Below are 72,089 nucleotides of genomic sequence, written 5' to 3'. Positions count from 1 at the left end.
GTCTTAAGAATTCTAACAAAGATATTTTTCTGCAAAAGAGATTCAAAACAGTTTTGTGAGGATTATAAAGAGAACTCTAAGAACTCAAAAGCAACTCTAAAAAGGGACTCTGGGGAATCTCCGTGGACAGAAAACGGGATTCTGCAGATTCCAAGCAGAACATTGAATGAGGCCTCTAAGGTCATTCTGAGAACTTTGAAAAAGGGACTCGAATAGAATTTGCAGACTCCAAAGCAACTGCAAAGAGAACTCTGTAGACTTTTAATGGGACTTTAAAGGAGCCACAAAGAACTCAGAAAATTAATCTAAAGGGGTTTTTGCAGAATATAAAGGATGATATGCAGACTAAAAAGCAGAACTGGAATGGGTCTTACAGATTCAAAATGAACTACTGCAGGAAGTCTGAGGACTCTGATGGATACTCTAAAGGGAATGCAGTGGAATCTAAGAACTCAATACAGGATCCACATATTCAAAAGGATACTCATAAGGGGACTTTGTTTAAGTCTACAAACATGACTCAAAAGGGACTCAAAAGTGGACTCGACAATATAGTGAGGTCTAAAGGAGACTCTGAAAGCTCACAATAAAAGTCTAAGCATGACTCTGTGAAGTCTAAATTGGTCTGTATTCTATGAATATTAATGTAGACTGTAAATAAAAGCTTATGGAGATTTCAAGGACTTCAATAGGTACAATACAGACTCTTAATTGAGTTCTATGAACTCAATAAAGGGCTCTGAAGAGAATTGTGCACATGGTAAAATGTACTGAAGATGGGTTCTGTGAACTCTGAAGAGACTGTAAGGTGGACTGTGAGGACATGGCAGGGGAATTCCAAAAAGGACCATGATGACTCTAGAGAGGATTTTAGAAATTCCAAGTGGGACACTAAACCTACTCTGAATGGAGCCTCCAAGTGGAGTCCAAAAAGAACTCTTAGGACTCTAATGTGGACTTTAAAGAGACTTATAAAAAAATCTACAGGGATCTCTGGAGAATCTCAATGGGACTCTAAAGAGAATTCTGAAGGGTCTAGATGGAAATCTGCGGGAAATTCATAATGTGGACCCTGATGTTTCTACAGGAGAATCTAAATGGAACTCTTAGGGTTCTAAACAGGACTGTCAGAACTCTAAAGAGGGTAATAAAGTAGACTCTGAGAATTCCAAAATGGACATCAAGACAACTGAAAATGGACATTAATGTGGAGTCTGAATGCTCAAAATATCTAAAGGGGAATCTGTAAAGTTTAAATGGGACTGCATAGTGTAAAGGGACTATAAACAAGATTCTTTGAAGTCTAATGGGATTGCATACCACAGAAGGACTCTAAAGGGGATTCTGTGGTCTATAAAGGGAAAGTAGGGGAGTCTGAGGAAGTCAATATGTAGTTTGAGGACTCTAAAATAGCTCTAAAGGCTACTCAGATGACTCTAAACTTAACTCTTAGGATTCAAAGCTAATCTTTGAAAGAAAGGCTGAAATTTCTGTGAGGACTCTGATGACTCAAAAGAGGGCTCAGAAGGGGTCTGCAGACCCTAAAAGGATTCAAAAGAGAACTCTGAGGGGTCTAAAAGGAATAAACTGCAAAGTGAACTCAGGACTCCAAATGGCACTCTGAGCATCCAAAATAAGACTTTTAAGTGGAGTGTGATCATTCTAAAGGCAATTCTGAAGACTCAAAAGGGGACTTCTGCTGATTCTAAGGAGTCTATATGGTACTGTGAAGACTCAGACTTGAATGCTACAGATTGCTTAGTGGACTCAAAAGGGAGCTGTAAAATGGGTTTCTGCAGATTACAAAGAGACTCCAGTAGGGACTCTCCAGGCTTTATAAAGGACTTTGCACTCTCTGCAGTGGATTCTGTTTGGGCTTTGCAGCCTCCAGAGAACCTCCATGGGTGAATCTAAGGATTCATCATGACTATAAAGAAGACTCCTGAAGACAGTCTAAAAAGGGGCTATGGAGACTGTAAGAGAGAATGAGAGAACCCCAAGGAGGATTATAAAGTAGACTTTGACTCTAAAGGAGACTCTAATGGTGACTATGGTGATTCAAACCTGAGCTTTGCTGACTTTGAAGGGGATTTTGTCCAGTCTAAATAGGACTGTGATAACTATAAAAGGGGGGTTCAAAAGTAAACAGAGGACTCTCAAGGGAATTCTAATGGGGACTCAGGGGGCACTAAAGGGGACTGTGGAAGAGACTCATAGGAACTTACTGGAGTTTCTAAACAAAAACTCTGCAGATTTTAGAGAGACTTTTGAGGGGGACTCTTCAGATTCTAAAGAAGCTTAAGAACTCTAAATAGGAACCTTAACTGGACTCTGAGAAGTCTAAAATGGTCTCTGGAGACTCTAATGGCACTGTGGAAAGGCATATGAAAACTGCAGTGTATACTCTAAATTGAATTCTGAGGAGTTAAAAACAGACTTTAAAGGAGACACTAAGGAGCCTGAGGTCTGTGAAGGGGATTCAGAGGACTTTGAAGTAGACGACTGAAAAAGGTACCTGAAAGACATCAAAGATAACTCAAGGAATACTAAATGTGACTCTTAGTACATTGAAGAGAACTCTAAATGTGACTGTTAAGGAGATTCTGGGGGCTCAAAGAGGAATATGGGAACTCCAAAGCGAATATGAGAACTCAAAAGGAGACTCTAAGGAGAACATGCAAGCTGAGGACTCTTAATAAACTCTCGGTGGGCTCTGAGGTTTCTACAGGGGACTCTAACTGTAACTCTATAGGTTCTAAGAATATTCTAGAAATGACTTTATGAGAACTCTAAAGGTGCTGAAATGGAAATACTGTGACTTTTTCAGGACTGTAAACATTCTAAGAACTCTAAAGGGGAAGCTGCAAACTCAGAAGGGACTATAAAGAGGACTCTGTGGGTTCCACAGTGGACTCTAACTGGAGGACCATGACTGTAAAGGGGAGTCTGTGGTGTCTGAATGTCACGCTGCAGACTGTAAAGGGATTCCAAAGGGATCTCTGAGGTGTCTTAAAGAGTTCTTAGAGGGAAGTTGACAACATTGAAGGGTACTGAGGGGACTCTGAAAGATACTAAGAGATACTAAGAGAGCTCTAACAACAGGATTCAAAAGAGCACTAAGACTATAAAGGGACTCCAAAAGAACTTTAAAGGGAAGTCAAACTCAAAAGAAGAGTTTAAAGTTGACTCAGATGATTCTGAACAGGATTATAATGAAGTCTGCAGTGCCACTGATTCCTGCATGTATATGTGATGGTAACAAAAAGAAACAAAATAATGATTACTGCCTAGATGTTAAATGGCATAACTTCCATACTATGTCAACATCTGTGATGTCAATCTGCTAGTGACAAATGGGATTGCTAGTAAAAAAACAGATTGGATTGGTATTAAAATGCACAATGGCAAGCACTACTGGCTTTGGCTCTAAAAATCTAAGAAGCACTACTAGATGAAGTTTGAAAGGCAATAAAAACATACATTCAATGGCCAGTTGTGAATAATGGACAATAATGACTTGTTATACTGTGCAGCATAAGAAACCTGAGTTTCATGTGTATGATGCCTGTACTTTGAGGAACCTCTGATGTCAAGATATTGAATACTTCCACATTTGTATGGTATGGTATGTCACACCCAAAGTATAACAACATATTCATACAATAGTCAGAAATGTATCAATTACTCACTTTGGAGCAGAAGATTGTAAGTTTGAGTACTGATATGGTCACCCACAAGCAACAGAAATCTAGGTTGGGGGTTGTATAATGGTTAAGGTGTTTCCCTGACAGGCACAATATACAGGGTTTGTTTCTCAAGGGAAATTGACTAGGCTTAAAATGGCCCACAAGGGCAACTAACCTAGTACTTCCCTATAAACTATGGAAAAGGATTCTAAAGACTACATACAAGGTGTGCTAATGTGAACTCAGTATGCAAGAGTCACTCTGAGGACTCAAAAAAAAGATTCTAAAGTGAATTCCGAGAACTGTAAAGGGGAGTCAAGGCTCAAAAGAAGAGTCTAAAGTAGAGAGAGATGATTCTGAACAGGACTATAACGAAGACTCAGATCTTAATAGGGGAGCTTAAGGACATTAAATGTAACTTTACATCTTGCTGTCCCTACTTCTTCAGTCCCACCCTGCCCTTTCCTTCTTGACTAACCAATCCATGTCCACCTGTCCTCATATACTACTCCTTGAAGCTCCACCATTCACTTGCAATCTTTATCTGTTCTACAACCCCAAAGCTTCCTGGGAATACAGTCAACCCAGAGGAGCAGCTGAATCTTATGATGAGTATGTGACACTGCTCCATCCATGCTGTCTCATTCTGGGTCTCTAACTTTTCCTGTATCCTGCAGGTTCTGCTAGAGAGCATCTCAGTGTCTTGCAGTTTTTGAATGATGCATTAACAATCAGTAGTGGGCCATATCCAATCTGGGTCATTAGTGCACTTTTCAAAATACAGGATTTAGCTCCTGGGGTGATAAATCCAGAGAGTTCCCAGGACCAGAACAGCACTTTATTAATCTTAGTTTGAATTAAATGACATTTCATATTAAGACATAACTCCATCTATATTGCTTGGTTCTTAAATATAATTAACAGTGTTTATTTATTTATTTGACATTTGTTGACTGGATTAGTCCAACTGGACAACAGCCCTTTTTTAGCAGAAGCCCGAAGAGAAACGCTCCAGTTATACAATTAAAAAAAGATACATACATATACAAAACTGTGACATAATAATACATAGAATAAAAGTAATTACTTTCAAATTATATGCAAGAATTTAACAAGAGAGTTTACACAGAGGAATTCATTTGCTCCCAGTAACAGGAAACCTTTATTTATTTATTTTTTTATTTTACATTTGTTGACCGGGCTAGTCCAGCTGGATATATGTCCATTTTCAGTGGAAGCCCGGGGAGAAAAGCTCCACAAATTACAACAACATAAAAGGTCAAGACAAAGACAATAACAGTATAATTTGGTACATAAGTTTTAACAATTATAGTACAAGCCTAAGATGATATATTTTATATTTCAGTAGGAAAAAGGAAAATTTTATCTAAGAATAGATGAATAAGACTAATACATTTGTATTAGAAATGGTGTAGTACAAATCTTTATAACATATTACAAAATTAGATGCACCTAGTAATTTATGATGAGATACTAAGATCTCACAAAAACCTAAGAAAGAAAAACACTAGAGATCAATAGATAGAGTATAGAAGAACAGCAAACAAGGATGGGTTTCTAGTGTTATTTAACACATAGGTTGTGATACTATATGAAGGTGTTTGATCATTCCACAGTATATACTTATTTACATGAGAAAAAATCCTAAGGAAGGTTAAGCTCACTAAAAATTAGTGAGACAACACAAGATCATGATAGGCTAGGAATTGTGGGAGTCTAGTTAATAGTTAGGTACTTAGTCTGGGTTAACACAGGGGCATAGCCAGTGTGATTTGAGGTAGGGTTTAAGCTTGCTTTTAAATAAGCTGACAGAGGATATTGAGGTTAGCTGGCTTGGGAGGATGTTCCAGGCTTTACCTACTGTATTGGAGAACAAGGTGTCACCAGCTAAGTTGTTGGATTTTGATATTTGTACAAGTAGGTTGTTAGCTGAGCGTAAGGTCTTGAGGTTATTATAGGCGATGACTAGGGATGTAAGTATGGGTGTATTTTGAGGTAAATACAGGATCTTATGGGCTACTATTAATTGATTGAAAAGTATTAAATTTGGCAGCTCTAACCATCCTAACTGATTCAGATTGATACAGTGATGAGTTCTATAGGAGGACCCAGCTGCAAATCTGGCAATATTGTTGTAGGAGTATGTAAGTTTACTCAGATTACTTCTACATATTTTGGTATAGATAGGGGAGGCATAGAGCAAGGTAGAGATGAGGTGGGTACGAGCAATAGTAACCCTGGCTGGAGGTGTAAGAAAGGGTTTTATTCTATAGAGGGAACCTAGTTTCTTGTTTACTATTTTTATGGTGTTATTAATGTGAGGTTCAAAGGACAAGTTGTTATCTATTAGTACCCCGAGTAGTTTGGTGGTTGGTTCTGGAGATATTATAGTTCCATCATTTGAAGTAATAGTAAAGTTAAGTGGGGAGGTTCTGCGGGTGGGGGTAAATAGTAGCATTTTTGTTTTTTTGGGGTTAAGGATAAGACGTCTTTGTAGGAGCCAGCTTTAAACTGTACTAAAGGTCTTTTGGGTTAGTGACTGAAGTTCTGATTGAGAAGCAGCAGCGCATATGAGTGTGGAGTTGTCAGCGTATTGGATACAGTCAGCTTGAGGAATTACAGAATGAAGGTCATTTGTAAAGATGGAGAAGAGTAATGGGCCTAATATAGATCCTTGTGGGACCCCTAGAGTGACTGGGACGTGGGAAGATAAAGTATTTTCCCATAGTACAGCCTGTTGCCTGTTATGTAGGTATGAATGGAACCACTGTATAGTATGGTTGTCCAATGACAGGTTTTTGAGTGTGTCTATAAGGAGGTGGTGATTCACCATGTCAAATGCTTTGGACAGATCAATAAAAACAGCTGAGGATAGAGTATCAATATTACGATTGCTGTTAATATGGTTAGTGAAGGATAAGAGAGCAGAGGTGGTGCTATGAAATGGTCTAAAGCCATGTTGACAGGGTGCTAATAAATTGTGATCGAGTAGGTAGGTTAACAGTTGTATGTGTATACATTTCTCCATTATTTTTGCCAAAGGAGATAGAATAGCTATGGGCCTATAATTGGACAACTCTTTGGAGTTACCTCCCTTATGCAGGGGATTATGTGAGAGACTTTCCAGATTAGGGGAATAGATCCTTCAGAAATAGTTCTGTTAATGAGGATGGATATGGGGTAGGCTATGACTTTAGCAGCTTTTTGCAGGTATTCTGCAGGTAATTTATCAGCAGAGAGAGTAGTGGGTTTAAGTTTCTGTATGAGGTTACAGATAAGTGAAGTGGGCACTGGCTGAAAATGAAATTGATGAGAATTATTGGTAAAGGTTGTGGCAGAGCCTGGGATGCTAGGGGATAGCTGGTTGGCTAGGGATTGTATGGTTTCAGTGAAAAAGTATTAAATGAGTCAGCTATTTGGATGGGATTGTTGTGATCAGAGCCAGAGGGAGAGGGAGTACTTGAGCTTCCAGGGTGTAGGAGGTTATTGATACCTCGCCAGAATTTTTGGGGATTATTTTGGTTGGTTTGTTGTAGTTGGTAGTAGTAGTTTCTTTTATCGGCTAATATGGCTTTTTTTGTTTCATTTCTAAACTTTCTGAATTGCAGGTGGTCTGAGGAGCTTTTTGTTGAGCGCCATTTGGCACATTGTTTATTTCTTTGGAGGATTTTTTGTTTGGTTGTTTTGGTGAGCCATGGTGCCAGTTTGGTTCTAATTCTAACTTTGCGTAATGGGGCATGGCTGTCTAAAATGGTTAGAAATTTAGAGTTAAAGTATTTCACGGCATTATCTATTGGGAGGTATTTCAGGGGTGACCAGTCACAGGTGACTAGTTCAGCTTGAAAGTGAGCAGGGTTAAAATTTTTGGTAGTGCGAATAGTTCTACAGATGGCAGAGTTTAGGATGACAGTTTTTGTTCTGATTAAATAGGTAAGCAAGTGATCACTTATGTCCTCAGGGAGGGTGCCTGTTTTATAGTTTAGTTGGGGGGTATTAGTGAGTATCCAGTCAAGGGTACTAGTTTTGTTGTTAGTTTTATTGGTGCGGGTTGGGGATGTTATAGTTTGGGTAAAACCATATAAGTTGATATGAGTAGAAGGCTGCTCAGATATACAGGAGTTCCAGTTAATGTTAAAATCTCCAAGTATAATGGTTTATTGGGGGTAATTACTTGACAGCCAGCTGAGGATAGCCTCTAATGTGTTGATGTTATTGCCTGGGGGAAGATAGACACATGATAGATATATGGCTTTGCTTTTGTTAAGCTGAACCTTAGTTAGAAGAATTTCTGCATTGTTGCAAAGTGGAGGTTTGGAGTCTAACAAGGTAACTTGTAATCCATTCTTATAAAGTATGGCTACGCCTCCTCCTTTTTTAGTGTTACGGTCACGTCTTATGATATTATAGCCAGGGGGTAGAACTGCACTGTCTTGTATTGATGGATTAAGCCATGTTTCAGACAGACAGAGGATGTCAAAGGAATAAACATCAATAAGGGCATGCAGGTGAGCTATTTTGTTATTGATGCTACGAATATTAAGATGAGCTATCAGGAGAGAGTTGGGGGCTTGGTAAGTGTCTGTGTGATTGAATTTGTTGGTGTATCAGGCTGTGTAGCTGTGATAGTGGTAGGACCTGGGTTAGGGTGTATATCACCATCTAACAGGGAGTGGACCTGAACTTTTAGGATGAGTTGTAGAAGTTTAAAAATTAGGTTCTTATTTTTTCTAGCTAGTGGGTTACATTGAGAGATGTGATGGAGTCTATGAAATATGGCTGCTGAGTACTTAGCTGAGCTGGGGAGGTTGCTAACACTATGAGTGGAGCTGGGGGTAAGGACAGAGGTGTGTGTGATGTGGGTATGCAGTCCTAGGAATCTATGGTGTTGGTAGAGAGTAAGTAGATAGGGAATGATAAGTATAATTAAGAGTAGTAATAAAGGTAAGGGTTTACAGGATCCTTGAGCCATTTGTTTAGGTTAAGGTGGTTAAATGTAGGGATATTTGTGGATAGAGTGGTAGGGTAATGGATAAAGGTAAATGAGTGATGGTTCTTTAAGGGGGAGGAGATAGGGGTAAAGTGAGAATATAATAGAGGTAATAGCACTTTAAGGGGAGGAGTTAGAGGTTGGACCTAATGCATAGGGGTGTGGCAGTTAGAGTATAAGTTTAGGACCACTGGGGGCGGGTGAGATTTGGGGGCAGGGTAGGGGAGCGGAGTGAGCCCGCAGGGTGAACGGAGCGGGATGAGCCACAGAGGAGTTCACCCTAGGAAAACAATCAGAGGAGCAGTAAGCAAAGGTAAGTAAAGCAGAAGAGGGTAAGGTGACACAATGCCTTGATAATAGAATATGCAGAGAGGGTTGGCAGTGAAGAATATTAGAAGAAAGAAAGAAAGAACAGAGTGGGAGTATTAGCTCTTCCAGAATATTAGAATCCAAGAGCCTATAAGTTACTTAAAATTGGAGTCAGAATGGTGGTCTAAAGGAAACTATTGCCCTCTAGTGGACAAAAGCTGTATAGCAGAGGCAATATATACTGAGAAAAGAGTGCTGGGCAGTAAGTATGCTATAGAGGATTGAAGAGGAAGAACAGTAAAAATACTTGTAGTCTAAGAAGGGGGAAGGGGTGACAGGTATGGGAGCAGATAGTAAAGGCTGCCGGCTGTCCTGGCTGGTGAAAGTAAACTTACAACCTAGGATATCTCACATTAATTGTCTTAAGACTTTGGTTTAAAGTACGTACTTTACTTATAATTAAATTCCCTTGTGGACTGTAGCAGAGGGGAGGAAAGGTTCAGTTCCTTAGTTAGGGGAAACCGCAGTGTGTTGAGGAGAATAGTTGTTTTCAGCACGCAGGGCAAGTTCTCCTTAATACTGGGAAACCAGGTTGAGCAGCTGGCAATATAAAGGGAAAAGAGAGACAGTAGTAAGACACACAGAGAGATAAAAAATAGACAGTTACACAGGCTTATTAAGTAGTAACTTGAGCATAGAACAGAGACTAACTTGCATAGTAAAACCTGTTGCATAGTGAAACCTGTTTCAATCTAATGGACACCAAATACTACAGCCTTGGTGTTACCCTAATTAAGTGTTACCTGGTTACCTCAAAGCTGGTTTAAGAGATTGTTTATGTCCTTTTTTATACTGATTTTAATTGACTGAAGTGTGGATTAGGACCTGCTTTTGGAACCCTTTTCCACGACTATTTTATTTCAATTTTAACATATTTTTGTTTTTAGGCTAGTAGAATTGAAGATTTTTATTTATTTACTTTACATTTCTTTACTGGGAAAGTCCAATTGGGCAAGAAACCCGTTTTCAGTGGAGGTCTGGGGAGAAAAGCTCCACTGCAATACATCTAACAACACTTACAGTAATGCTTATTAATTAACAATAGAGAAATAAGCAATGTTCAAGGAATAAAGAAAATTTGCATACAGTAATAAGGAAAATTACATAGTGGAACAAAAATAGAGCACACCATGTCAGCATGACAGGTCAATACTATATACAGTATTATATGATCCGCAAAGTATTTTTACAATAAAATGTAACATTGTTACTATCCTAATAAAAGACATGTTTCACCAAGTAGTCCATTTTGGGCATACTTCACAATAGAGTAAACAAGTAATACCTTGGCTAAATATAAGAGAGAGAGGGAAAATACAATGCAGAGAAAGAAGGCAGTGAGTGGATTAGGAGTGGAGTGGTATAGTGTGGATTAGAAGGTGTAGAGACAGGAAGTACTGAAAGGTCATCCTGGTGTAGTGCAGGAGCACAGCCAGTTGTTTGTTAGGTGTTCCCTAAGAAGTAACTTAAAATTGGAAGTGTTAATGATGTTTCTAATGTGTTGGGGAATGGAATTCCATTTTTTTGCATATCTGGTAAGAGAAGGGAGAATCCCCAAACGATTTTTTGCCTTAGTGACTTTTAGAAGGAGTTATTCAGAAGATCTCAGTGTTCTAGCATTATTGTATTCCTGAATTAAGTTTTTAAGTGCAGGGCAGTTACTGGGTTTATGAACTATGGAGTGGTCAAGAGTTAGTTTAGGAATAATAGATTAGGTAATTTGATCCATTTTAATTTGCGAAAGAAAGAGCAGTGGTGAGCTTTGTAGGGATGCCTGGTGTACAAATTTTGCTATTTTATTGTAACATGACTCTAATTTGTTCATATCAGATTTTCAGATCTTAGTGAAAATGGATGATGTGTATAGAAGGGTGGAGAGGAGGTGGGTCCTGGCTATAGAGTGTTGGGTGTTGTTAGTAATGTATGGCTTAGTGTTCCAAGCTTTATATGGACCTTTTTGATAGATAGTGCTATGTGTTTATCATATTTTAGACTGGTATCTACTGTTACCATGAGGAATTTGCTGTGTTCTACTGATTCAATTTTGGTTTTGTTTGAGGACTAAATAGTGAAAGGAGGAAGGAGGTTCTGTGTTTTTGTATTGGAGAATAGCATTAGCTTTGTTTTGTTAGGGCTATCAGTTGGTAGTCTAAGAGATGGTTTTCTTTATCTGTGAAGGATTTTTGGATTCTTTCTAGAAGTTCTGGTAGGGATGGAGCTGAGCAAATAAGAGTAGAGTCATCCACATATTGTGCAATGGTGGCTAGATGGATGGCTGTCCAAAGTTTGTTTGCAAAGATGGTGAAAAGTAGTGGACCAAGGACTGAGCCTTGTACAGCTCCAACTGAGACTGGTAGTGGCGTAGAGAGTTTGTTTTTTCACTTGACTGCTTGCTGTTGGTCAATAAGTAACTATGGAACCAAGATAATGCCAGATGGAAGAGGTTTAGGGATGCTAGTTCCTTGAGCAAAGGAATGATATAAGAGACTCTCCAGAGCTTAGGGATATAATTTTCCGATATGGACATGTTGAAAATGACAGAGATAGGATAAGATATGGATTCAGCTGCCAGTTTGAGAAATTCATTTGGGAGTAGGTCAACAGTGAAGGATGTGGGTTCTAGTTTTAATAGAAGTGTTTTGATGGTGCTGGTTTATATTGATCTGATAGAAAAGGAACTGGGGTTAGGTTTTCCATCAGATGGCATTAATGGGGGTGCACTGTTGTTATTTTTTTATGAGAGACAGTATTGAATTAATAAAGTGTGACTTGAATTGTGATGTTATACTTTATTTGGAATTTATGGTGGTAGGAGATGGTGTAGTGGTGTGACCAGGAGTGAGGAGTTAATTTAAGGCTGCCCAGAATTCTTTGGGGTTATTTTGGTGATTTTTCTGGGTTGAAGTATAATAAGCTTTTTTATTATTTCTGATTTTTTTGGCATGATTTCAAAGTTGTAGAAATGATTTATAGGAGGTTTGGTTTTTGGTCTCTTGATATTGAGACCAGACTCTTGTTTCTGTTTGAGGAGTTGCATGGTATCCTTAGTTAGCCATGGGAGCTTATTTGCTTTAACCTGGATCTCCCTAAGGGGTACTTGAGTACTTAGTATATGTAGGAAAGTATTATTGAAATATGTGACTGCAAAATCCATATGGAGGTGTTTTAGGGGGGTCCAGTCATCCAGTCACATTGTTTAAGAAATGAATTGAAGGTTTTAGTGGAGATTTCTTTCTATGAATATGTTTAAATATGATGTTTTTATGAGGGCATGTCTGCTTCCTAAGTAGGTAGGTGGGATGATGTTCACTGTGACTGTCTGGGAGGCATCCAGTTAGGTAATCAAGGGAGGGCCTATTTGTTAGTGCCCAGTCATGGATTGCATTTTGCTACTTTTGTTGATTCTGGTTGGGACAAGTATTAATTGAAAGAAACCATAAAGGTTAATAAAGTTGGTAGGGTTTTCAGAGGAGCAGGAGGTCCAGTCTAAGTTAAAGTCTTCTATTATAATAGTTTTTTTATTAAAAGTAGAGGCAGACCAACTGAGAAGGTTCTCAATGGTTGAGGATTTGTTACCTGGGGGGATGAAGGTGGCAATAATTAAAATGCGCTTTTCTGAGTTTAGGTAGAGATGTGAAATTAATATTTCAGAGTTTATGAGGTCTGGGGGTTAATTTCCAAGGAGTTCTAATTTGTGTGTCCTTGTATGTTACGGCTATGCCACCACCTCGTTTATGAGTTCTATCAAGTCTGTGTAAATTGTATCCCAGGGTTAGGATTTCAGTATTTTTTATGTGGGGCTTGCACCATATTTCAGTTATAACTACATTGTCTGGAGTGTACAGGGTGACAGTTGAGTGAAATTCATGAACCTTGTTTAGGATGCTACTTAGGTTCATGTTTAATAATAGAAGGTCAGAGCCATTGTGTGTTAGGTTACTGATGCTGTGAAGTATTGTACTATGTGGTGTAAGGGCAATATGTAGTTGAGGGCTTGGATTGTGACTCTCACCATATAATTTAAGGTAATTGGCTTTCGTCAGAAATAGGTGTGCTATTTTGGGTAGTAGCCTGGCATACGTGTAGTATATGTGATGTTTTGTATGTAAGTCTGTGTATCTGAGTTTAAAGAGTTCTATGTGGGAGCTATTGTAGAGGTGAGGTGATATGACTGTTTAAAAAGTTAGAGTAAAGTGGAATACTGAATGGGTTAGTGGGAGAGTAGATGCTAGCAGTGTTTGTGATAAGAGGTAGTGTGATAAGTTAAGATGAGTATGCAAAGTAGAGATGTGCTAAAGTACCATATTTGCTGAGTGTGGGTTATGATAGACTGTGCTTAAAGAGTTTGGATAGGTTTATTGGTTAGGGGTGTGTTTACTGATTAGGTATAAATCAAGCAATAATAGGAGTGGGTGGGAAGTGGGGTAGGGTAGGGGAGCAGTGTGAGCCCAAGTAGAGTGGGTTGAACCATGAGGTAGACAAGTGAGCAGAAACAATAACAAAAAAACTGTCAATTACACTGCCATTCCACAGGTCACTGCAAGTAAAATAGTCTTTTGAATGCTAATAGACTGAAAGTATACTTTTATAAACTCTGCCCAAGTGTCTGTAATGTTTAAGAGTGGACCGGAATGAGAAAATAGTAAAACAAATGTTTAGCGGTGTGGGAGGAGGGGATTTCTAAAACTGCAGTGTCCCTGTTAGTGCGCACACCACTACCCTTAGGAGGCTGAAGGTTTCTATTGTTTACAGCTTCATTTACTGTGGAGAAATTTGGAAGGACATACACTGTGGTCTCTTCAGCACAACTGTAGCTAAGCCACAATCTTAAGCATTAGAGGCTGAGACCTCCCAGGTAACCAACACAGGTGGGAGAAGCACTCGCAGCACTGTGTAAAAGAGAACTGTAAATTAAGGAAAGAAATAGTAAACAGTTTAAAAGGAAGGGAATTAATGGATAGGGTAAAAAAGAATAGGCAGTTACCTTAGAGGGAACCACCTAAAATAAGCTACTATTGCAGACATAAACACTACTGTAAAATATTTTAAGCTAAGTAAACAGAAATATGGCTTAAAAGTGACTAAGTATGACTATGTAGACTGTGAGAACAATGTTGAAATAGTGACCGACAAAAATCAGTAGTAGAATTTGAATATAAAATCAATTTAAATGCTATGAGCAATGTAATAGACTCAATAAAGTAACTTAAATGGTAATGGCAGATAATAAAAAGCAGCTTGTAGTTTCAAACTGAGTGCTAGCATGGTATGACATTCGCTACAATGCAGTTTGTACAGTATGATAACAGCACATATAAATATACATTGATACTTGAGCAGAAAGATAACAACACAGTTAAGACCTAAATATAGGCAAATTGTATATTGAGCTGCAAGAAACTAACTGATAAACTTTTGGTTTGTTTTCATTAAAAACAAACTTTAGATATTATATGTCTTTTATAGCATATGATAAAAAAACAAAAAGAGGCTGTTTCGCATATTGAGAAAGCAGTACACTGATACAAATTGATTTACAGTCTCATAGATGCAGAATGAAAAGTCATTTGCTCCACTCAACAACAGGCAAACTGTAATAAACAGAAATTGATGTACAATATAAAACACACACCAATAGCAAGATTTGTAGTAAATGACTTATGTGGCGAGCACATGAGTAACGGAAAGCCAGGACACTGCTACAAGCCCTGCTGAGATGCATTTAAAAATGGCGCCCTTAGCCTCCAGAGAATAAGTAAACTTAGGTTAGGAGGCTGAGAAGGGGAGGGGCTACATTAAGCTGATGTAAGATACGGTTCAAAAAGTATACTGTAGTAAAACAAATCTGTAGCAAAAATAGAACAAAAACACACTGACAAGTGAACCATGAGGCAGACAAGTGAGCAGAAACAATAACAAAAACAAAACTATCAGTAACACCGCCATGCCGCAGATCATTGCAAGTAAAACAGTCCACTGAATATTAACAGACTGAAAGTATAATTTTTTAAACTCTGCTTAAGTGTTTGTAATACTTGAGATCAGACCAGAATGAGAAAATAGTAAAACAAATGTTTCGGGTGTGGGAGGAGGGGATTTCTAAAACTAAAGCATCCCTGTTAGTGTGCAGACCACTATCCTAAGGAGGATGAAGGTTTCTATTGTTTAGATCTTCATTTACTGTGGAGAAAATTGGAAGGACATACACCGTGATCTCTTCGGATTAATTGTAGCCAAGCCGGGATCCTGAGCATTAGAGGGTGAGACCTCCCAGGAAACCAACACAAGTAGGAAAGCACTTGCAGTACTGTGTAAAAGGGAAACTGTGGTCACTTTGGATAAATTGTCGCTAAGCTGCAATCTTGAGTGTTAGAGAGTGAGACCTCCCAGGTAACCAGCACAGGTGGGGGAAGTACTCTCAGTACTGTGTGAAAGGGAAGTGGTGGGCACACTAGTAACGGGACGCCAGGACACTGCTACAAGCTCTGCTGAGCTATATGATTAGGTTGTGCACAGTTTGTTTTTTTCCAAGAAGATGACACATCAGATGCTTTTGGTATCACTAAAGGGGTTTTATTTAGAATAAATTAGAGTAAAATATCAGAAAAGGGTCTTTTTCTAAAATGTATACTTGGACGTAAATTTCACTTACTCACTTGTTATAACCTTTCATTATTGAAAGCAAAAGTGTGTTTTACTGCATAAGTGAACAATAGAATAAAACTTTTCCTTTCCAATCACTGGCTATGCTCTTGTAACAACCCTGACTAACCGTTTTTTTCTTTCAGTCATCTGCTTCTTTCATCCCCTCACTTCTTTTTCTCATTTCCAGCTCACCTGAGTTCCCTTTTCATAAGTGTCCCTGTGACTCTTTCTTAAAATAGAAATATATCTATTTTTTTTCTCTCTTCTTACAATGCCGCAATACACTACCCTAGTTGTTTATTTAACTTGACTTTTTGTCTCCTACTAAGCCTCATACTGAACTCTATTGCTTATGCTTATATAACTTGTAGCAGGTTTAATGTATGTTCTATAGTATTGTATAATGTATGTTCTATAGTATTGTATAATTTTGTGTTCCTGCACTGTGTGACATTTTTAACTTGTTTTAGTAGATTGTAGTGGAGCTTTTCTCCTCGGGCCTCCACTGAAAATGGACATGTATCCAGTTGGACTAGCCCGGTTAACAAATGTAAAATAAATAAAATAAAAATAAATAAGCACTTCCAGCCATATCCATTTTCTAAATTGCTTGTCCTGATGAGGATTACAGTGACAGCAAGCTGAATGGGCAGACTAGAGATCCTTACCCACAGACACTGTTTCCTGCTATTCTGTTGGTTCTCCATAAATTCACAGGCTAGCTGAATGATATAATCTTTGCAATGTGTCCTCAAGTCTATTTCGTCACTCCCCCCAGTAGGCCATGCTGGTACATCTCCAAAGGTAGACCCCAAAATGCATTGTCAGTAGGTATCCTGACCATCTCAACTAAATCCAGTCAATCCAGAAGAGCAGCTGCTCTACTCCTGCCCTCCCCAACTGCCAAACTCCAGTCTTTGTCTAAGATAGTAGGTCCAGCTAGCCTGCAGAAGAACTTAACTTCCACAGCTATCTGCAGTATCATCCTTTCCATCACTAGCCAATAACTGTGACTGTAAGTGAAGATGGAGATATAAGATGGCCAGTAAAATGATGGCTCCCTCCTAATTCACAGCTCTTGTTTTACCACAATAGTTCAGTACAATGCCTGCTATGCTGATACCACTGCATGTTTCCACTGGTCACTCTTTTGATCCACTTCTGTCCTAACTTGTGACCATCCAGAGATATTTCAGCTTCTCCAACTGGAAAAGATGTGCTCCCTCCCATCTGCAGAGAGCGGAAAAGAACTGATCTCAAGATTAGAAATGTTAATTTTCATCACAGCTTCTTAACACAAAGCACCTTACTGACTGTAGTGCACAGGAACATCACAGTAACATGAGACCGAGAAGACAACACTGCAGACAAAAAAGATGCAAGTCTCACATCCCCAAACCTGAGACTCTTTAGACCTTGATATACTGTATATAAATATGATGAACAAACAAGGAGATAACTGGTGAAGACCTAGGCTAACCCTGAATGTATCTGGCTTAATGCCAGGATTGTTGACCCAACTTTTGCTCCACAAATACAGGGCAGAATGGCACACAGCAGCAGCCCTAGGAGTAATTACTGGCACCTCCAAGAATATGTTCTGGGGTGCAAAGCCATATGTCTTCATTAACACCACAAAACGCATTTGGGCTACAGTTGTGAACTCCCATAACCTTTCCAATAACCATATAAGGACATTGTTGATTCAATCTTTCACAGTAAAGACAGAATACATATTGCTCACTTATCAGATGGAGTTTCAGTACTTTGGCATATGCTTTTCTCATGGAAGCTCAGGATTACGATCCCTTTTATAACTGGAACTCACCATTCTATCCACTTTTCTAAAAACTGGGACTTCAACCCCAGTTTGCCAGTGGACATGTATTGTCTCCATCCTGCATGCAATATAGAAACAAAGCATTAACCATGGCACACCAACAATCTCCTGCACATTTATTATTTCTGGATAAATTTAATTCAGTCCAGCAGCACATCCCAAAACTGCCAAAGTGACATTATTTCAAAGAAATGAACCCAATTCCATCCCTTCAATTCCTTCTAACAGCCACCTCATAGGAAGGTACACACATTTATTTCAGAGGCTCCTTAAAGTGTTCCTCTTAGATTTCCTGAAAGATTCCTCATTCAATGTCAGTGTTTTGGCAGTCCTGATGAAATTAGTTGGGACAGGGCTACACATCATCCTCCTGAGATGCTGGATGGTTTACCAGTATTTATTTGAAACCATGCAAAGTCACTCTCCATGGTTGTGCTATAACCAATCCCACATCCATATTTTCATTAAATAGCTTATGTCTTCCTTTTATCTCTGTACCTCAGTCTCAGATTTGGAGACTTTCCTGCAAGCACTGGATGGACACCTTTCTTTAACTTAATAGCATCCTCACTACTGACACCCATAAGCAGGTGACCATAATGAAAAGCACTGGATATCTTTTGGTCAGAGGCCCCTTTTGCTGCATAGGTTACAGAAGTTTGAAGAGGGACCAAAGTCCATGTCTTTAATCTATGCTGGTATCTAGAACTCTTAAGGAGTGGATGTTGCACTTACTCCACAAAAAAGCATCTGCTAGATGTTCCCAAGACACCCTCACCACTTATTTTTCATGGGTATTCCTTATCTAATTATTTATATTTTATTATTTTCATCCTCTATATCTACTTAACAGTGAGTGCCCATTGCTGCACTGCCACGCAAGCAATCATGGGATTGATTTTCTTTAGTTACCCCCACATTTGCAGTGCCATATGCTTCAGTGAAGCAGACAATGCGAGCCATATTGCACATACTTCCATACACACATCACACTACCTACAATGCATGGAGTAGCTTGGCAGGCCTTTGCATACAACTCACCCAGTCCTTATGTGGTGCATTCTGCCTATAAGTGGCTGACCCATTGCTTACCTCATGAATTTTCCCAGGATTTTCTGGAAAACAAAAATGAGGTAAGTCCTGCCTCCCAGGAATGGTGAGCTGGCATCATCCATTCACTCCCACCAACCTTGCTAACTCCTTCTATGCCCTGGCCGCTAATCAATCCCAGATTATCTGGGAAACAGATATGGATTTATCCCTCTGCATCATGGAGGTGACAAGTTACCAAGTCCATCCACCTACCACCACCCCCCCAACCACCTGAACATCAGGCAAATGTGCACATTAAACATGCCATAGTAATTGGAAATAATCACTGTTGCTGTTAAAGATATTAGCCATCTACTTCTCTGTAATATTGATACTGGCATGTACAATGGAGCCAGTCATCTTCTGATTTGGTCTGTGAAAACAATGCTGATGTAAAGTTTCTTCTTTGTTAAATCTTACGTTTCAACCTAAGGAAAAAAATAAATAAATAAATATCATGTTGGTCCACTAACAAAAAAAAAAACAGATGCTGGAACACTGATGTGATGCAATACCTATTAATGAAGCAACATAGTTTTGCAATTACACGCGCTTTCAAGCTGGCATGAGTCCTTCATCAGAAGTTAAGTTACTGATGATAAATACAGGCTTAAATATCCACTTGTACCTAGAAAGGGAAGTACATTATTTCCAATTGGCTAAAAAAATGAAAACTTGAAAAATGCCAGGGTGGAAAACATGCAACTCATGCTACACAACATTGATGGACAGTGTGTGTGTGTGTGTGTGTGTGTGTGTGTGTGTGTGTGCGTGAGCTCGTGCATGTGAGAGAGAGAGAGAGAGAGAGACAAGGTGTACAGCAGGCTAAAGACATGCTATAAAATCAAAGTTTGGCATGCTACATCATCGTTAGTTTTCACTGAGCAGAGAAGAAAACACTTGCGGACACTGCTCTGACATTTAATGAGGCAATAAATCTCAAATAAGAGCTGTATAGGGAGATTAGTTAAATCCAGAGAAGGAAACCAAAAGTTATAATTTGTAAGATGTTAGTCTGTCTCGATGGCTTGTTTAGACAGACTAACAGCTTACAAATTATAATACTTTGTTTTCCTTCCTAGATTTAACTAATCTCCCTTTGCATCTCTTGTTTTGAGATTTAATGTCTCATTAAATGTCAGAGCAGTGTCCGCGAGAGTTTTCTTCTCTGCTCAGTGAAAACTAACGATAATATGCCAAACTTTGATTTTATAGCCTGCTGTACACTTTGTCTCTCTCTCTCTCTCACACATGCACGAGCTCACGCACACACACACGCACACACGCACACACGCACACACACACACACACACACACACACACACACACACACACACACACACACACACACACACACACACACACACACACACACACACTGTCCATCAATGTTGTATAGCATGAGTTGCATGTTTTCCACCCTGGCATTTTTCAAGTTTTCATTTTTTTAGCCAATTGGAAATAATGTACTTCCCTTTCTAAGTACAAGTGGATATTTATTTAAGCCTGTATTTATCATCAGTAACTTAACTTCTGATGAAGGACTCATGCCAGCTCTCTACTTTCACTGGCTTATGTGAGTAATCACAAAACCATCACTTTTGAAATCCCACCCCTTCAATTATTTAAATTTATTGGCCATCCTACAGTATTTCATAGTACCAAAATACAAAAGTAACCACCCCTTTCAGTCCATCTTGCTGTTTTAAAAATAGTAACTCTCCACTAAACCTTAACTTTTTAAACAGGTAAAACTCAAGTTACCTACTTTCATATCTAACTTCTCTAGTGCACACTGCAGAGTGCATTCTTTTCAATCTTACCTTTAAGCATCCCTGTTACTAGCACTTTCTCTAATACCTAAAAAGATCATCTCTACTTGACTCCAAGTAGACTTTTCTCTATCTGTTAAACCTAGCACTTGCTCCTACAGTACTTATTACCTTGATACGGCACTCTTATAGATAGCACCCCAAAAAGGCAAACCCCATTTCTCAGTCACTCACGTCCCCGGAATCTCTTTTAAAGTTTTTTGTCTAGTCCTTCTAGCATGTCGAGGGATCAGTTGCTAGTGTCCTCTCCTGCTCAGCTGGTGAACCTGGGAATATTGAGGCAATGTTACAATTGCCTCATGTACACAGACAACCCTCTCCTCCTCCCACAAAACACAAATACATGCGAGAGATGCAACTATACGGCCAAACTGGAGGCTGAGCTCTCTCAACATAGGACTGGCAAGACCAGTCAGGAGGAGAAGGTTACCACACACACTATAGACCCAGTCTCACATAGTACCATCACAACCTCAAATCATACATAAACACACAAAGACATACTCGGCGGCTCTGATCAAAAATCTACCAAAACAGCAGAGGCCACCAAAGCAGACACCCAAACAACCACCACCTCAGAACACAACACCTGCAACACATAGACCTCACAGTCAGAGTGTCAAACAGTCACAGCCCTTAAGGCCAAACACAATGCCAGACACACTAGTCATTGGTGACTCCATAGTCAGACACACTGACGTCCCGCCCACCAGACTGAGTAAGGAGAAGATCACAGTAAGCTGCCTGTCGGGCGCTAGAATCCGCCACATAACGCAAGCACTCAGGTCTCTCAACAGCAGGTACAAATATGACTCAGTCATTGTCCACGCTGGTGTAAACGACCTGAGACGTACCTCCTTGGACTACATGAAAAGAGACATTGAGGAGCTCTCTGATTATGTAGCCCAGGCAGGTATGACCCTGACCTTGAGCAGTATCCTACCTTCACCAAGAATGATGCCACAATACAGAGATAAGATGATCAGCTTTAACAATTGGCTTAAACTCTGGTGTCATTCAAAGGGGATCCAATGTCTGTCTGCCTGGGATGACATGCTGGGCAAGCCACGCTGCTTCGCAAGGGACGGCTTGCACCTGTCACGCCTGGGATTCCGCATATTGGCAAAGGCTCTTGCCACCCCATAGTGCCTTTTTAGGCAAGGCTCAAATTCTAAACCTACCACCCTAGAACACAAAAAGGAAAAACTAAGGGTAATGCTGCTCAATGCCAGAAGTCTAAATCTCAAAATGCACGCACTCGAGGCCCTTCTCAGTATGGAGAACATCGATGTCTGTGCAGTGACAGAAACCTGGTTCAAGGCTCCTGAGAGCACCCCAGCACTATCAGGTTTTACCTCTTATCATGCGTTCCGCCCCAAAATCTGGACAATACCAAGAAAGGAGGGGGTATCCATATTCATCAAAGACACCCACACCTCAAGACTGGTGGCAACGCACGATGCATCGGACACCATCCAGGTGCAATTAACCATAGGCAAGACTGCTCTGCAAATTGTAGCATGTTACAGGCCACCCTCACAAACTCAGGAACCTCACATGGCCTTCCTGAAAACACTAGAGGATAAATGTATCACCAAACACCATCATACTAGGTGACTTCAATTACCCTAATATAGACTGGGAACACTACTCAAGCCCAAACACCCTAGCCCAAAAGTTCCTGGAATTCATAAACTCAAATGCCATGGAACAACTAGTCACCATCCCCACAAGAGGAGAAAACATACTTGATCTCATCATCACGAACATGGGAGCACAATGTTCAACACCGAAGTATACCCCTCACTGGTGAGATCAGATCACAAACTAATCTCGCTGGAGGTCCTCATCCCACCCCACCTGAAATAAAAAGACCACAGTAAAGAACTTCTCGAAGCCGACTTCACACTTCTAAAGACTAGTGTGGTCTCCTTTAAGGCCCCGAGCCGACGGAAAACAGTACTCAAGCCGCTGAATCACTTACAAATGCCTTCTACCAGCACCTGCAGGACTGCATGGATAAGGCAATCCCAAGCAAAACAAAGACTCTTTGTACCAAAGGCAAGCGTCCACTCTGGTGGACCCCAGCCATAAACAAACTCTACAACAAAAGGAGGAAGCTACTACAAGATAGAGCAAAATCCTTAAAAGGTAAGACACCCTTGATCACTATAAGTAAAAACTAAGAGCTCTCATAAAATCATCCAAAGCAAATTTTGAGAGAAAAATAGCTAAAGACTCAAAAGACAATCATAAGGCCTTCTTTAGCTATGTTAGAAACCTGGGAGGAAACTCCCAGATATGCTCAGAACTAGTTCAAAATGATGTGAAGATTACTGATCCTACAGACATTGCCAACATACTGGCTGACAGGTTCAGTGCAAACTTCTCCCAAAAGGAGAGATATCTATACCAAGCGATTGCAGCCCCCAAACATCTCCAACGCCCAAGTGAGAACTGCTCTCTCCAAAGCAAAAAACACAGCATCCATGGGACCTGATGGTGTCCCCGGCTGTGTGCTCCACGAACTCAACGAGGAATTAAACCCACAGCTAGGACAGCTGTTTAATCATAGTCTTACCTCTGGATACGCACCCAGGAGTGGCGCACTGCAACTGTGGTCCCACTTCACAAAGGCGGTGCCTCCACCGACCCTGGAAATTACCGGCCCATTAGCTTGACAAGCCTTATCTGCAAAGCCATGGAGAGGATCATAATGGACCTCATAAATAAAGACATAGGAATTTGCAGACTTTGGATCCATCCCAGTTTGGCTTTGTCAAAGGCAGATCATGCCTTCTAAACTTGGTTGACTTTTTCGAAAGTCACCAAAGCCATTGATGAGGGAAAGGCAGTCCATACAGCCTACCTCGATCTGGCGAAGGCCTTTGATACAATACCCCACTCGGGTATCATTGAAAAACTCATCAGCTTAAATGTTAACCCATACATCACAAGATGGGTTGCAAACTGGCTGAGTGACAGAACCCACAGGGTCAGAGTTGCTGGCGCCATGTCAGACTCAAAGCCTGTCACAAGTGGTGTACCACAGGGCTCAGTCCTGGGCCCACTCTTGTTTGGCATCTACTTTTCCGAAGTACAAGCAAACACAGGAGGGTTATGGCTGACAAAGTTTGCAGATGACTGCAAACTGGGCCATAGTAGAAAACACATCTGACACAGATATCCTTCAGAAGGGTCTCACAGAAACGGATAACTGGTGCCAGAGCCATGGCCTAAAGTTAAATGCCAAAAATGCATAGTCATACCCTTCGGGAAAAACAAGGTTACCCCTAGCTACCAAATAGGTGGCAATCCACTGAGTACAGAAGAAGTTATCAGGGACCTGGGGACCCAGGTTGATAGTAGTCTGTCATTCGACACCCATGTAGCTAAAGTAGTTAGGAAGACCTTCTACATTGCTCACCTTATCATGAAGGGATTCTCATCTAGATCAAGGGAGGTCATAGTCTCCTATACTCATCACTCATCAGACCAATGATTGAGTACAATGCCCCATTCGAATGTATCTGACCCGACACTTGCAGCAGCTGGAGAGGCCACAAAAGTTCCTCACCAAAAGGATAAAGGGTCTCAAACATCTGTCCTATGCTGCCCGACTGAAAGAACTCCAGCTCTATTCAGTCGCCACCGCTTGCTCAGAGGTGACCTTTGCCTAACATACAAGGCCATGTCAAACCCAGATTTGATGAATATGCTTCACCTCAAAAATCTAGATCCGTCAGAGCCACAAGGGCGGGAGACTTAAACCTCGACACGGCTATTAATAGGACGTGCTGGAGGGATAGATTCATCACCCAAAGACTCCCTATGCTGTGGAATAAAATCCCGGTATATGTGAGGCAGAGCACCTCGCTGGCCTTGTTCAAGAGAAATCTTGACCAATGGATGGGAGATCGCAGATATACCCCAGGGATTACCTCAGTGTCACTACTCAACAGAGGCACAGCAAAATAATGGGTATAGTTCCCCATACTAAAGGGGTGGCGTAAGCCACAAAACTATGGGCTAGGCTTGTAAATGCCCTCGGGCAGATAGCCTAGTATGAACCTATGAACCTATGAAAGCACATGTAATTGCAAAACTATGTTGCTCCATTAAAAGATATTGCATGACATCTGATTGTTAACTTCTCTGCTCGATGAGCACTAATTGCAATGTAATTTGCCAAATTTTGATTTTATAACACGACTTGACCCTGTTCTTCACTTTCAAGATCTCTCTCTCACACACCCACACACACACACACACACACACACACAGACACACACAGACATACTGTGTCTCAGAGGTGTAGCAAGAGCTGGATATTTTCCACCATGGCATTTTTCAAGTTTTCTTTTTCTTAGCCAAGTGGAAATAAATGAAGTACTTCCCTTTCATCTCTTTCACAAGTGGATATTTAAGCCTGCATTTATCATCAGTAACTTAACTCCTGACAAAGGGCTTAAGCCAGCTCAAAAGCTCGAGTAATAGCAAAACCTTTACAGCTGGTACATTAAAAGGTATCACCACCATGCTTGTGTCCCGGTGTCTTTGTGACATCTTAGCCTGTTGAATTCTGAAACTGAAATGTCTGCCATTAGTTAGTGAGTTCAGCCCTCTGTGGTTTGCCCGCAAAAATCGGGACAGTCAATAAACGTCTGGGCATTTGAGAGGTATGTGTTACATGATAAATGCAGATCTTTCCAAACCTATTGATGCCGCTATATGACTACTTGTGTGCAAAGCAACCACAAGAGGGCAGCAACAGGATACCTAACTGGAGTTCTACAACCTCAAACAAAAAAAAAAGCTAAAAAATTTTAATGTAATATCACTTCTGTTAGTTAAAAGGCAAATGGCAGCACAGCACTTAACACTTTTTGATACAGAACAAGTGTGTAACAAATTCGGAACTCCTGATAGCTACACTTGCCAAATGTACATCACAAATACTAATGATAAAACTTGTTTGGGATTTCACGATCCATGCACCTTCATTTTAAAACTATAATTAAATAAGACGTTAAAAAAACTAATAATATCATTCTGTATATATTGTACTTACTACATACTAAGTAACAGATTCAATATTGAGCCAAATATGCTACATCTGCAGACTGGCAGATGGTGAAGAGGATTAAAGCTGTGAGCTGTTAAGGAGCTACTTGGTGTAGTACAGTGTTTGATTCCCATGGTCTACTGTGTGACTTTGAGCAAGTCACTTAGCCAGACAATGCCTTAAAGCCATTTCAAACTTGGGCTAGACTCATTAATGGTCTCCTGGACCACATAGGTTCATAGGTAGGTACTAGGCTATTGGCCCTAGGGCCTATTTAAGCCTAGCCAAAAAGGTTCCCTGGCTTTCGCCAACCAAGAAAATTATATTCCTGTGCCCCTGTCGAGCAGAGCCACAAAAGTGATCCCCGGGGTCAATTTCCTATTTCCCATCCAATCATCAAGATTTTTCTTGAAGAGTGCTAATGAGGAGCTCTGTTTGACATGTCTGTTCCAGAGTATGGGAAGTCTCTGGAACATGAATCTATCCCTACAGCATGTTGTTTATTGTAGTGACAAGGTTTAGATCCCTACAGCGTGTAGTTTGGAGGGATTGGGATTTCTTTAAGTGGAGCATGTCCAACAGCTCTGGGTTTGACATAGCTTTGTATGTTAGACAGAGATCATCTCTGAGTAGGCAATATGCAACGGAGTCAAGCTGGTGTTTTTTGAGACGGTCTGGTAGGGTATCCGTTTGAGGCCAGTAATCCTCTTTGTGAGGTATTTCTGTGGCCTCTCCAGTTGTTGTAGATGTCTTGTGAGGTACATACCAAAAGGGGCACTGTACTTTATAATGGGACTAATAAGTGATGAGTAGAGGGGAACAATGACCTCTTTTTTTCTGGATGAGAAACCTTTTGTGATGCGGTGTGCCACGTAGAAGGATTTCCTGACCACTGTGACTATGTGATTATCAAAGGTGAGACTATTGTCCACCTGTGTCCCAAGGTCTCTTATCACACTTTCGGTGTTAAGTAGACTACCACCTATGTGGTAGTTCATGGGTACAGAGTTTTTACCAAAGGGGATGACAATGCACTTTTTGGCATTGAGCTTCAGGCCATGGCTTTGACACCAGGCATCTGTCTCAGTGAGGCCCTTTTGTAGGAAGCCCACATCGTTAGGAGTTTCGATTATGGCTCCCAGTTTGCAGTCATCTGCAAACTTCGTTAGCCAAAGACCTTCTGTGTTGGCCTGTATTTCAGAGAAGTAGATACCAAACAGGAGAGGACCCAGGACTGAACCCTGTGGTACTCCACGTGTCACTAGTCTGAAGTTGGATTTGGAGTCTGCTACTTTCACAGTGTGGGTTTTGTCCATGAGCCAGTTTGGCAACCCATCTTGTGACATAGGGATTTATACCTAGTTTAGTGAGTTTATCTATAATTCCAGAGTGGGAGATGGTATCAAAAGCCTTGGCGAGATCTAGATAGGCTGTGTGAACCACCTTACCCTCATCTATGGCTTTGGTGACTGCTTCAAAGAAGTCTATCAGGTTTAGGAGACATGATCTGCCTTTTATAAACCCGAACTGGGTGGGGTCCAGAGTTTGGAGATTACCAATGTCTTGGTTTATGAGTTCCATGATGATAGGTTCCATGGCCTTGCAGACTAGGATCATCAGGCTAATGGGGCGGTAGTTCCTGGGGTCTATCGTGGCTCCCCCTTTGTGGAGTGGGATAACATTCGCGGTGCGCCATTCAGTGGGCAAAAAGCCTGAGGTGAGGCTATGACTGAACATGGTACTTGGGTGGGGTGCCATTTCGTTCTGTAGTTTGTGTAGAACGCAGCCTGGGATATTGTGAGATCCCATGGATGCTGTGTTCTTGGCTTTGGAGAGTGTTTTTTTTACCTGTGAAGCCGTGATTACAGGAACTTTGCATTCTTCCGGTATAGACATGGGCCCTCTAGGAGGTGAGAGGGGGGTAAAGTTAGCACTGAACCTATCTGCCAGGATGCTGGCAATATCAGTTGGTTCTGTATATTTAGTGCCATTGTGCTGCAACTCAGAGCAGATCTGAGTGTTATCATTGAGATTCTTAACATAGCTATAGAATGCTTTGTGGTTGCCTTTAGAGTCAGTGGCAATTTTGCCTAATAACTACCTAACATCATATAAGCACAATTTGTAGTTCAGAAATCTTTATGACGCCATATAATCCTTCATCTTCTTTTAACATAGGTTCATAGGTAGGTACTAGGCTATCTGGCCAAAGGCATTTATAAGCCTAGCCAGAATGTGTTGGCTTTCGCTGCTCCCTTAGATTAGTTCCCTGTACCTCTGTCCAGCACAGCCACTGAAGTGATCCTTGGAGTAAACTTTCTGTTTCCCATCCACTCGTCAGGGTTTCTTTTGAAGTGTGTTAGTGAGAAGCTCTGCCTAATGTAGATTGGAATCTTGTTCCAAAGCATGGGAAGTCTCTGGGACAGGAATCTATCCCTCCAGCACGTCCTATTTATTGTTGTGGTGAGGTTTAGATCCCTAGAGCATGTGGCTCGAGGGGATAAGGTTTTCTTTAGATGGAGCATGTCCATCAGTTCTGGGTTGGGCATGGCCTTGTATGTCAGGCAGAGATCACCTCTGAGTAGGCGGTATGCAACCAAGTACAGCTGGAGTTTCTTCAGTTGAGCTGCATAGGGCATCTGCTTGAGGCCAGTGATCTTGGTGAGGTACTTCTGTGGTCTTTCCAGCTGTTGCAGGTGTCTTATAATGTACATCCCAAATAGGACATTGTACTCTATGATGGGTCTGATGAGTGATGAGTAGAGGGGCACAATGACCTCTTTTGTTCTGGATGCGAACCCTTTTGTGATTAGTTGGGCCACGTAGAAGGATTTTATAACCACTTTGGCAATGTGATTATCAAAGGTGAGATTACTGTCTACTTGGGTCCCCAGATTCCTTATTATGTCTTCCATATTTAGGGGACTACCACCTATGCGGTAGTTTGTGGGTACTTTGTTTTTTCCAAAGGGGATGACTATGCACTTTTTAGCATTTAGCTTGAGGCCATGATTTTGACAACAGGTATCCATCTCAGTGAGACCCTTTTGGAGGATGTCTGTGTCAGCAGGAAAGTCAATTATAGCCCTTAGTTTGCAGTTGTCTGCGAAGTTGGTCAGCCATAGTCCCCCTGTGCTTGCCTGTACCTCTGAGAAGTATATGCCGAACAGCAGGGGTACTAAGACTGACCCTGGGGAACGCCACTTGTAACCGGTTTAGAGTCGGACCTAGCTCCCGCAACTTTCACCATGTGGGTTCTGTCCGTGAGCCAGTTGGCAACCCATCTTGTGACATACGGGGTTTATGTTCAGGCTGGTGAGCTTGTCTATAATACCAGAATGGGGAATGGTGTTGAAGGCCTTTGTGAGGTCTAAGCTAGGCTGTGTGTGCCACCTTTCCCTTGTCTATAGCCTTGGTAACTGTCTCAAAGAAGTCAACCAGGTTTAGGAGGCATGATCTGCCCTTAACAAAGCCGAACTGGGTAGGGTCCAGTGTTTGGAGGTTCCCAATGTCTTTGTTAATGAGTTCCATGATGAACTCCATAGCCTTGCAGACCAAGCTAGTCAGGCTTATAGGGTGATAGTTCCCAGGGTCTGTGTTGGCTCCACCTTTGTGGAGCAGAATAACCGTTGCTGTGTGCCACTCTATGGGTACATAGCCCGTGGAGAGGCTGAGTTTGAACAGTGTGTTTAGGTGAGGGTTTAGTTCGTCTTCGAGCTCGTGTAGGACGCAGCCTGGGACACCGTCCAGTCCCATTGATGCTGTGTTTTTGGCTTTGGAGAGGGCTGTTTTAACCTGAGTGTCTGTGATTTCAGGGACTTTACATTCTTCTGGTATGGTTATGGGCCCTTTTGGGGGTGAGAGGGGGGTGAAGTTTGCGCTGAACCTGTCTGTCAGGATGTTGGTGATATTGGTCGGTTCAGTGTATTTTGTGCCATTCTGCACTAAGTCTGAGCAGATCTGAGCATTGCCACTTAGATTCTTGACATAGCTAAAGAATACCTTGTGGTTATCTTTGGAGTCCTTGGCAATTTTTCTTTTGAAGCTCGCCTTGGATGATTTTATGAGGGATCGTAGTTTCTTGTTGATACTGATCAGGGATGTCTTCCCTTCTTGGGGTTTTACTCTTTTCTGCACTAGTTTCCTCCTTCTATTGTATAGTTTGTTTATGGCAGGAGTCCACCAGACTGGCTTCCTTTTCTTGGAGGAGTGAGTCTTGGTTTTGCTTGGGATAGCACGATCTATGCATTCTTGTAGGTGCCCGTAGAATGCATTTGTAAAGGATTCTGCAGCTAGAACAGTGTTATCCTTTAGCATGGGGGCTTTGAAACTTTCCACCTCGGTCTTAAGTAACGTGAAGTTTGCTTTTGAAAAGTTTTTCACGGTGGTTTCCTTGTCTGGGGGTGGGGGCAGAATGTGGATATACAAAGTGATTTGTTTATGGTCAGATCTAACCAGCAAGGGGTTGGCCTCCGGTGTGGAACACCGGTCGCCCATGTTGGTGATGACCAGGTCCAATATATTGTCACCTCTTGTGGGAGTGTTGACCAGTTGAACCAGGGTGTTTGAGTTTATAAATTCTAGGAAATGTTGGGCAAGGGAGTCAGTACTGGAGTAGTTCTCCCATTTAATGTTTGGGTAATTGAAATCACTCAATATTAGGGTGTTTGGTAGGACCTTTATGTTTCCCAGTGTTTCCAGAAATGCAGAATGGGAGTCCTGGAACATGGTGGGTGATCTGTAGCAAGCTACAATTTGAATTGCAGTTTTGTCCATTGTTAGTTTCACGTGGATGATCTCTGAAACATTGTGCTGTGCCACCAACCTGGAGGTGTGGGTATCCTTAATGAATATGGATACGCCCCCACCTTTTGTATTTCGGTTCAGGTTCTGTGGCCGAAATGTATGGTATGAGTTGTTGCCTGGTAGTGCTGGGGTGCTCTCTGGAGCCTTACACGAGGTTTCTGTTACTGCACATATAAAGACTTTTTCCATACTGAGGAGTGCCTCAAGTGCATGCATTTTGAGGTTTAGACTTCTGGCACTGAGTAGCATTACCCTCAGTTTTTTGTTACTTGTGCTATTTACGGTGGTGTGTTTGTCTTTTGAGCCTTGCCTAAAAAAGGCACTATGGGGGTGGCAAGAGCCTTGGCCAGTATTCAAAAGCCTAAGGGTGACAGGTGAAAGCCATCTCTAGCGAAGCAGCATGGCTTGTCGAGCATGTCATCCCAGGCGGACAGACACTGGATCCCCTTTGAATGACACCAGAAACTTAGCCAATTGTTGAAATCGAGAATTTTTTCTTTATACCGTGGTATCATTCTTGGTGAGGGCAGGATGCTACTCAGGGTCAGGGTCATACTGGCCTGGGCTATGTGATCAGAGAGCTCTTCCATGTCTCTTTTCATGTAGTCCAGGGAGGTATGGCTCAGTTAATTACTGTAATAGCATCCAAACAGACATACTTTGTAATTCATCTTTGCAAAATCTTAACCAGAATCCAGTCCACTGTCTAAGATACATAGTTAACAAACCATTTTCTCACTTCTGTGCGTTACGAAACGCATGGTTTTGTCTATTTATAAGCTCAATTTCCCAAGAAAGTCCTCTCATTACTGCACCAAGGGTAAGTTGACTCGTCTGGATGCACCATGTATAATCATTCAGAGTTTGAATGCTAGGTTGATATATAAATAATTTCTATAAGCATCTTAAACTTTTTAACCGGGGTAACTGCTAATTAATGGAGTGTTAGAGAACAACAGTAAAGTCATAGCTGAGCTTTATTAACATATTTGACAAACTGTTTCTAAAATAAGCAAGAATGTGTAAACCCATGTAGCAGAAAAAACATCATGCAGGCATACAAACCATCCAGCTCAAGGTGATTTTAATGTGGAGCTACCATTTAGCTACATTAGCTTAACATCAGCACTTTATAATGCAGGAACAGAAGCCCATTTATTTATGACTGCTGGGTAAAATGTTTATTTAGAACTAAATTAAAGTAACTATATTGATATAATTTGCCATTTTCCTGTATAGCTATAGCTTATGGCATTCAAAAAGCATGTCAGCAATCATCTATAATCAACAAATCCCTTTTCGACACCACATTTCTTTTTCCGATTCTACAGAGCATTACTTCTCATTACTTCACATTTGTATGAACATACACTTAGCACTGTCAATGTGCATGTGATTAGAAGACAGCTGAACATCTCGTGCATTTGTGACTCCAGGTGCCCAGCACACCTGCAGTTTCTGATAGCACACTGTCACAACTGAACAGCTTCTCTGTCAGGATGGATGCACGTAAGAATCAGTTAAAGTGCCTCTGCTGGGTCTTGAACTATGGTCTCGTCCATCTATGTGGGGATTTTATACCAGTATTTCAATGAATGGCATGGTGGCACAGAGGATAGCATTGTTGCCTTACAGCAAGAAGTCCTCTGGTTTGAGTGATAGCTGGGGTAACTGTGCCTTTTGTGCGGAGTCTGCATGTCCTCCCTGTCTTCACATGGGCTTCTTCCGGGTGCTCCGGTGCCCTCCCACATTCCAAAGACATGCAGTAGGTGAACTGAACATTCTAAATTGGCCATGAGTATATGGTGTGGAAGAACTACCTTGACATGGCTAGCAACTCGGTGATCTAAACCTTGGCTCTAGATAATTGTCATTGTTGAAGTTGCACCCTAACCCCATGTGCAAAAATTGGAAAAAGGGGTTGTGGATGGATGAATTTCCAAAAATACAATAATGTTTCCCAAGCTTACTGGCCAGACAGATATAGGTACTGCCCACCCCTCTTTCCACAGGATAGTCCTGGTTTGGGCAATTATGTCCTGCAAAAACACAAGGAATGGCAACTGCCCCAGTCCTGCACAAAAATAACATTATTAACTTGTCTGTAAATATTGCAGAACTATGATAGCAGATCTGAAAAGCATTAGCAGGATGTAAAGCAGACAAAACAAATTCTACAACAGTGACTTTTTTGAAAACAAGAAATTTCCTACTTGGGGCACCTGCAAAAGTGGCAACCCTATCACTGAAATCATTACAGTCATCAATGATATTGATTTGGTATCTGCAGAAAATGTGCAAATACAAGCTAAACAATAAACAGCCTTACCTAGTACTTGAACCTATTTCCTTCCAATCATTTTAGTCTCTAACGATGCAATGAGAAACATTAATGTACTTGGGTAATACATAGCTCTCATCTGTCTCAGTGCAGGAGTTAGTAATATGAATTGTAGGAACTCACAACATAAGCAGGCCTGCAATGACTACTGTCAGTCAATTCTGTCTGAAAGTGAATTCATTCATTTATTTATTGCATTTATTAACAATCAAAACTAAGCATATAATGTAAATAGTCTACACTAGTCCCAAAATAGTGCTGCTGCTGTTGCATATTACTGTTAAATAATCCTCTTAACTCTTCAAAAACTCATAAAAAGAATCTTTCACTGTGTCCATCATAATCAGGATCACTTACCAGGTAGAAGTTGGCATAATGTTTAAGGTGTTCACCTTACAGACACAAGGTGCAGGGTTTGATTTTCACATAGGGTAATTGTCTAGGCTTCAAATGACCCACAAGGGCAGTTAGCCTGTTACTAATCTATGAATTGTATTGCTTTCTCCACTCAGACAACTGTATTCGCTAGTACAATGTAATTTTTGTAGCATCCTCAAAACAGCTAAAGCAGACATCTTTAGACACAATCATCAAAAGAAACTAAACAATAAAAATGTCACTAGAAAGTTAGAAAAATGCCCTTTCAGAATACCTCCCTTTGATGTACATTCTAATTACCTGGCCACTTCCATTCTTCGTCAATTTCTCTTTCCTCAGCCCCCTGTGTAACACCCCATCCATTCTGCCATTTTCTTTCCCTTTGTCGTATGACCCACTGACTTCACTCCATTAGTTTTGTTTAGGGTTGTACCTCTTAAGACAGTTCACTCAATTTTGGTTGGACCAAAAACCAAACAATTTTGTTTTCCTTCTTCAAAATGGTATCCTAATTTATGGCTAAGCCTCTAACATTTGTTCTTAAACTGTCCATTACTTTTTTAAGCAAAATTCCTGTTAATTCACTGCAATTATAAAATCTTAATTTTTTGTTCCAAAGTAAAAATCTGGCATGAAAGCAATTTCAAAGATATGAAAACAAAGTAAAAAAAAAAAAAGAAAAGTACACTTGCAGTCAAAACTGCATATCACACTAGCTAGCTTCTAGTTTACAACCTTTTCAATATTGTTGATCAAATACTTTCTCTGGTAGTTAAAACCAATTTCAGTAAAATATTCATATACAGACATCAACATTTTTTAATGTAAATAGGAAATAGATATATCAGATTCCTTCATTTTGTCACTAGCAGTTGTCTTTTTGGTTTGTTACATTGAACATAGTCATATGTCTAGAAGAACTGATTTGGTACCTCCAAATACTTATATTTCTGAAAACTGTGGCTGCAGAACAGTAGAAAGTTCTGGACAATGCTAAAGATCTCATATCTCCCAAAATGCCTTATAGCTGGATTTGCAGAGAGACATGGAGAGATTCATTCCCGCCCCCGCCCCCTGGCCAACTCCAGGCAGATTGCTGTTTTGCTCTTCAAAAAACACCATTTACTACTAGTTTGTCTAATAGTTGTTTAAAATCTTTTTAAATAAAAAAACATGCTCCAGATATATATCAGGAATAATACCAAAACTAATTGGGAATATATTTGGAATGGCAAAGACCAATTTAATCTGATAATTGAAAGTTTAACCAAAATAATCTAAAAAATAAAAGGCAGCTTCACAATAAAGTATGCTAAAGTGTACTTGCTGTTTAAGTGCTACTGAAAAACAAGAGGAACAGGTGTTGATTTTCTGTACAAGTATCATAACTGTGATTTGTGGAATGTCAAGGACAACTGCAAATTTGGGGAATAGCATGTAAATTTGAGACTGTAGTATTTTGGGGTCTATATTCATTCTGCTAAAGAAGTATTAATCGAATACATCTTTAGTGAACACCAGCTGCCAAAATTCACTTCAGCGATCAGCAGAAATTTTTCCATGGTTTGCAAACACTTGACCCACCAACTGTCTGGAGCACACAATAGACTAAATCAAATCCACCCAAGTGGGGGGCTTTGCCCTAACTATATATACCAATTCCAAGATCACACTATAGTGGGGAAAAGGGCAAAGTTGAAGTGATGGCCAAGTGTTTGTGAACTGTGGGAAAATTTCCACGGTTCGCTGAAGTGAATTTTGGCAGCTAGTGTTCACTTAAGACGTATTCGATGAATACGTCTTTCGTGGAACTAATATAGACCTGTATTTTGGAGTGTAGCCCACACCCTGTGGTACAGTGACCACAGAGCTAGTATTTATTGTAGTCATCGGTGTTAGGATGTTAGGATTCGATTAGTTTCAGAATATGCTTGTACAGAACACTACCCATAGTTTATTTTTCCTAGTAGCAAGAAACTCATTTACAGTTCTTGCACTTGTGACAGGGAGCCACGCAGAAGTCCTTGGTTATCTATATACAGGTACTCAACAACAGAAGTAAACCACCAAGTTTAATAAAGAATTACTCATGAAGTACATTAGAATTGCTATGTGATTATCTAGACGATAATTTGAAAAAGTCTAGAATTTAATAGTAATTGTGGAAAGGGTTTCTAATTCCTGGCAAAATGGAAAATAATAATTGGGAGTAATTACTGTTCAGGAAGTAGCAAAACTACCTGGCTAATTTACTGAGGGGCTATGACGGTGACTCTTGCATAACACTTTGAAAAGCTGCATGTATTTTTCTGCTGGGTGGTCAAGCACTACAAGATATTCATGAATCACACTAATTCAAAGTCGTGCAAGCTTCATATGCTGATCAGATAGCAACAGCTGGCAATGAAAGCATCATGTGGATATAACTTCCAAAAGATACCGGCTGTAAAATCATGATTTTAGCAAAGCCTCAGCCAAGACAGCTACAAGTCCAACCCATGGACTGCCCACTCCCTCCCCTTTGGGTATTATTCAACAATAAAAGGGGCATCTATATTTCTGTCCCTATCTATAATAAAAAGTAAGTACACAGAAGAAAATTTTACACATAAAAACGGACACAAAATGATCAAGCAGTGATTTCAGCATACAAGAAAGTAGGTCATATGCCAATGTGCAAACCTTAAATTTCAGGGGCATAACTATATACTCACCCCTGACTAAAAAATACACTTTGTCTACATTCCACTTACTATACCCCTGAGAAACGGACTACTCTTCTACTGCATTTAGAGAGTAGGCAAAGAGTAATGTTGCCTTGCAGCTAAATTAGTCCCATGTTCTCCTTTCTAGTCCATTTCTCCCTATCTCAATGTAACACTTTCTTCCTACTCAAGACATCTGTATCAATGAGCCACTCTTACAACTTTCGTATTCTAGTAATTATATACCTGCACTTATCACTGGTGTTCCACCATCTGTTTATTTATGAAACCATAAGCATGTGATAATATTTCACTGATAATATTTCAGTGCAACTCTATCTGTGCAAACTGTTTATAGAGTTTTTCTCCCCAGGTGTCTGCTGAAAAGGGGTAACCTCTTTGCCAGTTGGACCAACCTGGCAAACAAATGCTAACAGATAAATAATGTTTTTGGTCAGTAGATTTAAAAACTAATGATAGATTCCTGACTAATACCTGTGAATCAGAAAATGATCATTTAATTTCAAAACAAGTTCTGAAAATATGAAACGAAAAAAAATAATGGCAACCGGGCTTCAACTTTAATAATTTAATAACCAAAACATAAAAACACTAAGCATTTTCATCTACGTATTAAATCAAACTTCATCAGAGAGTAGAACAAATTGTTTGTAAAATGCTTAAATAGTATTGTGTTACCAATCATATCTCACAAGTATTTACGAATAATTGATCTGAAAAATATGCACTCATCACTAAAAAGTCTTCACAAAAAGTAAAAAAAAAAAAAAAAAAAAAAAAAAAAAAGAGATAGTTTATAAATATTTTTGTATATAATCCTAAACAATATCATCAAAAGCAATTAAAAACTAATTGTCAAAGTGTCTCTGCCCTGTCTTTTAAGACAATAACAATGGACAGAGTTATTCAAACCTGGTTCATAACATGTGTTTAACCTTATTTGCCAAATACAGTTCCTTCATCTCAAGGTTGGTTTCAAAATCATCCCCTTTGTGACTGTGTAACACTCTCTCAATAACAAAGAAAATAAATGTGTTAAAATCTCTGCAGTTTTGCATATGTCTACATGGGGCATTCTTATCATTACCTTTATGGATGTCATAAATGTGTTAATAAATACTTTCCTTCAATTTTCTTATGTTTTTTTTCCTACATAAAAAGAAAAACAGGATGCACATGAGGGTCAACTATACAGTATTATTAGTATTACAATTCACTCTCCACACAAACATAAGGACCATTGTTAATATATTCACAATATTTACAAGAACCACATTACATCATACTACATGCACCTTTCCCATTCAATGATTATGTATCACCTTCTAAAATATTTTTGAGATTTCTCCCTTTACTATATGTAACCAATGGAAAATTACCCAACTTCTTCTTCTTCTTTAATTCTGGTGAGAAGGTCAAATCCCATGTTCTCCTTGGTATTCTAACAACACTATGTATGACATTATTGTAGGGGACCACCATAGCCCCCTTCAAGTTAGTGTTAGTCTCCATTTTATTAATACTGTTGTTGACCCAGGGAACAACAGTCTCTAAAGGTGTGTCCCTTGTACTACATGCCAAAATGGGGTATACTTCGTCTTCCTGCCCTCATCAATTTGTTTTTTAAGATCATACAACAAAGAGGTAGGATAATACCCATCAATAAACATTTCTGTTAAGTTGTCCAATTCAGATGTCATTTTAGAAAGTTCTTAACATCTGCCCTTTTACTATATTCCTTTTTTGGAACAAAGGGTGATTACTATTAAAATGCAAAAAAAGAATTAGAATAAATTTCCTTCCTATAAATGGTTTTCAACATCCTTCACTAACATAATGTCAAGGTAACTCATCTTGATGTATTCAAAGGTGTTACTAAAGTCTAAGAATTCAGTTGGGTTGTTAATGTCTGATATAAAATCTAATAAAGTGGTGAAATCTTCCTCCCAAAAAAAACAAAATATCATCCAAAAATTTGAAATGCAAAAATATTTTGTCATAAAATGGGGAACTGAAAACAAACTGCATTTCCTATTCAGCCAACAAAGGATTTGCATAAAGGGGTGCACATTTTGCTCCCATAGCCACCCAAGAAATTTGTCAAAAATGTCCTCCCTCAAAATATACAAAATTGTTGGGCAAACTTCATTAATCACCAATACTTCATTGTTGGTGAGAAGTTAGTTCCCACTCAGTATACATATAGGTTCTGTGAAGCAAACAATGCTATTCTGAAATCAGACATTTAATGACTATAATAGTAGCAGCAGGAAAACTGAGATAACATCTAAAGTGAAACCAAATGGCCACCCATTCATGCCTCCATAGAAGAAGAAACCATCCACTATCAACACATTGCCTTCCCTCACATCCTTCAGTCTCTACAAGTTGAAGTCACTCATCAAGGACTCCCAACAACAAGCAAAATGCAGCTAGAAAATCTGTGGAAAGGCTGGCAAGGCCTAGTAATCCAAAGCAGGCCTCACTAACAGGATCAGGAATGTCAGATTTCAAATAACAGCTATCAATTGGGGACCAGTATTACATAAAACACAATGCCAGTTTGACAATAATTCCAACATGCTAGCAGATAAATTGTAAATAAAAATAGTCCAAAATAAGTCCAGGCAAAAAAGTAGCATTCAAAACTGAGGAAGAGCATTGACAAAGGCAAAGTAACATCCCCCTTCTGTATTATCAAAACATGTGGTGTTGTCTTAAAACTAATAAAGTTCATAATAAAACCAATGTTGTTTAATTTAAAAATCATTTCTGTACCAGTGAGAAAAGTTTTTTCCAAAGTGAATGCTGATCTCAAATTACATCTGCTTTTAGAGCTAGTAAACTGTTATAGATATATGGTCATTAATTCCTAAACTCTGCGTCGCATTTAAAAGTATCTGCCAATAGGTTTTCCTGTATTTTAAATAAGACCAATTTCCTTCCCTGTCATTCACTGTTACATTTTCCAGGACATAAAACACAATTTTTTAAAAACAGGACAACTCACAGACTGTCTAAAAAGAGCATTAGTGCTGTCGTTTTTCCTGATAGCATAATTGCAGTGCTGTATTCTTTTTTTTAATAGAATTCTTTGCTTTCCTATATAAAATGATGGGCATGAGATACATAGTGCAACATATATCACCCCTTTCATATTACAATCAAACTTGCCTGGTATAGAAAAAAAATCTATTAATGTTCCCTACTGTCACATATGTAGTCTCATAAATATATCTACATTTTTTGCAACCACCACACTTTTTCATTTTACCCCATAGGTTTCTGGCTAAGCTTGATTTTTATTTTTTACAAATATGTTCTTAATATTCTTGCCTTTCCTGTAAACTATCTTAGGTGATGATCCCAATTTTTCTGTGAGCTCAAATGCCCCAAATACCCCTTCCAGCTTTTTCTATTATACTCCTTGTGGTAAAAGAAGTCTAATCATGTGTTGAAACACAATTATTATTATTCTCAAGATCCGTAACAGTTGTTCTTAGTTGTAAATCTAGGTTCCCCAATAAAGGGGCATAATGGGACATTCTATCTTTTAAAACCTTTGCTTCCTGTTCATCTAACATTTGTGAGGGGCAATTCCTTTTTCTTAACATTTGTTTTAGTATGGAAAACTCCCTAAACAAGTTTTCATTCTCAGTAACCAACCGCGACAATCTTATCATCTGGCCTTTAACCAAATTTTGTTTTGCCAGTGTGGATGATTGCTTTCAAAATGGAGAAAACTATTGAAGTAGGTTGGTTTCCTGTATACGGAGGACTCGTATTGTTTTCTTACTTTATTTTTATAAAGATGTGTAGCTAAGCAGTTACAACTTTCTATTCCTATAGTGTGTGTAAAAGACAAAACATTAGTTCCATTATTAATATAGTCCAAAAATTCTGTTTTTTTTCATTTATCAAGCATGCGTATAGCATCCAGAAACATAAAATACTTAAAGATAGAATGCTGGATTACTGATGCAAAGATAAACTTAATTTCCCATAACCTCAGGACTATATTTGCAAAAACTGAGGCTGAAGAAGCCCCCATTGCCAGTCCTGCTATTTGTTTAAAATAGTCGCTTGTGAAACCACACAAACTTATTCTTCAAGACCAGATCCATAAGTCTTGGTAAAACATAGATTGAGTCATGTGACATTTAAGTTCCTAACATTAGTGCTTCAATCAAGTAATTTATTCCTTCTTCATGGGGAATAGAAAAGAATAAGTATTTTACATCTAATTTAAAAGATAGCATTCTCGTTATATTTACATTCAGCTAATATTCTAAGTAAATGCCACAAATCCTTCAAAACGTGTTTTATCTACAAAAAATTCTTTTAAATGATGGCCCACAAACTTTGCCAAGGGCACAGTTTTTGTGACCCTTGCCGCCACTATTGGTCTCATAGAGGATCAAAGATTGACTTATGGACCTTAGAGATTCCAAATAAAGATGAAATCAAAGGTTTTGTACTTTCAAATATATAATTTCTTCTGGACTAAACCGATATTCTAAAAAAAATCATCCAGGAGCAAATCTGGTCTACAGCTAGAAATATTAACTTAATTTAGTGACACTAAAAGAAAGTACTCACAGGAAATCCAAGATCTTGACTGTGTAAAGGTGCTGATCCATTATAACACCTCTTCACCCTTTGTCTGGTTTCATAATCCTTATGGTGTTATTATTAGTGAGTTCAGTTAGTGCTTCCTGCTCTTCCTTACTGAGCTTGTACTCACCGACCTTAATATTCTCTCTTTGAGCTGCTCCAATGTCAGCTTCACAAAGCTTTTCAAATAGTGACACCAGTGGTATTAAATATCCCTGATGAGGATAAACTGAGGACCCCTTGCAAGTTGTGTTCCATGTTGTTCCATTATATTAATGGCACTGTATTTGTAAAATTTAAGTCCAATGACTTCAGATATAATGCTTTTCCGTAAAATTACTTACCGTTGGTAATAGGAATTGTTCCTCCTCTTCCTTCTCCACTGATTCCTCGATTTTGTATCAGGTGCTCTGTTGTTGATTCCTCACTACTGACTGCTGAAAATTTTGTTGTGCATTGGTTCTGTCCCTCAGTCTCACTGACCTCCTGTGAAGGGGAGAGAACTCCTGTTGAAAATGTTGTACTTCTCTATATATGAACCCATTTGGGTCAACCTCTTCTTCTGGGGCCTGAAGCTCTACACAATCGTCAGTTTCAACAAAATAAACTCTGGTAGTCTGCCAATTCTTGGGCTAGGGGTATGCTTTTTTTTGCTGATATTCCTTAAAATGGAAACATATTGCACATCACATATATATATATTTCTAATCATCAGTCCAGCATTATATAAATTGCCGAATTCCTGCCTTTTCAATCCTCACTTCTCTTTGTCTTGAGCATCACTCTGCATGTATTGTTCCCACGCTTTCCCTTTATTACTATGTAATTTGCTCCTTCCTTTTACAAAGATCCTTCTTACATGTTTTTTTTTATCTGTTTTATAATATTCACTACTTTAAACACAATTGGTTTAGACTTTCATTTCTATTTTCTAGTAACTGCTTTTTTTGGCAACAACCAGAATTAAACTTAACAAGCCTATGTCTAGGTAGATCATATCCTGTGTCCCAGATTAAATTGCTAATAAACATCTTGATCAAAAAGAATAAAAAGCTAAAAGAAAATGAGATTTAATAATGGAAAACAAATAAGAAAACAAAGTAAGTGTAGGTGAACAGATGGGCTAGTTAGCCAGTTGCCACTATGTTCCAGTGGAATTAGTATAATAATCTCTACATGTGTGTAGCTTGGTAGCTAATCCTTAGGCAGCTTTGGGTTTAGTTAGGGTCAATTTACAAAGGGAGATAATGGCATGTTCCCATCCAGATGGAATGGTACCAGTAATAAGGGACAGGATGTGCTCATGCGTGTGCATGTCTGTCTGCATGTGTGGAATTTGTATTTTGTGTCTGAACAAACTTTCTTTGTACCCTCTAGTTTTCTGTCACTTTCCACACACACACACACACACACAAGCTGCATATACTGATTCACCACTCTAAGTTGCCCTTGTTAGAAATGGGATATGCTGTCAACAGCACGACTGGATCCAGCACAAGGCAACCTAGACAGCTGCTTAGGACCTGGTGCTGGTTGTGGGGACTGGTCTGGCCATTAATAAATAACTTTAAAAAACAACTGATTATATGGTGTGTGTGTGTGTGTCTGTGTGTGTGTCTGTGTGTGTGTGTGTGTGTGTGTGTGTGTGTGTGTGTGTGTGTGAGAGAGAAAGACTGTCTGGAATGGAGTTTGAGTTGTGCCAATGAGATTCCTGAAAAGAGATGTGCATGAGTTTAGCCAATAAGATACCTGGAGAGGGAAATATGCAGTTTGTGATTATCTCTTGTGATAGTCTTTCATTTTGCGTGGGGTATGGAGTGTGCAGCACATGAGATTGCTGGAGAGAGAAGTGCAAGTTCTTTCAGGATTAGCGATGTTCTGTCATTTTGCAAGGAGTGTGCACAGAGTCTGCCATTTGCTCTCATGCCATTTGCTCTCATTCTTTTGCATGGTGTATGGAGTATGCCACCTGTTGTGACGTGTCATATTTGGAAAGTCTTTTTTTCTAGTGTGATGTAGTGTGTGTCTGCGTGTGTTTTGCTTTAAACTCTCTTTTTCAGTTTTATAGTCAGTCAGTTAATACTTATTAGAGTTTCACTTTTTTTGTTCAGAAAAATACATATCCTCTCTTTTCTCCTTTTTATCCCCTGTTCTTTTTCATTCTCTAATTATGCCATATCTTCTTGTTTTAAATATCTATTCTTCTTTTTTCTCTATTAGTTAATAATGTCTAGTATAGTAATTTGCTCAGAGTCACACTTTTTTATTAGTTAGCCAGACAGTGCTCCTGAGATGTGGCTAAGTGACTTGCTCAGACTCACACAGGAGGCAAACAGAGCTAGAAAGAGTCAAACCCTGAACCCTTGTCTTGACTACAGGAACAAGCTCATTAAGAACATAGAGCCTTAATCCTCTGCACCAACTGTAAACTTTCAGTTATTTTCTAATAAATCACTGAAGATTACAGTAAGCCAATAATGTCCGTCATTACGGTTTCGTAGTTATTGTTGTTCAGAAACTAACTGCATGTTAATGTAACACTTGTTCTGCTAACTCTTCAAGTGAATTAGAGTTGTTTGGCACTTAAAAGTTCTATCCTAATAACTAGGCTTCTGTTAATAAGAATGTTTTGATCTGTTAATGAACTACTTCTCATAGTCAAAATTACATAGTTTGTGTCTTTTCACTTCCATTTGCCTATTGTTTAATTTAAAGCAAGTCACTCCAACAGTGCTTCTAGGTCATGATATGGCACAATGCAAAGTGAGCTTACCTGGTTAACTAATAGATAAAAGTAAATAATGTTTAAAAAATGCCGCCTCATTATTTTTGGTTTGCCCAGAATTCTTGAGCAAAGAAGCTGAGAGAGATGTTTGTTTGTTATAAAAATGGTAGCTCTCTGACACATTGTTGTGAATTGCAATCATTAAATGAAAACATGCTTATGAATTTCAGACTATGTAGCCTTCAAAAAAAATGCTTGCAAATAAAAAACGTGTTATTCTATCAAATTTCTAAGTACATAAAAGGCATATATAAAATCTGTTCCTGATTTCTGGGTTTTTGCCACCGACTCTTTTTTTTTCTAAACACCTTTATTAAATTATCACTTAAAACATAGACAAACATTAACAGAAAAAAATATTAAAATATTTGCTTTTCTTATCTAAATATAATATACATCACATATATTTTCTTTGCTACTATCATCAGTCCAACATTACAAAAAAAATGTTGAATTCCTACGTGAAACCTCACTCCTCCCCTCCTGAAAATTATTACACACATATTATTCCCACAATTTCCATTTACTTCTATGTCATTACTCATTCCCTTTTCTAAAGATCCTTGTTCCAGTTCTTTTCTCTCTTTTACAATAATCAATACTTCAAATACAGTTGGTGTAGACTTTGATTTCCATCTTATAGTGACTGCTTTTTTGGCAGCCAACAAAATTAAACTTAATAAAGATTAACTATGTCTAGGCAATTCAGACCTTGTAAACCAGCTCAAAAGAATCATTTCCTTACTTAAAGCCACTGTTTCACCAAAAAGTTCTGTGAAAGTACTCTATAGGGAATTTCTAAAACCTGTCATCTCATTACACTCCCAAAAGATATGTTACCGGTTACCTATTTCTTCTGCATCACACCTCCAACATTTGCTATCTACCTGAGGAAAAATTATTTGAAGTCTGCTTGGGGTATAAAAGATTCGATATCTTCTGGACTTGGTTGCACACTTGGGAGCTATGCATATGTCTTCCCGTTGTTTTCTTGTAAATTGTTTTTCCAGTCTTTCTTCCCAAACGTTTCTATCCTCCTCTGATTGATTCTTAGAGTTATACAGTATTTTGTAAGCTCTATTAATTATCCTTTTTATAACAGCTGCTTCTGTTCTAGATTCAGTGAAAAACTCTACCAGAACAGGGTTATGTCCCTTAAAATTCCCCTAACCCTTTCTTTTTGCCTGTACTCTTGGATCAAGCCCTGGTAGGTAAAGTGGTCTCTAGCCTGCAATCCAAATGTCTTCTTGGCCTCATCCAACTCTATTACCTTTCCTATTTGAGTTATTTGTTCCCAATATCTTGGTTCCTTTGCTAAGTTTCTCCGGTAAGTTCTGTCCCCTCTTGCCTACTTTCTGTACTCTTACTTGCAGTCATCCCTACTAGTAAAATCTCTTTCTCCATTACACCACTATCATATTGGCTTAGTTTTTAGACTTTCTACTACTTTCTGAATATAATACTCGGTATGGCTGTCATTATTCTCCTTAAGGATCTGTATCCAAAATCCTACTCTCTCTCTCGGTTTCTTTAACTTCCCCTTGCTTCATCATCATCCCTTTCCACTATGAATAATAACCTTCTGATTGTGTTACATGTATAAGCCTTATCTGTGTAGCTTAAAAATATCCTTTCAAATCAGGTACATTTAAACCAAATTATTCTACTGGAAGGATCAACTTATCCCACTTAACTCTTGCCCTCTTTCCCTCCCAGATAAATTCCTTCAGTTTTTTAGTAATTATTCTCCACAATGTCTCTTTGTATTGGTAAAAGTATGCCTGACCCGTATACACGAATAATGGGACGAACAACTTTTTCAATGCTTTTTTTACTATCCATATAAATAAGAGTTTCCAGTTTCTCAATTTTTGTATCTTTTGTTTAGTCTCTTCCCACATATCCTTAGCTGCCATTTTAGATGCCTTTTTAATCCATACTCTTAAATACTTCATCTTATCATGTCCCCATAAATATGGGTATTGCTGAACCAATTCATGTATAGGTACATAATTTACAGCTATAGTAGCCTATGTTTTATCTTCATCAATTTTATATTCCAAAAACACCTGAAAATGTCTCAAAATATTCCACAAAACTTAGTTGTCCTTTTCTGGATTTATCAAGTATAAAATAGTATCATCTGCAAAAAAATAAAAAGCCAGCTTTTCTTGATTACCATACTAGTTATAGCCTTGTATTTTTGAGTCCCATATTTTCTTTGCCAATGACTCTAAATGTAAATCAAATAAAAAAGGGGGAAGAGGACACCCCTGCCTGGTTCCTGTTTTCAAACATATCATCTGAGATATCGGAGAGGAACGCTCCCATTTTAATTCTTGCCTCTTATCTTTCATATATCCTTTTAATTAACTTTATTATTGTATTAGGGAACGTAAATGCTTCCAATGCCCTATTCATAGAATCCCAGCTTACTCAGTCAAATGCTTTCTCTAGATTAAGACCCACCAAAAACAGAGACATTTTCTTGCATTCTGCTTCCCTCTGTATCATCTTTGTTCTATTAATGTTGTCAAAAGTTTGCCTCCCCTCTGCAAAAAAACACTGATCTATATCCACCAATTTTGGCAACACCTTTGCCATTCTTTGAGCTAGTATAGACAAACACTTTATAATTGTGGCTTAAAACTGAAATGGGTCTGTATGAAGCTGGGTCTGAAGGATCGTTGCCATCTTTAGGGAACACAGCCACCACAACTTTCTTCTGAGATGTTGGTGCTCCCCCTCCTTTTAAAAAACTTTAAAACTAAATCTTCCAGATCTTTATCAATTTCTTGCCTCCTAATTTCCAGACTTGCACAATAATAGCATCTGTTCCTGGAGCCTTTCCTGATGATTAATTATACGTCACTGCTTTTATCTCAGCACCTCCTATCTTACCTGTTAGTTGTTGAGCCTTATATAGCTCTGACCTTGGCATCATTAAATCTTCAATAAATACTTCCATTTGTACTCGTGCTTAATTTCCACATTTCTCTACTTTATACAAAGTTTCATAACATTTCTGGAATATCTGTAAATCCTCTACAGGATCTCTGGTTATTTTTCTTGTTATAGGTTCCCCAAGTTTGTCAAACACTCTTTCAACGTTCTGTTGCCTAAGATATTGCGCTAAAAGTTTTTGTGCTCTGGAGTTGCTTAACTGCCATCTTTCTAAACTCATGAATATTATTCAGATACTCCCTTATTTTCCCTTTAGTACTCTGCATTTGCTCCTCCTCTTGGTTCTGTGAGATTTGCCAGATTCTGCGATAATTTAAACTTTGTCAGCTACTCTAAATAATTTTTATTATTTCTTAACTATCTCTTTTTCTCTCTTATTTTGACCGTATTATTAAACTCCATTTTCATTTTATTCTAGTCACTAGCTTTAACTTCTGAAGATATTTTTATCTTTCCTAACAACTCAATTCAACAACGTGAGACAGCGCAGTGGTAGTGTTGTCACCTCACAGCAAAAGGTTCTCGGGTTCCATTCTCGGCTGGGGTGCCTTCTGTGTGGAGTCTGCATGTCCTCCCTGCGTTTGTGTAGGTTTCCTCCGGGTGCTCCGGTTTCCTCCCACATTACAAAGACATGCATCTGGAGAATTTCTCACCAGGCCTCCGCTGAAAATTGGCTTAGTTCTAAGTCGGACTTTCCCGGTTAACAAATGTTAAATAAATAAATAAATAAATAAACTCTTGAATAATTTCCACTACCCATTCCTTAAATTCCCCTCTTTCATTTCAGTCATGGAGGGGGGGTCTATAGCTGGCTATAACTTGGATTGGTGTCTTGCCAACTGTCAGTTGCATCTGGAGTAATTCCGGTGCGTCATGCTGACAAACCATTCTGGAGGTGTGCCTGTCCTTAATGAAGATAGAGACTTCACCAGCCTTAGTCTTCCCAACCTCATTTTGGAGCTGGAATGTGATATAGCCTGGTAAGGCAGGGGTGCTCTCCACAGCCCTAAATCATGTTTCCATGACCTCTTCCTACATGATCTGCCTTGGGATCTCCCCCACCTCTACTCTGTTGATACTATTCTCCTCAAAGAGAACAAAACTGCTTCCTGCCTGCAGAAAGGACTTCAAACTGACTTTATATCTGTCTGGATTTCACAAAAATAGAGTCTGATAGCAAATACTTACAAAAGGTCTTTAATGCTGTCTGGTGCACAAGAAAAACTAAAGCTGGTGCAGAATCTTACCAATTCAGATCCTACTGGCTCCACCCCCATGCCACTTAGCAGATATTCAGGCATCCTATTCAACCAACAACTCTCCTTTCACAAACATGTTGAAACCCAAATTCACGAAATGGTAGTTCAACTGAGACTATCCTATGAGCTCTGTCATCATCTTAATGTAGAAGACCGACATGCCATAGCCATTAATGTACTGCTATTTAGGCTTCAAAACTGACTGCCCATCATAAGCCCAGGCACATCAGAAAATACCACCCAGCAACAAAATACTGAAAATCAGTTTCTTAGATTCACTCACCTTTCCAGAAAACATGAATACAATTTTGTTACTCTAGACAAAGAGAAACAGCTACCAGTATACAACAGGGCTTACACTCCTTCTTAATACCTCACCTATAAACTTCTTAAACAAAGCTACTGCCCTCCCCTGTTTAACAAATTGTGTAGTAAAAACTCTTCCAACTCACTACACAATTCTAATTCCCTTCTTCTATCTAGGCCTTCCATTACACTCACTACCTGTGAAAGATCCTGCTCCAAACTAGAGTCTGCCTGCTGGAACTTCCCATCTAACTTCATCAAGCAGTCAAATAATATTTCCTTTAAAGAAATTCCTTTATTCTCACTTACTGGAAGAAAACAAATGCAACTGCTTCAGAGATACTGGTAAATATGCTCTTACTCCTTTACCTTTCATTAATATCCGTTCACAGGTCAACATACTTCATTGGGACATACTAAAGGGGAGGTGAATACCGCACAACGTGGCTGGGCTAATATATGCCTTCGGGCAGATAGCCCAGTACTAACCTATGAACCTATTGCCTCTGTCACCATATCTACATACTTACTGTTCCTTTTTTCTCTCTAGACTTAGGACAGATCTTTCCATCTCATCTTTATCTTTAGACTTGAGAAATAACATATGAATGGGGTTCGAGTGCTGAGAAAAGAGATGGATTCATTTTTAATTAAATTTTTAACACCTTTATTGAATTATCATTTGTGGCATAAGCATATTTACATTTATATAAAAAGTAATCAAACTGTATTAAGAAGTTAAAATTAAACATTGTTACTTAATTTAGTAATTTTTAAGATTATATTTTTATGTATTATACTTTGAACTAAATTTTGCAAAGTTTTATTTTGCATTTTATGTACACTTGCACAACCTATTGCTTTTAATTATTTGTTTACTTTGTACCATATGTTCTTTCAATTTTTTGAGTGCAATTTATTTTTAATGCTTGTATTTTGTTTCTGTCTTATTGGCCTGGGTCATGTCTAAAAAGGATCGTCAGACCAGTCCACTTACCTGGTGCATAAATCGGCAACTAGCTCTACTCTAAGTAACACTATGTCTGACATTTGACTTTCAAGCTCAGACAGAAGACCTCAAAGTTGATGATGAAATGCAGACACACACACAAGCTGGTACCGTGCATGCTCATTCTGTTTACTAACAGGGAAGCAACTACCCAAAGAGAGAACCAAATGACACCCAGCTGAACTTTAAAACAGTAATAACTATATCAGAGTTGTCATGCAAAATATGATGCACCACATTTAAGTAATGCACAGGTAAGAACAGTATATCTACATTTGTGTTTTTAAATGGTGCACAGGTAAGAACAGGTTGTAGGTAGGTGTCATCTTACTAGGTCGTCTGAATTTGAATGCTTTGCAGTCTCTGTTTATCATCTGGTAAATGCTCTGATTACAACAACACTGATGAAGTAGGTGACTTAATTCTTCTCAGGATCAACAACTTAGGATCAGCACAGGGTTCTGTGCTGGGACCTCTCCTTTGGCATCTACTTTTCTGAAGTAAAAGACAATAACAAAGGGCTATGGCTGACTAAGTTTGCAGATAAGTTTAGCCATTCTGCAGGAAGGTTCGTCTCAAATAAATAACTTATGTCAAAATCACAGTCTGAAACTAAATGCCAAAAATGCATTATTGTATACTTTGTGAATTAATCTGTCCCAGGGAACTCCCACATTGACAATGTGCCCCTAAGAGCTGACCCAGTTGTTCAGGATTTGGGAACTTACTGGACAGCGTCTTAACCTTTGACCAGTACATGCCTATTGTTTTAAGAAAGTCCTTCTATATTGCACAGCTTATAAACAAAAGGAATCTATCTAGATCTACGATGGCATTGCTCCCCTTTACTCAGCCCTCATTAGGCCAGTCAGTCTGTCCAGACACATGCAACAAGTGGAACGCCCAAAGAGATACTTTACCAAAAGGATTCAAGACCTAAACAACATGTCCTATATGGACTGACTCAAACGTCCTGTCACTATACTCAGTATCCTACAGACTGCTAAGAGGTGACCTGTGTCAGGTATACAAGGTATCCTCCGACCCATTACTGCTGGATTTACTGAACATTAGCAAGTCAAATGGGATCAGAAATACTCAGTCTAGGAATATAAACCTCCTCTTCAACAACAATAGAATGGTTTGGAAAGACAAGTATATTTTAACTAGCTTTAGAATGGAACTGTTCCATCATTGTGGTTTCACTCTGTTCTAGAATAGTCAGACTAAACTAATGTCTTTCGGCTTTTCCCGGTTAGGAGTCATCACAGCAGAACTACAGTCTGCTAATGATTGGCAGTGGATTTTTTTCGGTGACGAGGTGCCTGCCCGACGCCCAACCTTTAAAGAAGGCACACGCATTCACACACACACCTACATGCATGTCTTTAAACGTCACTCGACTACAGGGAGGGCATGCAGACTCCACACAGAAGGCACTCCAGCCAAGAATTGAATAGGAGAACCTCTTGCTGTGAGGTGACAACACTAACCGCTGCACCACCGCGGCCATGTTCTAGAATAGTCAGACTAAGTGGGAATATATTTTTCTATAACTTTATCCAATTTATTGCAGAACAGCTCCCAAGATATATCCACAGTAGGTAACACTTATTTTAATTTCCATTCTTCTAACTCCTTGTTTATTAATGTATGTAAAATGTTTTACAAAGCAGACTATAAGACATTAAAAGTACTATTCTTATTCATTAGCGAATGTGTAAAGGCTATCTGGTCTGTTTGCACGTTTATGCAGCAAAGGCGATTTACACAGAGGTCAGTTACACTTACATGCAATGGCTGTGAATGAACTTAAGCAAATGAGACGCAAATGAAAAGTGATATAAATCCACATATGATAATGAATCTTTCTGCTGCCTATTTGCGATTCATAGTCATAATTTGATACGTTTCCGCACACTTCACAGATTCATTATAAAAGGTGGAACTGTGACTTTTCTATCTACTTTGACATTGCAGTCCATGAAGATGCTAGCCTTGCTTTTTCCCAGGGTAAGCTGCTTGTATTTGCTGAGCCAAACCACCTGCGCCCAGTGGTACACACAAGGCAGATAGATATATATGGAGAGAATAACTCAATCTTGATAATCAGGACATACTTGAAAGATTTATAGTGGACAGGGGTATTGAAGCATCTTAGTAAGTATGTGTGGTCCCAACAGGAATACTGGGGGGATGCATGGCCTTCCCAACCCTGTGGATAGAAAGAAATGCATAGTCCTCACTATACTTGCCACACGGACCTTCCAGAGACAGATTAGGGACATGTTGTGCGTCTTACAGGCTTCTGTCTTGGGGATATTTCAGCAGTTCCTGGATGTACTCTTGGCATGTATGGATCAGTACATTGATTTCTCAGTGTCATCTCAGGTCTAAGCATGAAATGTGTGCGCCTTTTATAGGATGGCACATTTTCCTGAAGAACTCAGTACAATAGATTGTACCTATCTTGCAATTCAGACCCGATCTTGTCCACGGGGGGAGCAGTACTGCAATAGGAAGGGTTACTATTCCATCTATTTCCAGGCAGTGCGTGATGCGTCACGGGTGTATCACTAATGTGTCAAGCCAGCATCCTGGCAGTACACAGGATTTCCGTATGTAGCACACTAGCTCATTCTACCCTCTCTTCTTGCATGGTAGGATGCCCACTGGTCATCTTGTATTGCTTAATACTAAACCATTTATTTTTGTTTGTTTAGTCTCTCCCCTTTCTCTCTCTTTTTTAGATGATGCTGAATATCTACTGGAGTGATGGCCCATGACACCAGTGAGAAATCCAAGTGAAGCTGCTGAAGACACTAACACCACATCTCTGCTCCAGTGCTGTATTGTCATTGAGAGGGTCTTTGGCCTCCTGAAGAGTCATTTTGGGTGCATGGATGAGTCTGGCTGTGCCCTTCAGTATGACCCCACTACTGTGCATTATCACATTATGCAGAGTACAACGTGCAGTAAATATCCTGCATGCAGTAGGATCATATGAGGTTACTAGGCTAATGGCCCCAGGGCCCTTACAAACTTAGCCAAATTCAACCCATGTTCCCAAGGGTGTCTGGTTCAAGCAGACACTAGTATCAGCACCTATTGCTCCTGTCCAAGAGGGACACAGGTGGATCCCCTGGAGTGAATTTCTGGTTGCCCATCCAATCATCCAAACTATGCTTCAATAGGCCAAATGAGCGACTTTGTTTAACATGAATAGGAAGCTCACTCCAAAGGTGGGGCAGCCTCTGTGAGACAAATCTGTCTCTGCCTTGCTAGATATTTACTGCATGATGTGATCATACACTGGTCTGGTGGTGCAGTGACCCATGCGGTCACTGCAGCTCCTATTCCCAGTCCTACTCTGACAAATGACCATCAAACAGCAGTAACAAGGGACCATATGCAGCAGGATCATGCATGTCATATGACTGCACAGGTAAAGAGGCAGCATCTAGTGCAGAACTATGGACCATGATATTCAGGTTAGTATTTCATGTCTTGTAAAAAAAAAAAAAAAAAAAACAGTATAATTGATGTATGCAATGATATTTGTGTATTAGATATTTGTGTATTATGCTATGTGGTACATGGTCTACTGTCACTGTTCATTAGACATTCCCTCTTAAGTATAGTTTTGGTATAAATGTTTATAAAAGTTATGCCTGCTAGCTCAATGACATAATTTCAATGATGTCATATGACATCATGAAAGAAATAAAAACATTTCTAGCTATTTTGCAAAAGAGATTTAGTTCAGGTGGTGTATTTTAGCCTGCACGCTTTAATCTCCTGAACTGGTGTACTTAATAAGAAGAGTTACTGCAGTATATAACATGAGTTCATATCCAGCAATTTAATAAAACTGTATCACGTTATTTTTTATATTATGTAAGGTTTCCTCAGTTTTATCTCTAACATATTCAAAATAACTTACTGTTCTCTGTTAATGTACTGCACATCAGATTATTTCATTTTATCATACACAATAACATGCATCCTCAGAGACACAAATATCATCATTTTTACACTGTTGAGGGTGAAGTGGCAGCAAGTGGGCAAAACTGAGATCCAAATTGTAGTTTTCTACATATCCCCACCATGCCCCAGGATTCCCACTCCTCTTTTCTTGATATACTGGAAAATATTAGGGTTCAACCAAACACCCTAATACTGGGCAATTTCAACTACCCCACCATTAACTGGGAAAACTACTCATATACCAACTCTTTCACTCAACGCTTTCTGGAATTCATAAATTCCAATGCCTTGGATCAACTTATCCACACCCCCACCAGGGGCAACAATATCCTAGACCTAGTCATTACCAATATGAGTGACCGGTGTACCACACCTGATATCAACTCCTCATTGGTCAGATCCGACCATAAGCTAATCACCCTAGATATCTGCATCCCACCCCCACCATCCATTAAGGAAACCACAGTAAAAAATTTCTCCACAGCCAACTTCATGCTTCTTAAGACAGAAGTTGCGAACTGCATGACACCCATGCAGATGGACAATACAGTTATGACTGCTGAATCCTACACAAATGCACTCTATAAGCACTTACACAAGAGCATGGATCGTGCTATCCCAAACAGAACCAAGACGTTATCCTCCAAAAAAAGGAAGCCAATCTGGTGGACCACTGCCATAAATAAACTCTACAACAGAAGGAAGAAACTGTTGCAAAAAAGAGTAAAATCCCATGAGTGGAGGAGCTGCCTGGTCAGCCTCAGTAAGAAGCTGAGATCCCTTCTAAGATCCTCCAAAGCTAGCTATGAAAACAAAATTGCCACTGATTCTAAGGGCAACCACAAAGCATTCTATAGCTATGTCAAAAATCTCAATGGCAACACCCAGATCTGCTCTGAGTTACAGCACAACGGCATGAAAATTACAGAACCAACTGATATTGCCAACATCCTGGCAGATAGGTTCAGTGCTAACTTTACCCCCCTCTCACCCCCTAAAGGGCTCATATCTATACAGGAAGAATACAGATTTGTAATCACATCTATGCAGGTAAAAGCTATACTCTCTAAAACCAAAAACACAGCATCCATGGGACCGAACAACATCCCAGGCTGCATTTTACACGAACTTCAGAACAAACTGGCTCCCCACCTAAGCACCATGTTCAATCATAGTCTCACATCAGGATTTGCTCCCACTGAATGGCGCACAGCAACAGTTACCCCACTTCACAAAGGGGGAGCCACCACTGATCCTGGGAACTATCACCCTATTAGCCTGATGAGCCTGGTCTACAAGGCAATGGAATGTATCATCATGGAACTCAGAAACAAAGACATTGGTAGCCTCCACACTCTGGACCCCACCCAGTTCGGGTTTGTGAAAGGCAGACCATGCCTTCTGAACCTGATCGACTTCTTTGAAGCAGTCACCAAAGCTGTAGATGAGGGAAAGGTGGTTCACACAGCCTATCTTGACCTCACAAAGGCTTTCGACACCATTCCCCATTCTGGAATTATAGCTAAACTCACTAAACTAGGTATAAATCCCTAAGTCACAAGATGGGTTGCCAACCGGTTCATTGATAGAACCCACACTGTAAAAGTTGCAGTCTCCAAATCTGACTTCAAACCAGTGACAAGTGGAGAACCACAGGGTTCAGTCCTGGGATCTCTCCTGTTTGATATCTACTTCTCTGAAGTACAGGCTAACGAGGTTCACAGATAACTGCAAACTAGGAGCCATAGTCGAGTCCCCAAATGATGTGGACATCCTACAGAAGGGCCTCACTGAGACAGATGCCTGGTGTCAGAGGCATGGCCTCAAGCTCAATGCCAAAAAGTGCATTGTCATACCCTTTGCTATAAACTCTGTACCCATGAACTACCACAAAAATGGCAGTCTACTTAATGCCGAATGTGTGATAAGAGAACTTGGGACCCATGTGGACAGCAGTCTCTCCTTTGATAACCACATCGCCACAGTAGTCAGGAAAGCCTTCTATGTGGCACTCCTCATCACAAAACGGTTCTCATCCAGGAAAAAAGAGGTCATTGTTCCCCTCTACTCGGCACTCATTAGACCCATCATAGAGTACAACACCCCTTTTGGAATGTACCTCACAAGACATTTTCAGCACCTGGAAAGGCCACAGAAGTACCTCACAAAGAGAATTACTGGCCTCAAACAGATGCCCTACACTGACTGTCTCAAAAAACTCCAGCTTTACTCTGTGGCATATTGCCTACTCTGAGGAGATCTCTGCCTAACATATAAAGCTATGTTAAACCCACAGCTGTTGGACAAGCTACACCTTAAGAAATCCCAATCCCTCTGAGCTACACTCTCTAGGGACCTAAACCTGGTCACCACAATAAACAGGACATGCTGGAGGGATAGATTCTTGTCCAAGAGACTTCCTATACTCTGGAACAAGCTACCCATCTATGTCAAGCAAAGTTCCTCATTAGCATTCTTCAAGAAAAATCTTGATGAGTGGATGGGAAATAGGAAATACACCCCGGGGATCACTTCTGTGGCTCTGCTCGACAGGGGCACAGGAAATTAAGTTTCTTGGATGGCGAAAGCCAGGGAACCTTGCTGGCTAGGCTTACTTAGGCCCTTGGGCCAATAGCCTAGTACCTGCCTATGAACATGACAGGATACTCATGCAATCTTTGTTAATTTGTAGTCAGTGTATCTCTCAGTAGTGTGCATTACTAGTTTTATGTTCTTGGTAATTGCCAGCTGCAATATAATGCATAGAGCATTAATGGTGTAAAGCCCTGCAATCGCATGTTATGCTATGCAGCTTTCTTTCCACATTTTCCTAAAGTTATAATTAATACCATTACTGAAATGAAACACATGCAGTTAAAAAGTGTCCTAATATTAGATTGCACTCTACACTCACATATTTGGTCGTTTATTTTAGTTTATTTAATAACTTCTTTCCTTTCAATAAAATATCAACACCTCTGTGTACAGATCAGATTGTAAGCAGAAATGTGACATTTGAATCACAGTAGATCAATGTCAAATGTGTCATACACATCTCCTAGAGATAGGGTAAGTGATGGTGCAAGTGATTTTGAGTTGAGGCGAGTTGGCCTGCTGTCATGACCTACTTGATACGGGTGATCCTACAGAGACTGATCTTACTGCTGGACCAGGGCCTGGAATTAGAGGTTCATATATGTGCAGATAAATGCTGATGTGGCCTGCATGAAACCTGTGGTGCTTCACTCCCCTACTAATTCCACTACCTTTTTGAGTTGCACTTGTAGTACCATGTGATCTACTCCATGTGACCATACAGTACCAATCCTCTTCCCCTTCCAAAATTGACTCCTACGTCAGTCTTTTAAGTCCTAATGAGTCTACAAATGGGGATAGCCATGGATGCTTGATGTGCCCCCATACAATGCATTAATGTGATCATGGCATTATACCTGCTCTCTGCCATTTCCGTGTAGCACTGCAAATCCTCATGTACATCCTGGAGGACTCTAACCATTTATAGCCGACTCTCTGTGGCTGTGTTCTGAGCTTGAACAATATCACAGCACATTTGCTGCTGGGCAGCCGGTGCTTTACATGTTTCTTGAGGTAGATGTGATGAATTACTGCCATAATCCTGAAGTATTCATATGGGTTTGGAGATAATGGTGTAGAGGTGCATTAGTTTTATCCCATTACAACTTGCAATGTAATGTCACCATGTGCTTGACTTTGTTATGCAGTTTAACTTCCTTCAGAAATACTAACATGCTGTGGGATGTGAGATCCTGCCATTAAACTTGAGGACTGCATGCCACTTTCCTCAGGCAGCCTCATACATATAACTGTGTCATCATCATCATCATCATCACCATCACCACTACCATCAGCTATTCTGGTGCAGATATCATTAAAATTTATTGGCATAGTGGAACTGTTTGTTTCTGCAGCTGATGTAGAAAGCATGACTTGAATACATTACTAATAAAAAACTTGCATGCACTACTATATGCTGTGTAAGGCAGTGTAGAGGACACATACATGCACACTGTGTTCATTGTCACTATGTGCAGAAGTGGAGGGTTTATATTGTCATGTGTACATGTAGATCAGTCCATGTCAGCATTCAGTTCTCTATGTAAATCTGTTACTATTTTTAAACCAAACTTCCTGAGCAGACACCTGTTGCTGCTGCTGCAGACGCGTGTAACAGCCTAGTATTCATCTATGAACTTATGAATTGGCTAACTGTTCTGTTGGCCCATTTTAAGCCTTGCCAATAACCCCAACGTCCGAAACAAACCATGGACAGTGTGACTATGAGGTGAAGACCTTAATCGTTATGCCAAACCCACCCCCGCATAATAAAACCATCTATTTTTTAACCAGGTACACCCATGAGACAGTTTTTTCAGGGGTGATCTGGGAGCAATGCCTGGTTGAGTGACTTGCTCAGGATCACTCAGTAGGTAATGGGTGCTCAGGGAATCAAACCTTCTGCCATGGGAGATAGAAGCTTGCAGCTTTAAACCTCCATACCAGCTGCCAGACACTATGTCCACACCACTCCTGATTAATCCAGATATCCCCACAAACAGAAATAAAGTGTTAAAAGGATGAGGGTAGGTGGTCCCCCTCGAGTTCTGTTGCAGGCAACTACATTCTGCCTCACTTTGGCTCTGGCACTTCCTGCTATATCACTGGCCCTCTTCCAGCACTGTGGTAATGTACAGTTCCTTCCACCAACAGAATTTATATCCACAGCCACCTGATTCCAGGCCTTTGCCATTTCAGCTTGTTCACATCCAACTTTTCCAAAAAGGTATTTGAAGAAAGTCCTAATTGCTGCCATGAAGATATGGTTCCCGTCATGATTACAACTCATCTCTATCACGATCCCCAGTTTTGTATCATCATACCTAAAATTTCTGGTGGATTTCTTTGCAAAGGTCACCAAGGCCACGGATGATGGTAAGACAGGGCACACTACCTAACTTGACCTGGTCAAGGCATTTGACAATACCCCACTCGGGTATTATAGATAATTCACAAAACTGGGCATAAACCTCTATGTTACCAGATGGACAGCCAGTTAGCTCATGCATTGAGCACATTGTTAGAGTAGGGAAATCGACATCCAGCAAGAGGCCAGTCACCATTGGAGTACCACAGAGCCCAGTGCTGGGCCCCCACCTCTCAGATGTCAAGGCAAATGGAGATGATCTTTGGCTGACCAAGTTTGCTGATGACTACAAGCTGGGGGCAATCACTAACTCCCCAAACTATGTTGATATCCTACAGTCTGATGCACACTAATGATTGTTGTCAGAGCCATGGCCTCAAACTTAGTGTGAAGTGCATAATAATATCCTTTGGGAAATCAAATACCCCTGCAAATTACAACATTGATAGCACCACCCCAACAGTGGACCCAGAGGTAACAGATCTGGGTTTTCAGATAGATAGCTATCTGGATTTTGAGCACCATGTGTCCACGGTGGTGAGAAAATCCTTCTATTTGGCTCAGTTAGAAGTAAGGGCATGGCATCCAGATCTAAGGATGTCATGGTACCAGTGTACTCAGCACTCATCAGACCAATAATCAAGTACAATGCACCCTTTAGCATGTACCTCACCAGGCATCTGCAACAACCAGAGTATTCTCAGAGGTTTCTCACCAAAAAAATAAAGTGTTTTGTGATGATAGGAGGTACTGCCAGCCATTCCAGGAGAAATAGGGCAGTGGATTTTTAACATATGTCAGCACAGCTAGCTGGAATTTTGTAAATAATTATATGTCATTTGTACATCAAATAGATTTGTACAGATGCTTGTGCTGAAAATGTATTTGTGAAGTCTGCTTGTGTTAAAATGTGTGTAAGTGTGCCCTGCTGGAAGGAAAAGAGATGTACATGCATTATTGTAATTGTTTATATGTATACATTTTAACAGCATATACTGCAAGTGAAGAGGTTAATCTTAATCCACCTGACTTTGCAAAATATCGTTGAAATTAAATTACTTTGTGGGTTAAGCCATAAAGATATTTTGAATAGAGCCAGAGACCTAATGTCTGTACTAGAGAATAGGTTGCAGTTTCTATAGGAAGAGTGGCATGGTTTTATGACTTCCAGCAGCTTCACCACATCTGAGCAAAGCTCTATCTGTGTGCATAGTAGCACATAGGTGCGAAACCCTGGTAGCTTCCAGTGATGGGGGATAGTGCGGGAAATAGAGTCAGATGACCAAATGTATGTGATGTCATTCTGTACAGAAATAATGTTTTAATATTAGAGAAAACTGAAGTCTCAGGAGCATTCTGCATTCTATCATGGATCTGACAACAAGGACGACTCACCCACATTATCTTGCCTTGTGGTAGTAAATAACTTAACTAGGGAACAATAATTATTTTAGATTAGTCAGAAAAATATAGTGAAATTAGAAATACTGTTGTCTAAAACTTTCCATCAGTGTTATTTTTAATATCGCCTGTGACTGAAACTCTGTTTACTTTAAACAGAAATCACTTGTAAAGCAGTATGTCCAGTGCAAAATAAGCAATTTATTAAAAGGCCAACAAAAACTTAATGCTTTAACTGAATTCAAACATTTTCATTTCAAGACTTCTTCAGATGAAATTCCACATAAAATTGTTGCCTTTATATATCAAAAACTCCACCTATCAATTGTACACCATCCAATAATAGTCAAAAAACTCATTAAAACAAGTTACGGATTTAAAAAATAATCACATTACTTCTGTATACGAGATGCTATAAATAAATAAATGCTGCATGCTGTATATGAAATGAAAAACTTGTAAATTTATAAATGTTCAGAGTTGATGCATATAAAAATTTTCACATATAAAAAATGTTATAATAGCCAAATATTAATCTCTCTTTACTGCCATCTAGGCGCCAAAGCACAGAAATTCAGGTGGACATAAATGGAAAAAATTAATTATAGTTTCTCTGATGATAACTGTCCAGGAAAGTAGACATTTGAAGAGTATGTTTCTTGAAAGGAAATACCCAGAGAAATTAAAAGATCATGTACAGGAAGAAGTTACAGTGGGTAGAAAAGATAAATATCGGCGCATACTAAGTTTGGGTGAAGCTGGTGAAAAAAATGATGAGAAGGGTGTTAGTATGGATGGTGTCTTTGTCATAGATTATAATGGGGATGTCAAAGTGAATACTAAGATTGTTAGGGAGGAATGGAAGAAATGTTCTCAGTTTTCTGATTTAGATGTGCTTTTTAAGAATTCCCTCAATATAAATTATAGGCGGACCCAGAATATAAAGGACCTGGTGGAACATAAAGCTAAGACTAAGGGCAATAAAAGGATTGGTACATTTAAGTGTGGTATGTGCCCAGTGCACCTGTATTGCCCACAAAAAAGGGTTTTTTTTTTTTTTGAAAAGTAGGAACAAAGTTATTAAAGGGACTTTCTTTTCTGATTGCAATAGTCAGAGGTTAGTGTATCTGGTTACTTGTGAATGCTGTAATGCATTCTATACTGGTTCATAGGTGTGTACTAGGCTAATGGCCCTGGAGCCTTTACAACCCTAGCCCATAGAATTACCCTGGGATCGTGCCACTCAACCTTAGTTCCCAGTGCCTCTGTAGAGTAGAGTCACCTTAGTGATCCCCAGGGTGAATTTTCTATTTCCCATCCACTCATCAAGATTTCTCTTGAAGAGGGCTAGTGAGGTTCTCTGTTTGACATGTATGGGAAGTCTATTCCATAGCATGGGTAGCCTTTGGGTTATGAACCTGTCCCTCAAGCACATTCTGTTGATTGTGGTAATGAGGTTGAGGTCTCTGGAGCTTGTGGTGCACAGGGATTGGGATTTCTTTAGATGTAGCACTTCTAACAGAGCTAGGTCAGATATGGATTTGTAAGTCAAGCAGAGATCGCCTCTAAGTAGGCAATATGAGACACAGAATAGTTGGAGTTTTTTGAGTCTGTCCATATAGGACAAGTATTTAAGGCCTAGGTTCCTCTTTGTGAGGTACTTTTGCGGCCTCTATATTTGTTGCAGGTGTCTAGTGAGGTACATGCCAAAGGGGCATTGTACTCGATGACTGGCCTAATGAGGGAAGAGTAGAAGGAGACAATGACCTCTTTCTTCTTGGATGCAAAACCCTTAGTAATGAGATGTGCCACATAGAAGAACTTTCTGACCACAGTAGCAATGTGGTGGTCAAAAGAAAGGTTGCTGGTAAAACAAAAAGAACCCTAAGGAGAAGAATATATGGATATTACTATGATATAAAAACTAAGGATGATAAAAATAGTTTATATAAGTATTTGAAAGGTTACCCCAAATGCAAAATATAAGTTTTTTTGTGCTAAAAGTAGTTCCTTTTGATTTTAAGGGGCGTTCTTGAGAAAACAAAACTGAGTATCCTGAATTGTACTGGCAATTAATCCTGGAAACTAACAGAAGCCCAAGACTTAATGAGAATTTAAGTTTAAGTTCAGTGTTAAAAATGAGAGCGGCTAGATTGTGAATTATCTGGTATAGGATAAGAGTTATGTACTTTATTTTTTCTATTTATGTCCATCTGCATTTTTGCACTTTGGCCACTAGATGGCAGTAAAGACAGATTAATATTTTGCTGTTTTAAATGCAGAAAAGTTTTAAGTTTTTAACTTATATTTTTATATTTTTTATTCCAATACATTTTATATTCATTTTTATATATGAAAATTTTTATATGCATCAACTTTTAACATTTATATATTTACAAGTTTTTCATTTCATATCTAGGATGCAGCATTGACTTATTTATAGCATCTTTTATACAGAAGTACTGTGATTTTTTAAATCTGTAACTTGTTTTAATGAGTGTTTGACTATTATTGGATTGTGTATAATTGATAGGTAGAGTTTATATATAAAGGCAACAATTTAAGTCTTGAAACAAAAACACGGTGATTCAGTTAGTATGTTATGTTTTTTGCTGGCCTTTTAATAAACTGCTTATTTTGCACTTGACATACTGCTTCCCAAATGCTTTTGTATTTCACTGGTTTCCCTTTTGGGTTGCACTTGCTTCCTATTTTTTTTTTTACTTTAAACAGATATTTAGTATTTTCTTGTTCTTTTATTATTTATTATTAAATATATTTAAACTTTTCATTGTGGCTGGTCCTTTTTAAAAAACATTTAAGTTTTGAGAGTATTTGCATATATTTATTTGGTGATAACTCTGGCCACTTCTGAAAGCCTTGCTGATTGGTCAATATTACCATTTGTATTAATATTAACTTCACTCAGTATAATTGGGTACCCCTTTTAAGAGCTTTATACTAACAGACTGGTGGCAGTGAAACTACCTTGTAGTCTGGACAGAAGGTGGCATAGCTAGTAAATCTGTGCCAGCCTTCCCCAAGTGCGCGCGAGTGTGTCTGTGTGCGTGTGTGTGTGTGTGTGTGTGTGTGTGTGTGTGTGTGTGTGTGTGTGTGTGTGTGTGTGTGTATGTATGTATGTATGTGTGTGTGTGTGTGTGTATGTATGTGTGTATGTATGTGTGTGTGTGTGTGTGTGTGTGTGTGTGTGTGTGTGTGTGTATGTATGTGTGTGTATGTGTGTGTGTGTATCTGTGTGTGTGTCTGTGTGTGCGTGTATCTGTGTTTGTCTGTGTGTGTTTGTGAAAATTAAATCTCAGAGAGTATGTGTGTCACCTACTTGGGGCAGGGACACAAAGCACTTGTTTCTCAGTGCCAGTAGGGAACCGTATTGGGGAACTTGGGCAGAGAAAGACAGAGACACCCAGACCCCAGGCTGTGTGTATTCCCCGTGTGCTTTTAAGGGAAATTGTACTTAATGTGGAGAGGTTTGCATCTGGAAATACTGAGTGCATCCATTTGTATTCCAAGTAAACATCCCTGTCCAGTTTCAGTGGATTCAGGCTCCTTGATTACTGGCCCACCATGGAGACGTCACAGGTATATCCAACTTATATGTGGACCAATTAAAAGCCCCATCAGTGGATTCAGTTTCCTACTGATTACTGAGAGGTGATCTCTCTTCTCTGACCTACAAGGCAGTCTCTGACCCAGCCCTGATAGAAATGTTGCATATTCGTAAAACTAACTGCACGAAGGTTACCTGCTGCAAGGATCTAAACCTGATCTCTGAATTGTATAGATCATGCTGGAGAGGCAGATGTGTCCCAGACCTTGCCCCTCCTCTGGAATAGGCTTCCAATTCATGTGAAGCACAGCCCTTCCCTGACCATCTTCAAGTCCAATCTGGAACGATGGATGGGAAATTGCAAATTCACTTCTGTAGTTCTGACCATGTCCCTTACGGACAGAGGCAGTCTGTAAAAATAGTCAAAACCCTGCTTGCTGACCCTTGTTATCTTTCTCCTAGGGACAGAAAATTGGGTAAAATGTAGATAAAACTGGCAAGGCTGGTAAGGGCTCTTGAGCCATTAGCCTAGTAATCTCATATGAACCTATGAACCGATAACTTAGCATGCCAAAGTCATACACTAAAAACTTTTGATTTAATCATCAAACAAAACAGCAATGAAAGTACGACAGCATTCATTACAAATAAACATGAGTGCAAACCGCGGGTTTGATGATACAAGTCCCATACTAATATACTCATGCAGAGTCACAGTTCAGCAAACTAAAGTGGTGTTGTATTAATTTTTGTATCATCATGAAGACATTCATACTAGTATGGCAAGCACTTTGTTAACAGACCTGTATCCTTCCCTTATCACTTTCTTGTATTCATACTGTCATTTTTCATTCAGAATTGACACTCGGAAATACCCCGGTAAAGCACCATGTATGTTATAATAAAAAAAAATCCTTAAAAATTCAGTGCTTCACACTGAAATCACTGCAAAGTGTTTAATTCTCCCCTGTATACACAATCACTAAATGACACCAAAATTTATTTACAACATAACTTTCCCATTACCATCATGACTACCTCACTGTGCATTTCTAGTGTTACTATCATGAATTTCCACTCATAAATGGCACTCATTTCTTCAGTATTCATGTGAATTATCCCAATCTGAGCATGATATCCATAAAGAACACAATTTTGCAAGTAACCACAGTAATCTAATATCATTACAAGGTGTTTGCTAATAATTTAAAACATTTTTAATATTTACTGCTTACTTTTTAAAGTCTGCAGTTTCCTAAACCATTTGCAGCCTAATTCGAGTAATCACAAGTTAATATGGAACTCAAACTTATTCTCGTAAATTCAGGCTTATTTATGCCTGTTTTTGCAAATTAGACCCTTTTTTACTTATAATTATGAACAGCATTAATATGCGAATGCATAACGGTGCCAATCTGTGTAAGAGAGGCCTCAGGTACTCCTGTATGCTCTGTGGTCAAATGTGGAGTCCCCAGCAATACCCAGCAGTCTATAGGAATGTGCAAACAACATCATTTATTCTCCAATATAACAATTATTAGAAAAGGGAAAATGGAGTCGTATGCATGTCCGTTTACACAATCCTGAAACAATCTATGGCCATCCTCCATACTATGGCACACCTTGTCACCTCATATCACTCAACATTTACTAAAAGCTCATAATGACACACACAGGAGGATTTAATTGTGCAGAAAAATAAAACAAAAAGCAGTAAAAAGTATTAGACTGCTGCTATACTGCAAAAGGTATACTTAAAGAAATTATTTGTGTCTGACATTCAGGTTTAATGCTCAAATAAATGTTGTAGCAGCAAGGCAAAACAGCAGAAACAGATACAAGTAACATAAAAAGTCATTATTTCATTAATGAATTTTATCCACCATGTAAATGAAATGTGAACATATTCCTTAAAATAAAATATCCATGTGACAGAGCATTTTGGTAAAACCAAACTTGCTAATAATTGGTGATGTCACACCGCAGAGGGAGTGGTTCTAAACTGGCGAACCACAGCCCTACTAATTTTGTAATTATAATGATGGCAGCTCTGAGTTTTTCTGACAAAGAGACCAAAATTATACCCTACCTTCTGAGTGATTCATAACTGGAAAAGATCAATTTCTGTGTCGATGGGTCACACTGCAAAAAAATTAACAGCTGAAAGGAGCTGGGTGAGCATCTGTCGACACAGGTACGACAATCTACAGAACAGAAGGCCTGACGAGCTGGCTGAGTGGTTAGATCCAGACGGCAGTGAGAAGACAAGCGTTCTACAGTATTTTAGTCTGTGTTTTTTTTTTTTAATCAAAAACAGGTTTAAAAACATGCTATATAAATATTGCATAACTGAAGGTATATGCTAGAAGAAAATATGTGTAACTACAAATATATATATATATATATATATATATATATATATATATATATGTGTGTGTGTGTGTGTGTGCGTGTGTGTGTAATTGTAATGCATAAGTAGGTATAAACATATCCGTATACTACGCAATGACATACTTGTATGTATAAATACAAATGTCTGAGTAAAGAAATCTATATCCAAGTGTGTATATATCTCTCTAAAACACAAATGTACATCCGCATGAGTATAGTTACAATTATGTTTTTCCATGTATATAAATGTATACATGTATACACAAACAAAAAAAAATTACATTTTCACATAATTTCATGTAGAGTAGGTATTCGCTTATTTAGTAGTCAAACTACATGTAGACAAATGATTTTGTTTGTAAAGGCCACAAAATATGAACTCAGTGATGACACCCAATTCAGAACGCAGGTTGAGGGGGGTTTAAGGTAGCAAGTAAATGACAAGCAGATAGTTTTATTACTTATGAATACATGTCTACATAATCCCCATATATGCAGACACTTATTAAGCAGCAGATTATCAAAATACACATTGCACGAACTATATTTTCTGCAAACAGTAAACATGTTTTGTTTAATGAAAGCTGATCTAGAAGGATGTTAAAGCTTCCTCTCACAGTTGTTACATTTTTGTGTGTGTACACAGCTCCTGCCTTTGATAGTAAGGTAAAATTGTATTGCCGAAAGATTATTCATGACATTACTAAAGACAGCAACTTAAGCATGCATAACGTAGTGGAAAGCAGAACCTACATTGTAATTGTATGGTAAAATTCCATAAAACACCTACTCCACAAACGGAGAAGTTGTCCAAACATAGAACAGTGAAACAGCCTGAAGAAAGATGCACTTCTACTATTTCAACTTGTGTCACTTGTCTTGTATATCTGAATAAGACAATGAGGCTTGGCGGTTTCTTTAAGTACTTTATTACATACAAGCACATCGGGATGGATATCAGGAACATTAAGCTTAAACGAATCAACTAATTGACTAACACACACATGCATGTTTACATCTTGACTGCTCACTACAAAATTGCACTCTTGCTTGCACGTTCCCGGTACTTATATGCACGTGCCTGCTGACTGGAAAGCTTCTTAAAGGTATATCACACACTATGTTCTACATCCTCCCCCTTTACTGAGGTGTCTTGTACTGATAATGACATTTGAATAGGCATGCAATCATTAACAAAACAACATTCATGTCCAGGTTGCCATGTATCTAGAACGAGGTCTAGAAATGCGACCTGATCTTGTAAAGTAATAGTTAGGACTGGGTTTAGCAACAGGGACAGTCACAGGTGAATGTTCTGCTTTAGAACTCTCAGGGATATTCTCAGCAACAATAATATCTGCTGGAATGTCCTCTGGAACTGGAAAATTGGATGTCAGTCTGAGAACTAGTCTTTATCACAGGCAAGATGCTGTAACACTGGCTCGGACACCGGTAATAAATGTTTCCAATTCCACCTAAATTCTATTCCCTGTGATTCCACAATGTACAGTCTATGCTCTTGACACAAACTTTTCACAAATCCAATCCAATCAAAACCTTTTGCTGTCTGCATACTCACTATCTCCCCTTCTTATAATGGATTGAGCAGTTTGTTGGTCTTATCATAATAGGACTTCTGGGGCAAACGCTTTTTCAGGAGTTAAATTTTCACTGCTTTCTTGTTCTTAGCACATGGAATGAATAAATTGCTACTGATTGGTAATGTGGTTCTGGTTTGTCTCAACAAAAGTCTTTGGTCAGGTGAACCAAGATGACTGCCGCGAGGAATGTTTATGAGATTTAGGAGATTTAGAAAAACATCAGTATTGTCTAGTTTTGATTTTAACAGCTGTTTTGCACTTTGAGCTACACGTTCTGCCAAGCCATTACTGTTGGTATTCAGGACTGCTAGTAATGTGATCAAAGTCCCATGTTTCAGCAAATCTTTTGAACTGCTGACTTGTAAACTGTGCACCACTGCCAGAAATGTCTCTGTGTAGACTACTATGGACAGAAAAATGTCTCTTCAACTTAGTGCTGACAGTATTGGACGTTAGGTTAGGAAGCAGTTCAATCTCAAATCAATTTTAATAAGAGTCTACTAATTACAAAGTAATGTTGACCATTCCACTCAAAGATATATGTGGTTACTGTCGACCAAGGTAGTTCAGGAATCTGGCTTAACTGAAGTTGTTCTTTTTGTTGATGCGGTTTAGTACTATTACAGACAGAGCAAGATGAAATTTCTCTTTCAATGTTTTTTGACATAAAGTCAAAATACTAGTCCTCTCACCCTTTCTTTGGTAAAATCGGTTCCTGGGTGGCCACAATGCAAAATCTTGATGTACTCTTGTTGCATGGATTTTGGAACAATCACTTTTGGACCTTTCATGACGATACCATTGTCAGACAAAATCTCATCTCTGCATGGAAAATACTGCTGCACTTCTGGTAAACAAGATTGCTTAGAAGGCCATCCTTGACTGAGGAAGTGGTTAAGCTTCTGAAGAATTGGATCTGAAGCTGTGTGTGTCTATCATGTACACCTTTACCATTGCCTCCTACAAGAATATCATCTACTATAATAGCATATGGATAGCCAGAAAAAATTTGCTCCTGGCAGAGAATTTATTCTACAAGGCATTCTCAGAAATCTGTACCTTCCAAATGGTGTACTAAATATGGTTAGCAATGAAGATTTTTAATGAAGCAAAATTTGCCCAAATTAACTTTTTGCATCTAAGAAGGAAAAAACAGTGGCATTTGGCATAAGAGCAGCAACTTTTTCGACTGTGTGCATTGGATGAGGAGGTAGTTGTAGTGTTTTATTCAAATCTCTGGGGTCAATACATATTCTAATATCATCTGAGCTTTTCTTATGAGCTACCACCATGGAGGATACCCATTCAGTTAGTTCTTCAACTGGACAAATTACTCCTTGCTGTATCATTCTGTCTAGTTCAGCCTTGACTCTGTTCTGCATAGCTACTGGTGCTTTCAGTGCTAGTCTGATAACTGGACTTACTTCAGCATCTAACTTCAAGGAGTACACAACTGCAGGTTTGCCTGGTGTGTCTGCAAAAAGATCAGCATAGTCAGAAAAAATAGTTTGGGCAAAATTTGAGCTGTTATCCTTCAAGCATGGTGGACTTCCTTATTAAATTAAAGTAGTCCCATTCTGAAACTGTCTCTGAGGCCTAATAATGAATGCATGTGCCTTTTTGACTGTGTAAAATTGCAAGTCATGGCTGCTCTCTGCAGAGTAACATGGAAGCACTACTGAGCCTCAATTTGAATTTCTTTACCACCATAAGCAACAAGCTTTGCACACTTTGCCAAATCAAGCTTATCACCAGCTTTTGCTCTAGAAAATGTTTCTGCTGACATAAGATTGCACTTTGAACTAGTATCACCTTTGAGCTCTGCGGATCTCCCATTAATCCGAACAGTACAAAATACTTAATTTGCCCACAAATCCATTTCGATTGTTTCACCAAGCAGAGACGCGCCATCAACATAAAAAGTAGAGTTGCAGCTTTCTAGTTGATCGACTTGCCTCTTTGAATGCTTTTTTAATAAAACAACGCACCTCTTAAGTTTTACAAAACCTTTTGAAATGATTCCACTTTTTACATTTGTGGCACTGCTGACCAAAAGCGAAACACTTTTCTTTTAGGTTCATGATTACCACTACGACTGTAACAGTTGATTATGATGCTAGGTGGGGGCACATTCTTTGATTTAGCTGACTCATCCTTGTACTTCACAGATCATGCTCTAGAACTTACTCAATTTACATCAACGTTTGACACTGAGGAGATGGCATACCTGGACATCTGGCTCTCAAAGAACAGGGTACAAAAATGCTTTGAGGCCAGGATTCACAGGAAGAGTACGTACTCTAATGCCTTCCTGCATTTCTCTAGTTGTCACCCCCACCACCAGAAGCGGTCGGTGGTTAAAGGCCAACTAGTAAGGGCCGCACGAACAGTGAGCAAAGACAATGAATTTCTAGATGAATGCTACTTTTTGAAAAGTATGTTTCTGTGGCGTAAGTACCCTGAAACTATTAGATTCACTAACAGAAGAAGTAAAATTCAAGAGATCTAACAAGATTTACAAGCCTATACTCAGTGTCAAACAGTCAGCTAACATTCAAATGCAAAGTGGCAATGTGAGTAATTCAGCAGTTATGGATAGTACTAACAGTGAGGTCATGAGGTGTCAAAAAGTAAACCAGATTTCCATCTAAGCTTTACCACTATGTTTACGGTGGACAGCCAAGTTGTTTTGAGGATTATTCAAAAAAACTGGGAACTGTTTAGAATGAACCCAGTACTATTTAGAAAGTTGGGTGACAGCCCCAAAGTGGTGTTTAGAAAAGGCAAAAACTTAAAGGACTTGCTAGAACAACAGCATAGAACCATTCCCAAAATAACAGGTATGGGCAAATGTGAAGCCTGTAATTTTTGTAAATATAGTGACGTTACCAATAATTTCTGTATAAATGGAGTACAATTTAAATTAAAACAGCGGTTCAATTGTAACTCTAGGAACGTGGTGTATTTAGCTAGATGCCAATGCTGTGTTGCATTCTATACTGGAAAAACGGAAAGGAGACTCCGAGATAGGGTCTATAAACATCAGTATGCAATATCTAAAGGCAAAACTGACAACGCACTAGCTAAACACATACAGTTGCACAAAGACCATAAATTTAAAATTATGGCTATAGACCAGGTAGCTATAGACATTAGGGGTGGACCTGTACCCTTACGGTTAGAAGAATTAGAATTGCTGTGGCAAATTAGATTGAACGCTTATAATTTCCCTGGTATAAATGAAGCTTGTTCTATCAGATGTATTTTGAAATCGAAAAGTTTGCAAAGATGAAAATGTTTTACATTACTTTTGGTGTGTCTCACTCATAAGAATGATATTTTTTAAGTATTTAGCAGTTCTAAATATAACTGTAGAATGTGTTATTTTAATTTGATGAATGTCTAAAATGATAAGATTTTTAATCAATCAGCATATACTAGATAGGTTTAGTGTTTATGCAAGTTAATACCGTTTGATGTTTACTGCTTCTTACATTGTAATTTTGTAGCAGTGAGTAGCAGTTTTAATGTGTGCGTGTTTCTTTAAAAGTTTCCATGGAGTGGAGGTTTGTGGTGATAGGTAAAGAGTATCACCTGTAAGTATTTAAATGCATTTAGTTGTATGGTGCATTTGTAATCTGAAGAAGTTTGCTTTGGAAGCAAACGAAAAGCACTTCATTATTTTGTATTAAAACAGAACTTTGACTTTTTCTCTGCTTGCCGTGCTAGTGTTTGTTTTGTTCCAGTTTGTCGTGGGCAGTGTGCTTGTTACATGCTCTAGAACTTGCTAGAAAAGCTCTGAGTTTCAGTGAAGCTGCCACACCTTTGGGCCTGTATGTTTTAACCACGTGCTGCATACTATCCACATTAGCACTGGAAGGCACTGGAAGCATGTTTTTCTCATTTGTAAGCATATTTGTGTGCTTTTGTGTGAGCTCATATATCTGCCAGATCTCAATGGCCTTATTCAAAGTTAAATCATTGTCTCAAAGCAAAATCTTTCTCACTGCATCATCTTTAATACCACACACAAGCCTATCTTTTAGCAACTCATCTCTCAGATCACCAAATCTGCACATTTTAGACTTATTTCTCAAGTCGGTTATATATGTTGCAAAGGTTTCACCACGCTTTTGATCCCTTGTGTAAAATAAGTGTCTTTCCATTGTAATATTCGTTTGGGGGTTACACATTTCTCTAAATTTACATTTCAGGGTCTTCCCGTGTTTTAGCTGGTACCACTGTATGGCAGTTCCCCCTCCCCTCCATACACAGCAGGTGCATAAACAAATGAACACTCTCTTTAATGGCTTCTGAACCAGCTAAATTAAGCAGAATAAATTGCTATGTATGTGCATCTTTGGATGAAAAACAGCCTGTATGAAAATGTACTCTTGCTCAAACCCTCTTCAGTTTTCTGCAATATTGTTATCAAACACAAGTGGACTTGGTCTGCGAAATCCTTCTGCCATGCCAACAAATTATGCTTACACACAATGCAAATATGGCCCTTGTAATTATGAACAAACATGCACACACAACAGGCACTTGTGATAACATTCAAATGCACAAGAAACTCCTTGAAAGATTGTACTTTGCAAAATATTCTTTGAAATGGCTGTGCTTTGTGAAATAACTGTACTATAATATTGCACACATTTGCCAAAACTTTGCACACTTCAGATACTTTGAAAAGCTTTAGTTAATGCAAAAATGTAGCACATAGGGAAAATATACTCAGTTTCCCTTTTTTATACATTTCATGAGATTTGGATATTATTTCAAACGCTTTCGGAATTATTTCAAATAATCAATATGTCGCAGTTTCGGACATTTTGTTAAATTAGAAATTTGTTTTGAGCATTCTGAGTGCTTTATTTTGTATTCATTGAGTAAAAAATCATTTACGCCAGATTTAGTACGTGGAATTTGTTTCTGAGTTATTTGCGAGTCATTTGAGCAGTAGGGATAATCCAGTCCTGTATATTCCTCCAACTTTAACCGTGCGCTTCATGGATTTGACTCTGGATCCCATTCTGTCACCATGTCACTTGTCTTGTATATCCGAATAAGATGATGAGGCTTGGGTGTTCGTTTAAGTACTTTATTAAATACAAACACATCAGGATGGATATCAGGAGTATTAAACTTAAATAAACCATCTAACTGACTAACACACACATGCATGCTTACATCTTTGACTGCTCACTACAAAATGGCAATCTTGCTTGCACATGCTCAGTACTTATATGCACGTGCCTGCTGACTGGAAAGCTTCTTAAAGGTATATCACACACACTGATATACAACGTCTATTGAAAAAGAAGTATTAGCACAGATGGATTAGGTATAATGACTATATGGCAATGTGTGCTTTACTGTTGAAATGTGTAATAAATTAAGGCATCATTTCAAAATGAATATAAATGTTTTAAGAAATAAACAGACATAGT

This window comes from Protopterus annectens, chromosome 15.part0, assembly GCF_019279795.1.
Source record: "Protopterus annectens isolate FY-2018-M chromosome 15.part0, PAN1.0, whole genome shotgun sequence".
Taxonomy (NCBI): Eukaryota; Metazoa; Chordata; order Ceratodontiformes; family Protopteridae; genus Protopterus; species Protopterus annectens.
This window is presented reverse-complemented; position numbering follows the sequence as displayed.